General features: G+C 43.7%; 1 protein-coding gene across 3 annotated transcripts; it reads left to right on the top strand.

Moving 5' to 3' along the window:
- Positions 1 to 29,625: 29,625 nt before the first annotated feature.
- On the top strand, positions 29,626 to 71,372 carry LOC127575647 (interleukin-13 receptor subunit alpha-1-like). Of its 3 annotated transcripts, none has more exons than XM_052025529.1 (10): positions 29,626 to 30,019; positions 37,490 to 37,624; positions 41,944 to 42,060; positions 45,495 to 45,615; positions 45,978 to 46,150; positions 47,013 to 47,146; positions 50,761 to 50,905; positions 58,415 to 58,511; positions 65,797 to 65,887; positions 67,173 to 71,372. In XM_052025529.1, the coding sequence occupies exons 2-10, from the start codon at positions 37,537 to 37,539 to the stop codon at positions 67,239 to 67,241; spliced, it is 1,035 nt and encodes a 344-aa protein (XP_051881489.1). In that variant the 5' UTR covers positions 29,626 to 30,019; positions 37,490 to 37,536; the 3' UTR covers positions 67,242 to 71,372. The 3 variants fall into 3 exon arrangements, with proteins under 3 accessions (XP_051881489.1, XP_051881488.1, XP_051881490.1); XM_052025528.1 differs by having other exon boundaries at positions 29,629 to 30,019; positions 67,170 to 71,372; XM_052025530.1 differs by lacking the exon at positions 41,944 to 42,060 and having other exon boundaries at positions 29,631 to 30,019; positions 67,170 to 71,372.
- The last annotated feature ends 717 nt before the right edge of the window (positions 71,373 to 72,089 follow it).

Here is a 72,089-nt window from a genome sequence, read left to right as displayed (position 1 = left end):
TCGGTTAGGGAGAGAGGGAGAGAAGGGGGGAGATGGAGAGAGAGAGGGAGAGAGAGGGAAAGAGAAAAAAAAAGAGGCCTTTCTTTCCACAGAGTCCACTGCCATCATCTTAACAAATCCTACATTAATGCCAGTTTACTTTCCCACATCCTCAACAAATTCTGCAGCTCACCTACATACTACAGGGCAACTTACAGTGACCAATTAACCTACCATATAGTCATAGCTGTACTGCATTGGAATAGGCCCCTCTGCCCAACTCGCCCATGTTGACCAAGATGCCTACCTGAGCTCGTCCCATTTGCCTGTGCTTGGTCCAGATCCAAATTTGGACAGAACCTATCCAAATGTCTTTTAAATGTTGTAACTGTACCCACCTCTGCCACCTCCTCTGGCAGCTCGTTCCAGATACTCACCACCCTCTGTGTGAAAAACTTGGCTCTCAGGTCCCCTTTAAATCTTTCCCCTCTCACCTTAACCTATGTCTTTTAGTTTTAGACTTCTCTGCCCTGGGAAGAAGACTGCAACTATCTATCCTATGTATGCCCCTTGTGATTTTATAAACCACTATAAGGTCACCTCTCAGCCTCCTTCACTCCAGGGAAAACAATCCCAGCCTATCCAGCCTCTCTTTATAACTCAAGCCCTCCAACAACGGCAATATCCTGGTGAACCTTTTCTGCACCCTTTGCAACTTAATCACAACCTTCCAATAGCTGGGCGACCAGAACTGCACACAATGTCCAAGTGTGGTCTCACCAACGACTTGTACAGTTGCAACATATTTAATACTCACTGCCCTGACCAATGAAGGCAAGCATGTCATATGCCTTCTTCACCACCCTGTCTAACTTTGTTTCCACATTCGAGTAACCGTGTACAAGTATCCCTAGGTCTGTCTGTTCTACAACACTCCCTATAGCCTTGCCATTCCCTGTGTACCTCTTGTCTTTGGGATGTGGGAGGAAGTCAGAGCACCCAGGGGAAATCCACGAGGTCCCAGGGAAAACACGCAAGGACTGACAGAGGTCGGGATTGAACCCGGGTCTCTGGTGCTGTGAGCTAACAGCTCAACTAGCTGTGCCATTGTTCCATATGCAAGGGGTCTGAGCTATTAATTGTCTGTCACTTAAATTCCCTATCTTCCTCCCACTTTGTTCAGAATGTCTCTGGTCTCCCACGCTGTTCTAATGAAAGCCAACAGAAACTCAAGGAACATCTCCTCTTCTGACTAGGCAAATGGCTCCCCCTGGGCTTCAACAGTGACCTCGACAAGTTTAGATAATCCTTCTTTCCAATCTGCATCCAAGTCTGTCTTGTGTTTGAAATCCACACAACTTTCACCAACCAGTACCTGTCATCACGTTTCCAGACAGTGAGTAAGTTCACAAGAAATTTATTACAAATAGCATTGTTTTTCCTGATGTCATAACTTTTCCAAGGCTGGCTTGCGTCAGTAATCTGAAGCCAACCTGATCCTGCCCACTTGGTTATCAACCTGTGTGATGATAGTGAGTGTACATGTTTGAGAGTCCTAAACTTAAGTCAAGACCTTAAGTCTTATCTGTTATTTGTCTACTAACACCCTCACTTTAAGGAGGTTACACTGCATTAGCCTATATTTCAAAGACTAATTTACTTAATTATTTTAGTCTCTTTCCTGAAGGAGTTCATTTGTCAATAATTCAAGCAGTAGGTCCTCCCTCCTGACCCAGGAGGAGATACTTCGAGCTAAAGAATGAGGAACGCTCCTGCGCTCTTCTTTAAAGCAGCAGCAGAGGTAGCAGAGTGGTGCAGTTAGTAGCAATGCTGCTTCACAGCTCCAGTTACACGGGTTCAATCCTGACCTCTGGCTCTGTTTATGTGGAATTTGCACATTCTCTGTGTGACCGCGTGGCTTCCCCTGGGTTCTCCAGTTTCTTCCTGCGTCCCAAAGATGTGTGGGTTGGTCAGTTAATTGGCCGCTGTAAATTGCCCCTAGTGTGTAGGTGAGTGCTAGAGTTTAGGCAGAGTTGATGGGAATGTGGGGGACAATAAAATGGGATCAGTGTAGTTGGGTGGTTGATAGATTCAGTGGGCTGAAGAGCCTGTTTTGATGCTGTAAGACTCTATAATCAATATATCTTTAACATTCACCTGCAAAGCCGATAGGTATATTGGTTTACAATTGGTTCAGACAGCACCCCCGACAATGTTGCACCCTTTCAGTACTGCAAGGCCCCACCAGCCTTGATTTTGAGCCCAAGTCTCCAAATGTAAACCCACACATTTCTAACTCAGACATGAGAGTGCTGCCTATTAGATAGTTGGGGAGTTGGGGTGTGGGGTGGTACGAAAATGAGAACAGATTAGAATCAAGAGAGAGTAGATGTGATAATTCTTTGTTGGAGCTTATTAGATAGTAAAGTCCAATGGTTTGCCAACCTCCAACTCACAGGGTGGCAAACCATTGGGCTTTACTATCTAATAAAATTAATTTTGACATATTCCAGGTTACAATCTGGCAATGTCCCACAATATTCCGTGGCATCATCAAACTTGGGTGTTCAATCAGCCTATTAATGATTAATTTATTTGACAATAGTTAGCTATCAAGGAAGAAATTTATTCAGTTAAATGCCTGGGATTTTGTTTAGTTGTTGGTTTTCTTATAATGTCAAAACCAATTATTGGACCCAACCAGGGGTCACCTGCTTAAGGCTCCCTAAGCTATATGGAAGCATAGAAAGAGGTCATCGACTTCCAGGCAACATGGTGATGTAGTAGGGAGCCATGCACAATGCTACATCTAGGAATTCCAGTGTGACCCTTACTCCAGACTAACAATACTTCACTGCAGAACATGGAACAGGGAGAGGCCATTCAGTCCCTTGATTCTGTTCCACCATTCACTAAGATTATTTCTGATCTGTATCCTAACTGCATCCACTTACCTGAGCTGAATATCCTTTCATATACTCAGCTCATAAAAAATATAGTGTCATACAGCACGGAAACAGGCCCTTCGGCCCAACTGGTCCATGCCGACCAAGATTCCCATCTAAGCCAGTCTCATTTGCCTGTGTTTGGCCCATATCCCTCTAAACCTTTCTCATCTGATGTACCTGTCCAGGTACCTTTTAAATAATTTTAAGGTGATTGGAGGAAGGTATAAGGGGGATGTCAGGGCTAAGTTTTTTACACAGAGAGTGTTGGGTGCGTGGAACACACTGCCAGCAGAGGTTGTGGGGGCAGATACATTAGGGACATTTAAGAGACTCTTAGATAGCCACATGAATGATAGAGAAATGGAGGGCTATGTGGGAGGGAAGGGTTAGATAGATCTTAGACCAGGATAAAATGTCGGCACAGCATTGTGGGCCGAAGGGCCTGTACTGTGCTGTAATGTTCTATACATGTTGTAATTGTACCTGCCTCAACCACTTTCTCTGGCAGCTCATTCCATACACTGACCGCCCTCTGGGTGAAAAAGTTGTCGGTCGGATTCCTGTTAAATCTTTCGCCTCTCACCTTAAACCTTTGCCCTCTTGTTCTTGATTCCCCGACCCCAGGGAAAAGACTGTGCGCATTCACCCTATCTATGCCCCTCATAATTTTATACACCTCTATAAGATCACCACTTAATCTCCTAGGCTTCAATGAAAAATGTCCCAACCTGCTCAACCTCTCTCCATAACTTTGTCCCTCGAGTCCCAGCAACATCCTCGTAAACCTCCTCTGCGCTCTTTCCAGCTTAATGGCCTCTTTCCTACAGCAGGGTGACCAAAACCAAACACAATATTCCAAATGTGGCCTCACCAATGTCTTGTACAACTGCAATATAACATCCCAACTTCTATACTCAATGCCCTGACTGATGAAGGCCAACGTGCCAAAAGTCTCCTTCACCACCCTTGTCTACCTGTGACACCTCTTTCAGGGAACCACGTACGTGTACTCCTAGGTCCCTCTGCATGAAGTGTTGAAAGTCGATTTCTCTAACTTTCAGTAACCACTCCCTTCCCCCATTTTTTCCCTTATCCCATTGGCCTCCTTCACCCCATCTCTTTCCACTGCCCAACCCTCTCCATCTGCCTATCACCCACACATTCCTCCCACCAGTTCACCTCTCACCTCTTTCCCTTTATTCCATGGCCTACTGTCCTCTCCAATCAGATTCCATCTTCTTCAGCCCTTTGTCACTTCCACCTATCACCTCCCAGCTTCTTACATCATTCCCACTCTCGTCCTCCTCCCTCCCTCACCTGCCTATCACCCCCCCCCTTCGCCCGGATCTACCTATCACCTGCCAGCTCTTTCTCCACCCCTTCCCTCCTCCTTTTTATACCGGCTACCTCCCCTCTTTCTTTCCAGTCCTATGAAGGGTCTCGACCCGAAGCTTGGACTGTCCATTTCCCTCCATAAATGCTGCCTGACTCGCTGAATTCCTGCAGATTTTTGTTTGTTGCTCCAGATTCCCAGCATCTGCAGTCTCTTGTGTCTCCGAGTGTAACATCTTAATGCCGCAAGTGCAATATACAAATTACCTCACACATATAGACTCAGGACTTGTATTTTTGTAGAGCATTTCAAGATCTCCAAGCGTTCATGTCAATTAAATGCATCAGATATGTGGCCCCTGTTGTAATATAGGGAACAGAACAGCGAATTTGCATTCAGCAAGATAAGATATTTATTTATTAGTCACATGTACATCGAAACACACAGTGAAGTGGGTCTTTTTGCGTTATAGAGAATGTTCTGGGGGCAGCCCGCAAGTGTCGACACTCTTACTGCACCAACAGAGCATGCCCACAACTCCTAACCTGTACGTCTTTTGGAATGTGGTAGGAAACCGGAGCACCTGAAGGAAACCCATGCAGTCACAGGGAGAATGTACAAACTCCTTACAGACAGCGGCAGGAATTGAACCCGGGTCGCTGGCACTGTAATAGAGATCCCACATAAAGCAATGCAATAATCTATATTTTTTATGCTGATTGAGAGATAATTAGATGCAATGGCATTGGGAAATACTTCTTGAATAGTGCCACAAAACCAATTGAGAGAACATTTAACATCTCATCCAGAGAACAGCACTTCTGACAGTGCTGCACTATTTAGGACTGCACTGGAATGTCAGCCACACTCTCTAACCCAGAGGTGAAAGTGTTGGTATTGAACTATGGCCACAATTTGCCATGGTAACCAGTGTGACACAGCTGCCTATCAAAAGTACCTCCCAACAAACTGAAGAACTATTGTTTATTTTAATTTATTTATTAAAATGTGGGTAAGACCTGTATTTATTGCCTATCCCTAATCACACTTGGGAAAGTTATGATGAGACATCCTGCAGGTGTGTTGGGTGGGAGTGAGATACAATGACACTGAAGGATGAACCAAGATATATTTCCAAGTCGGGATCCTGTGTGATCTGGTGATAATCCCCTGCACCTCCTCCCCTTCACTCCGAGGCGGCAGAGCTCAAAGTTTTGGAAGGTCACAGAAGCTTTGGTAAGTTGTTCCTACACTGGTGAAGGGACTGCTTGTTCAGAATGGTGGACAAGGTGCTGATCAACTGGCCTCCCTTGCCCTGGGATGGTGTTGTGTTTCTTGGGTTACTGGAGCTGCACTTAACTAGCCAAGCGGAAATTATTCCAGCATCCTCGTGATTTGGACGCTATAAATGTTAAAAAGGCCTTGGTGTGTCAGGAAGTGAGTTGCTTACCACAGCATACCCAACCTCTGCTCTGCTGCTGTGCACACAGTAACACCATAAACCAATTGAGCAGAATTAGACCATTCGGCCCATCAACTCTGCTCCACCATTCGATCATGGCTGATTTATTGTTCCCTTTCACCACATTCTCCTGCCTTCTCCCCATTACCTTTGACTCTTGTACTAATAAAGAACTTCCGCTTTAAATATAACCAATCACTTGGCTTCCACAGCCATCTGTGGCAATGAATTCCATGGATTCACCACCCTCTAGCTAAAGAAATTCCTCCTCATCTCTGTTCTAAAGAGACGTCCTTTTATTCTGAGGCTGTGCCCTCTGGTCCTAGACTCTCCCACTACTGGAAACATCCTCTCCATGTTCACTCTATCCAGGCCTTTCAATATTCGGTAGCTTTCAATGAGATCCCCCCCTCATCCTTCTAAACTCCAGTGAGTACAGACCCAGAGCCATCAAATACTCCTCATGTGTTAACCCTTTCATCTCCAGGATCATTCTCATAAACCTCCTCTGAACCCTCTCCAATGCCAGCACATCCTTCCTTAAATACAGGGCCCAGAACTGCTCACAATTCTTCAAATGCAGTCTGGCCAATGCCTTTCAGTATTTATAACCAACAGTATTTATGTAGCTGGTCCAGTTATGTTGGTGGTTAATGATAATCCCCCAGAAGGTTGACAATGTAGGGGAATAAGCCATACTAATGTCATTGAATATGAAGGGGAAGTGAACAGACTCTTGTTGGTGTCGGTCATAACCTGGCCCTTTTGTATCTTACATATTACTTGCTATATATCAGCCCATGCTTGAGTCCCATCCAGACCTTGTTGCATGCAAGTTGCAAGTGCATCTGAACTTTGTCAGCAAACATCCCCATTTCTGACCTCATGATAGAAAGGAGATCATTGATAAAACAGCTGAAGATTGTTAGGCCTTGGACACAGCCAAAGCTCCTGATGTGATGTCCTAGGGCTGGGAAAACAGACCTCCAACATCAGAGTCTCCACACTATTGGAAGGATATGGTAGCAATAGAGAGAGTGCAGAAGAGACTCACCAGTATATTGCCTGGAATGGAGGGCTGTAGTTATAGGATGAGATTGGATAGGCTGGGTTTGTTTTCACTACAACGTAGGTGGCTTTATAGAGATTTCTAAAATTATGGGGACATAGAAAGGATAGATGTTTCAGGAACAGCTTCTTTCCCTCCGCCATCAGATTTCTGATCAGTCCATGAACCCATGAACATTACCTCGTTATTCCTCTTTTGCACTATTTATTTATTTTTGTAACTTATAGTAATTTTTATGTCTTTATGTCTTGCACTGTATTGCTGCCGCAGAACAACAAATTTCACGACATACGTCAGTGATAATAAACCTGATTCTGATTCTGTTCTGAGATGGTCTTTTTCCCAGGGCAGGGAAGTCTAGAATAAAGGGCACAGGTTTAAGAAAGGAGGGGAGAAATTTAAAGGAGATCCAAGGAGTAAGTTTTTCCACACAAAGACTGGATCGAGCTGCCAGAGGAGTTAGTGGTGGAAGATATAATTACAATGATCAAAAGCATTTGGACAGGTACTAGGATAGGAAAGGTGTAGAGGATACGGGCTTAATGCAGGCAAACGGGACTTGTGTAGATAGGTATCACAGTCAGCATGGATGAGGGAGCTGAGAGGGCCCATTTCTGTGCTGTACGCTTCTATGATTGTAGAACCATGGCTATCTTCCCTTGAAGTATGACACCAACTGGAGATCTTTTCCCTTAACATATAGTATTAAAGTACATGTAAACAAACCATGGAAAGAGAAAGATTGTTTTCTCATAAATGACAAAGCAATGGACAACCCCAAACCTGGGATTAAAATCTGCAACAATGATGCCAGTGAATTATAACTAGTGGCTGGTGAAGGGGCAGGGTGCATGAAGAGGAGAGAGGTGCGGGGAGCAGGTGGGCTTGCAAAACCGAGAAGGGATTTGAAGATGTTAATCAGGATTTATAAACCAAAGGTTGGCGAGGATCGAAGATTTAGGTGAATAGGATTTTCCACATGAAGGATGGAGGTATAGACAAACTTGGTGGAATCAGACTTATCAAGTCATGGAAGGATACAGCATGGAAACAGGCCCTTTGGCCCACCAATTCCATGCCAACCATCATCCTCCCATTTACACTAATCTTACCTTAATCCCATTTATTTTAGTATCTACATTCTTATCAATTCCCCCCCAGATCCTACCACTCATCTACACACTAGGAAGAATTTACAGTGGCCAGTTAACCTACCAAGCTGCACATCTTCGGGACGGCACATCTCGGGCGGCACGGTAGCGTAGCGGTTAGCGTGACACTATTACAGCGCCAGCGATCGGGGTTCGATTCCCGTCGCTGTCTGTAAGGAGTTTGTACGTTCTCCCGTGTCTGCGCGGGTTTCCTCCGGGTGCTCCGGTTTCCTCCCACATTGCAAAGACGTACGGGTAGGTTAATTTGGGTTTAAAATGGGCGGCACGGACTCGTTGGGCCGGAAGGGCCTGTTACCACGCTGTAAATAACATTTTTTTAAAAGTTAAATTTAAAGAAACAGGAGCACCCAGGGGAAACCCACGCAGTCACAGGGAGAACATGTGGACTCCACACAGACAGCACCAGAGGTCAGGATTGAACCTGGGTCTCTGGCACCATGAGGCAGTGGCTCTACCAGCTGTGCCACTGTGCTGCTCCACCACCAGATAGAAGAGCTGACATTGAACGTTGTGGAAGAAAGGATTTCAACAGCAGTGAAGGCGTGACAGACAATGTTCTGATCTCCAGGACCGAGTGTGCCCATTAACTCTCAGCATAACATCAATGATACAGTCAGCTAGGATGGACCTGTCCAGGGTGCTCCTGTGGTAGGATTGGCTGCCCCTCACATACACCTCCATCTTTGGCAGCCTTTACTGGCTTCCCACCCTTGCTGAATTGATCCTGAAACCTTTCTCCTCACATCCAAAGCTTTCCCTTTGCAGCCTCCTGGTAGCTTTCCTGAAGAAGTTGGCATCTATCCTGCGAAAGTTGACCTGGTTAGAAAATTTGGCTCTTCAATTTTGGAGCCAGATGCCAGTAGGTCATGGTGGAGGGGTTTTTTTCACCCAGTGAGTGGTTGCAATGTAAAATGGACCGCCTTAGAAGGTGGCAGAGGCGGGTACTCTCATAACATTTCAGAAGCATTTAGCCGAACACTTGAATTGCCAAGGCATAGTAAGCTGGTAAATGGGTAGGTAAATAGATAGATGCTTAATGGTCAGCACGGTGGGCTGAAGGGCCTGTTTCTGTGCTGAATGACTCCATGACTCCGTGAGACCTTACGTCGCCCCTGAGCTTTACGCCAGAGAGGGCTAGTGTGTGAGATCCTGAATAAGCTTGAAGGAGTGCAGAGAAAATCTACACGGATGTTGCTGGGACTTGAGGACCTGAGTTATAGGGAAAGGTTGAATAGGTTAGGACTTTGTTCCCTGGAGCGCAGGAGAATGAAGGGAGATCTTATAGAGGTGTACAAAATGATGCTGGGTATAGATAGCGTGAATGTATGCAAGCTTTCTCCCCTAAGGTTGGGTGAGACGAGAACCAGAGGTTATAGGTTCAGGGTGAAAGGTGAAATACTTATAGGGAATCTGAGGGGGAACTACTTCACGCAGAGGGTGGTACGAGTGTGGAACGAGCTTCCAGCGGAAGTGGTGGATGCGGGTTTAATTGCAGCATTTAAGAGAAGTTTGGATAGGTGCATAGATGAGAGGGGTATGGAGGACTATGGTCCAGGTGCAGGTAGATGGGATGAAGCAGAAAACCAGACCGGCATGGACTAGATGGGCCAAATGGCCTGTTTCTATGCTGCAGTACTCTATGACTCTGAGATCTTGACCCTATTGGAAACTGTAAGTGCAGTCATTGCTTGTTATTTTACTTTATTTAAATATTTCTATTTATATCTTGTATTTAAGACATGTTAAACTATATTAGTAAAATAGTTTTTATTTTTTAATTATTTCAATCTATTTCAATAGTTTTAAGTATAACTGGCATTTAACATGGTTCAAAGGCCTTATACAGAATTAAGCTGTCAGACCCATCAGAAGCAGGGGCCCAGCATTCACTACCTGAGGCTTGGTTGCTGCTCCACACTGCCAGATGCCTGTTGTGTGTGAGTGGTCAACTCCCATCACCCACCACATGGGACGGGTGCATTACGACCCAGCCCAATGAAGCAGGACGTCACACACCCACGGGCCACCTCTTGCGCGACCATGGACTTGTCCCTGATCGTGGTTTTTCTTTGCACTAATGTCTTGTTTTACAGTCTTTTTTTTTCATCACTGTCTTGTAGAATTTATGTATACCTTATGTTCCGTGTGTTGTCTGTGCCTACGTGCCTGTGATGCTGCTGCAGGGAAGTTTTCAGTGTACCTGTACGTCACCTTACATGTGCATACGATAATAAACTTGACTTGACTTGTCTATTATTTCAGCAAAATCTAAAGGAGTGAGGAGGAAGAGGCAGGAATGCCACTGGTTACTTTCATCAGGATGATTTCAGTGCTGTGATTCCTGAAAATCCATAAGACAAGGAATGCCAGTAAGGAGTAGGATCATCTTAAATTTATGTCATTATCTAGAATGGCATGAATCAGAAAATTTACCGCAATATATAGTGTCATCAAAGAGATTGTATCAGTAATGATAAACATGAATCAATTGAAATGTTGTAAATCTTTAGGTTCACTATTACGAACTCATTTGGTTTTACAAAACACTGGTTAGACGTAGAGTGCTGTGTGCAGTTCTGGTGCCTACACCAGATTACGATGTGGTTGAGCAGGACGGAGTGCAGAGGAGATTCGCTATGATGTTGCCTGGATTGGAGGACCTTAGTTATGGAATTCCCGCTGATGTCTGTAAGGAGTTTGTACATTCTCCCCGTGTCTGCATGAGTTTCCTCTGGGTGCTCCGGTTTCCTCCCACATTCCAAAGACATACAGGTTAGGAGCCATAGGCATGCTATGTTGGCGACGGAAGAGTGGCGACACTTGCGGGCTGCCCCCAGAACATTCTCAGTAAAGCAAAAAGACTCATTTCACTGTGTGTTTCGATGAATATGTGACTAATAAATAAATAAATATTTATCTTATCTTTTCTTATCTTATGGGAAGAGATTGGATTGGCTGGTCTTGTTTTCCCTGGACTGAAGGGAGATCAAAGGTGATCTGATAGAAATGTATAAAATTATGAGAGATGTATTGAGGTTATCAAGAACAAGAGGGCCTAGGATTAAGTTGAGAAGAAGGAGCTTTAAAGGCGACTTGAGTGGAAAGTTTTATCACACAGAGAATGGTTGACATCCGGAACTTGCTACCAGTGGAGGTGGTGCAAGCAAATACAATCACTATGTTTAAGGGACATTTAGACGGGCACTTGAAAAGGTAAGGCATCGTAGGATATGGACCTAATGTGGGCAAGTGGGATTAATGCAGAAGGGCAAATGGTTGGCATGGCCATCGTGGGCCAAAGGAGCCTATTCTGTGCTGAGGGATGACTCCAGTGATCTTTGAGGGAGGAAATTTGCAGTACTTACCTGGTCTGGCCAATAGGTGGCTCCAGAGGCATGGAAGTGGCTGACTCACTTCCCCAATTACAGATGGTGATAAACACCAGCTGCTCCAGCAAGGTCGACATCCCATGAATAAAATAATGAAAATAAGTTTATACAATCAAAGAAACACACCGTAGTTAGCCTTATCTCAAATAACGATGAGTCAGAGTACAGGAAGGGGATAGAGAGATTAGTAACATGGGGTCATGACAACAACCTTTCCCTCAATGTCAGCAAAACAAAAGAGCTGGTCATTGACTTCAGGAATGGGGGCGGTGTACATGCTCCTGTCCACATCAATGGTGCTGTGGTCGAGAGGGTTGAGAGCTTCAGGTTCCTAGGAGTGAACATCATCAATAGCCAGCCCTAGTCCAACCATATAGACGCCACAGCCAAGAAAGCTCACCAGCGCCTCTACTTCCTCAATAGGATAAAGAAATGTGGCATTTCCCCTTTGACACCAATTTTTATCGATGCACCATAGAAAGCATCCTATCCCGATGCATCACAGCTTGGTACAGTAACTGCTCTGCCCGGGACCGGAAGAAACTGCAGACTGTTGTGGCCACAGCTCAGCACATCAGGAAACCAGCCTCCCCTCCATGGACTCTGTCGATACTTCTCGCTGCCTCGGTAAAGCAGCCAGCATAATCAAAGACCCCACCCACCCCAGACATTCTCTCTTCTCCCCTCTCCCATAGGGCAGAAGATACTAAAGCCTGAAAGCACGTACCACCAGGCTCAAAGACAGCTTCTATCCCGCTGTTATAAGACTATTGAGAGGTTCCCAAGTATGATAAGATGGATTCACAAGATGTGTTGATGGTTGATGGATAAGATGGGTTGACCTCACAATCTACCTTGTTACGACCTTGCACCTTATTATCTGCCTGCACTGCACTTTCTCTGTAGATGTGACACTTTATTCTGCATTCTGTATTGTTTTACCTCAATGCACTGTGTAATGAATTGATCTGTATGAACGGTATGCAAGACAAGTTTTTCACTGTACCTCAGTACAAATGACAATAATAAACCAATACCAATTCTAGTAACTACAGCCCTCCATTCTGGGAAACATCTTGGTGAATCCCTTCTACACTCACTCTATTGCTACTACATTCTTCCTGTACTGAGGCAACGAGAACAGTACACAATATTCTAAGTACAGTCCAACCGATGTTCTGTACAACTGCAACATGATGTCCAAATTTAAAAGTAGAATAAGTCAGTTCAAAGTTGTTATTTTGACCAATACATAATTAACATTGTGGATAAAATAGATGTGGGATATTCAACTGCAGTAAGAGCTCCGTTACCTGGTTGGTGCAGGTTGCTCCAGAGCTGGTCCAGCCACATCCTGGTGCTCCCTTTCCTTTGGTCCACCCACTTCCTCGGTACTCCCCCACCATTGAGCCATCTACTCCCTTGGTGCTGCCCCCTCCACTGAGCTGACAGTTCCCTCTGCTTTGAATTACCTGGACACTCCCTTGATGATCCTCGTCCATTGCCCCAGAGGATCCCTCTGAAATACCATCTGCCGCAGCTTGACAGATTTTAAATCTTTTATTTTACTGCAATAGGAGCAGAAAATTCTAGAAATGCTCAGCAGGATCTGTGGAAAGAGGAAGAAGAGGTAATTTTCAGGTTGATGACCTTTCGTCAGAACTGGGCAAGAAAGTAAGCAAGTTTTAAATTGCAGAGGAGGTAGGGGGATGGACAGGACAAAGAGAATATCTTTGACAGGGTGAGCCCAGGGTTGCTGTCAGGATAAGTCATGGAGATCATTTGATTGATGGGTCAATAGGAGCATCTAGAGAGAGGAAAAGGAATATAATCTATGAGATAAGATTTCTTTATAAGTCACATGTACATCGAAACACACAGTGAAATGCATCTTTTTGTGTAGAGTGTTCTGGGGGCAGCCCACAAGTGTCGCCACGCTTCCGGCGTCAACATAGCATGCCCACAACTTCCTAACCTGTACGTCTTTTGGAATGTGGGGGGAAACTGGAGCACCCAGAGGAAACCCATGCAGATACAGGGAGAACATACATACTCCTTACAGACAGCAGTCGGAATTGAACCCAGGTCGCTGGCGCTGTAAAGCGGTATGCTAACCGCTACACTACTGTGCCTGCCCATATAAAAACAGTTCAGAGAGTGAAGTGCAAAGGAATGCTAAGGTTGGAAAAATTGCAGCAAATGCACGTCCATCAGGTCAAGCGGTACAAATGGAGAGAAAAAAACTGAGCCAGTGTTACAGATGGATAACTTACAGTAGAAATACCCATTCTATAACTTCTCTGCCGTATCAGAATTTCGACATTGATTCTGGAAGGCTGCAGTGTGCCCAGGTAAGGTGCTGTTCCTCAAACTTATGTTGGGCCTCATTATAACAGTGCAGGAGATCAAAGTCAGAGAGGTCAGCGTGGGAATGGGATGGAGAACTGAAGTGACAGCAGTGCAGTCTGAACAAAGGTGCTCTGATAAATGGTCATCTAATTTTATGTGTGATTTCTCCAACATAGAGGAGGCCACATTGTGAACACTGAATGCAATACACCAGATTGGAAGAAGTGCCCGCTTGGTCCACTTGGAAGGATTGTTTGGGTCCCTGGATGGTGGGAGGGGAAGAGGTAGAAGGATAGGTGTTGTATGGGAAAGTGCTGTAAGAAGGAAAGTGTGTACAGAAGAACAGACCAAGGAGTAACAAACAGAATGAGTTCCTTCAAAATGCTGAAAGGGAAAGGGAGGGAAGATATATCTGGTGGTGGAACTCTGCTGAAGTTCCTGGAAGTTGTAAAAGGTGATCCTTTGAATGTGGGGACCAGTGGGAAGAAGGTGAGGATCTGGGAAACTCTGTCCTTGCTCTCTCTGGGATGAGACAGCAAGGGCAGTTTAGTTTAGTTCATTTTGTTTAAATTGGTAAATTGGTTTATTATTGTCACATGTATCGATGTACAGTGAAAAACTTGTCTCGCATACCATTCATACAGATCAATTCATTACAACAGAATGCAGAATAAAGTGTTACAGCTAATGAGAAAGCAGAGTGCAGATAGACAATAAGGTGCAAGGTCACAACAAGGTAGACTGTGAGGTCAAGAGTCCATCTTAATGTACTAGAGAACCATTCAATAGTATTATAACAGCGAGATAGAAGCTGTCCTTGAGCCTGCTGGCACGTGCTTTCAGGCTTTAGTATCTTCTACCCAATGGGAGAGGGGAGAAGAGAGAATGGCCGGGGTGTGTGAGGTCTTTGATTATGCTGGCTGCTTTACCGAGGCAGCGAGAAGTACGGACAGAGACCATGGAGGGGAGGCTGGCTTCCGTGATGTGCTGGGCTGTGTCTACAACTCTCTGCAGTTTTCTTGCAGTCACATGTAGGTTATGAATAATTTAAGTTATTTTAAGTTTATGTTAACTTATGTTTGTCCTCATCTTTTTATGGACTGTGCTGCTGCTGCAACAATTTAACCTTCAGTGCATTTATACCCTGTGTATGTATGCCAATGACAACAATAAACTTGAACTTGAGGGAGTGGGAGGAGAGGTGTGGGAAACGGAAAAATTGCAGTCAAGGGCTCACAGTAAATAATTTCTCCTTTATTCATTTTCTCCGGACAAAGGTGTAACCATGGGAACTCACAGCTGTACTTGTTTTTATGTGGCATATGTGCAAAAATCTGGTTCAGTTCTCCTTAGGACTCCTCCCTCAGCTCTTACTCAGATACATTATTGACTGAATTGGTGTTGCTTCCTGAACGCACACAGAACCTGTAAGTGTCATTACTTTTGCTGCCAATTTCCACCCTTTTTCAGATTTCTACCATCTAAAGTGTTTTATTGCCCTGTATGGTGACGTCTTTCAACTCAAAAGAAACATGAGTATCCCTGGTTGCTATGGAGGGTGTAAACTCTGTTAAAAACAGAGAACTTTTGCCAGGCAAGATCTGGTGTTCCTGAAAACTAAAAGAAATTCATGTTTCATTTCATTTTTTTTCTTAAGTAATCCCTCCAACTCTCTGAAATCTCTTCTCCTTTAAAAAGCCTCACATCCAGTCAACTCTCACTCCCATTCGCAATCATATGACTCATTACTTGAAAACTGGCTTTAATGAAGAAAGTAAGGCAACAACTGTGGATAGTGAAACAATTCATGTTTCAGGCTGAGGATCTTGCATCAGACCTGGGACATGTTAGGGGTGTAGGCAGTTTCAAATTGAAGAGAAAGGCAGTGGGGTAGGGTAGAGGTGGAGGATGGGGAGAGGAAGGAGGGAAGGGGAGAAGAGGGGTGGAGAATAAGACGGAAGATAGAGGATGGGGGAAGGTGAGGGAAGAGGGGAGGAAGAGGGAAAGGAGGAAGGGGAGGGAGAGACGATGAAGGGGAAGGGAGGTGGAGAATGAAGGGATGGAAGGGGAGGGAAAGGAGGGGAGGGGAAGGGAGGTAGGGTGGAGGCAGAGGAGGGAGGTAGGGGATGAGGGGATGGAAGGAAGGAGGTGGAGGATGAGGGGAGGGGGGGATGAGGAGGGAGGGGCTGAAACGAGGGAAGCAGAGAACACACAGAATATGAAAGGCAGGGTCTGTCACAGGGTGGAAACCGGGAGAGACTGACTGAGTAAAGAGATGGGGCAGGCAGTGAGAAAGATGACGAATAACACGCCTGAATGTGGTGCAAATAGGAGAGGGTGATGACATCTGAAATTACCAGAACTAAAAACTCTGAGAACTGGAAATCAGTGATGCAAGACTGGAATGGCCAGTTATCTGAAACTGTTGAGCCTGAAATGTAAAGATAAGGTGCCCTTCCTCGAACTTGCATTAGTTTTTGTTGGAAAGTGCAGGAAGTTGAAGCCAGAGCTGTCAGGGATTCTCTACCCTCTCCTGGCTCTGATGAAGGTCATTGACCTGAAAGGTTGACGCTGTTTACCTCACCACAGATACTGCCTTCTTGTTTTATTCACTCTGTAGTTTTTACACTTCCTCTTTTATTTCAGGTTTCCAGCATCTGCAGTACTTTATTGTTGTAAATCCTCAGAAAATCAGCAACATCTGTGGAGTGATGTTAACACTTCAGGTTAAACTTCCCCTTGACATCTCCCTACCCAAGAGGTTATATTCCTTTAAATGCCGATAATATTAATGTTTGAACACACAATTCCTCTGGTCCTTACAGCATGAATTCAGTGAGTAAGATGCTCAGTTCATTATACTTTAGAACACAGAAGAATACAGTACAGGAACAGACCCTTCAGCCCACGATGTTGTGCCAAACTAACTGAGCTAATGATGCCTAATCCCTTCTGCTTGCACGTGGTCCATATTCCTCCATTCTCTGCGTATTCATGTCCCTATTTATTGGTATTGGTATTGGTTTATTATTGTCACTTGTACTGAGGTACAGTGAAAAACTTGTCTTACAAACCGATCTTACAGGTCAATTCATTACACACTGCAGTTACATTGAGTTAGTATAGAGTGCATTGAGGTAGTACAGGTAAAAACAATAACAGTACAGAGTAAAGTGTCACAGCTACAGAGAAAGTGCAGTGCAATAAGATGCAAGGTCACAACAAGGTAGATCGTGAGGTCATAGGTCATAGTCCATCTCATTGTATAAGAGAACTGTTCAATAGTCTTATCACTGTGGGGTAGAAGCTGTCCTTAAGTCTGGTGGTACGTGCCCTCAGGCTCCTGTATCTTCTACCTGATGGAAGAGGAGAGAAGAGAGAATGTCCCGGGTGGGTGGGGTCTTTGATTATGCTGGCTGCTTCACCAAGACAACGAGAGGTAAAGACAGAGTCCAAGGAGGGGAGACTGGTGGCCGTAATGCGCTGGACAGTGTCCACAACTCTCTGCAGCTTCTTGCGATCTTGGGCAGAGCAGTTGCCATACCAAGCCGTGATACATCCAGATAGGATGCTTTCTATGGTGCATCGGTAAAAGTTGGTGAGAGTCAAAGGGGGCACACCAAATTTCTTTAGCCTCCTGAGGAAGTAGAGGTGCTGGTGAGCTTTCTTGGCCATGGCATCCACGTGGTTTGTCCAGGACAGGTTGTTGGTGATATTCACTCCATGGAACTTGAAGCTGTCAACCCTCTCGACCTCAGCACCATTGATGTAGGCAGGTGTATGTACACTGCCCCCTTTCCTGAAGTCAATGACCAGCTCTTTTGTTTTGTTGACATTGAGGGAAAGGTTGTTGTCATGACACCATTCCACTAAGCTCTCTATCTCCTTCCCGTACTCCGATTCATCCCTGTTTTAGATACGGCCTACAACGGTGGTATCATCTGCAAACTTGTAGATGGAGTTAGAGCAGAATCTGGCCACACAGTCGTGAGTGTATAAGGAGTGGAGTAGAGTAGAGGCCTGAGGACGCAGCCTTGAGGTGCACCAGTGTTGAGAATAATCGTGCCGGAGGTATTGCTGCCTATCCTCACTGATTGCGGTCTGTTTGTTAGAAAGTCCAGTTACAGAGGGAGCTGTTGAGTCCACTTTAAACGCCTCCATCGTATTTGCCTCCACCACCACCCCTGGCAGTGCATTCCAGGAACCCACCACTCTCTGTGTAAAAAACTTGCCCTGCACATCTCCTTTGAACTTTCCCCCTTTCACCCTGAATGCATGCACTCTAGAAATGGACATTTTGACCCTGGGATAAAGATTCCAGCCGTCTACTCCATCTATGCCTCTCATAATTTGATAAACCTCTATCAGGTCTCCTCTCAGCCTCCACCGCTCCAGAGAAAACAACCCAAGTTTGTCCAACCTCTTCTTATAGCACATGCCCTCTAACCCAGGAAGCATCTTGGTAAACCTCTTTTGCGCCCCCTCCAGAGCCTCCACATCCTTCCTATAATGAGGCGACCAGAATTGAATGCTCCAGAAGTGGCCTAACCAGAGTATTATAAAGCTGCAACATAGCTTCCTGACTCTTGAACTCAAAGCATCGACCAATGAAGGCAAGTATGCCATATGCCTTCTTTACCACCCTATCAACTTGTGCGGCTACTTTCAGGGAGCTATGGACTTGGACCCCAAGATCTCTCTGTACATCAGCACTGTTAAGGGTCCTTCCATTTACAGTTGATCTCCCAAAGTGCAACTGTAATATGTTTGAAATATTTTGTTTCAAACATAGTAATTAAATCTGGTTAACTTAGTTTTGAAGCTACATCCTTGAAGCTTTTGGCTGAAGCGGTAAACAAGTAAACTTGAGGGCCCTCCCTTAATTAGGAAGCTGATTGTTGTCAGGTACTAGTTAAGTAAAAATCAGAAAACTGCAGATGTTGGAAATACATAATAAAAAGGGAATATTCTGGAAACACTTAGCAGGTCTGTCAAAGGGACATGTTGAAGCTGCGAAAGGTGGGTCAGAGCTGTTGCAGAAAACTGAAACCAAGAAGAGAATTTCAGAAGTACCTCCAGAACAATCCTATCCTTCCTGCAGTGTGGTGACCAAAGGTGCACATAAAGGTGTAACATAACTAATGTTTTAAATATTTGTACCATCACGCAATTGACTCAGTTTTGAGATTTATAATTGATCTTCTTAACCCCAGATGTTCTATTTTATGTGTGTGCATACTTATCTTGGCGAAGCAGCCAGCATAATCAGAGACCCCACTCACCCGGGCAGGCACGGAGAAGTAATTGGCCAATGAAGTTCAATACAGGTTAATGCAAAAGGCACTTTGGTTGGATGAAGAAGGAGGTCACTTGTTAGAACAGTACAGCACAGCATTGGGCCCTTCGGCCCATGATGTTGCGCCAAGCTAATCAAACTAGTAATTAAATGCCTAACTTATCTAATCCCTTCTGCCTACACAGTGGTAGTGCAGTGGTTAGCGTAACGCTATTACAGCGCCAGCGACCCGGGTTGAATTCCCACCGCTGTCTGTAAGGAGTTTGCACGTTCTCCCCATGTCTGCGTGGGTTCCCTCCGGGCGCTCCGGTTTCCTCCCACATTCCAAAGACATACAGGTTAGGAAGTTGTGGGCATGCTATGTTGGCGCCGGAAGCGTGGTGACACTTGCGGGCTGCCCCCAGAACACTTTACAAAAAAGCTGCATTTCACTGTGTTTTGATGTACCTGTGACTCATAAAGATATCTTATCTTAAAGTCAAAGTCAAAGTCGAGTTTATTGTCATATGCATAAGTACGTGTATGCACAAGTGCAATGAAAAACTTACTTGCAGCAGCATCACAGGCACGTAACATCAGATAAGCAGCATTCACAAGAAAGACATAAATTAAATGTAGATTATACACATTTTTTACAAGAAAACACAATTAGAACAAAAAAAAAGCCCATTTTAATGCAAAGTGGTCTCTGGTGGTCATAGTGTTACTGAACTGTAGAGATTAGGGTTGTGCAGGTTGGTTCAAGAACCGAATGGTTGAAGGGAAGTAGCTGTTCTTGAACCTGGTGGTGGCAAAAAAACAACGAAATACTGACCACAATGCTCACTGGCTCTCCCGAACTCAGGGAGACAATGAACTTGCTTGCCTCATCTTGCAATATTTGCATGTAATCACTGTGCGAGCGTTGTAAAAGGAAGTCTGATGAACACATAAGCTTCACAGTTGAAGATTGCTTCTCGATAAGAATTATATCTGCTCCAAACAAGTGATTCTTGAACTGAACCTTTTGCAGGAATTGACAGTGAATACATATTTCCTCTTATTAAGCAATGATACTTAGTGTTCTGGTGAAAAGTCTTTGAGCTGAAATGTTCACTCTTTTTCCCACTCAGCTGATGTTGCCTGACCTGCTGAGTATCTCCAGAATTTCCCGTTTCCATTTCAGATTTCCAGCCTCTGCAGTTTATCTGGTGGTCTCAAGGGCACCAGCTAACATAATTAAAGCAAAGCTATGTGAGATATATGAATATTGGAAATCCATCAGCTAAAAAAGAAAGACATTGGAATTGGTTTATGGAATTGGTTTATTATTGTCACATATACCGAGGTACAGTGAAAAACTTGTCTTGCATACCGTTCGTACAGATCAGTTCATTACACAGTGCATTGAAGTAGCACAAGGTAAAATAATAAAAGAATGCAGACTAAAGTGTCACAGCTACAGAGAAAGTGCGGTGCAGGTAGAAAATAAGGAGCAAGGTCATAACAAGGTAGATTATGAGGTCAAGAGTCCAGTTTATCGTACTAGGGAACCATTGAATAGGCTCATTCAGTTCTTACACAATTGGGTGATTCAGGTCTAGTGGCAGCCAATTAGAGCTGAAGGGAAGCAGCAGAAAACAAACTGCTGGAGGAACTCAGTGGGTCAGGCAGCATCTATGGAGGGAAATGACTGTCGTGTTCCGGGTTGAGTTGGTTGGAGTGGATTTTTCCTTTGTGGATGGAATCGACTGTGGAAGGTTTTTGCTGAACTGGAGCCAGGTTTTAGTTGAACCTGTTCCACCATTTAATTCAGTCATGGTTGATCCCTGTCCTAACTTTATCTACCAACCTTAATAGTTCTTTCTCACAAAACCCAACTATCTCAGTTTTATAAATTTTAATTGATCTCCTTAACCTCAGATGTTCTATCATGTGTGTGTGCTTGTGCACATAAGAGAAGATATTTTTATTAGTCACATGTACATCGAAACACACAGTGAAATATATCTTTTGTGCAGAGTGTTCTGGGGGCAGCCCGCAAGTGTTGCCACACTTCCGGCGCCAGCATAACATGCCCACAACTTCCTAACCCGTACGTCTTTGGAATGTGGGAGGAAACTGGAGTATCCAGAGGAAAACCACGCAGACATGGGGAGAATGTACAAATTCCTTACAGATAGTGGCCGGAATTGAACCCGGGTCATGAGCGCTGTAAAGCGTTATGCTAACCGCTACACTACCGTGCCTGCCCTCTACACTACCACGCACATACGTGTTTGTGTGGGTGTGGGTATGAAGGGAGGAGAAAGAGTTCCACATTTCTTTCACTCTTTTCACAAGAACAAGAGCTTGGCTACATTAGCTCGTTCAGGACTAGAGGTTTTCAGTAATGCATCCAGGATGCTACAGAGCCTCGGAGCCTTTGTTGTTTGCAATCTGCTCAACTGTTTTGTGACATCATATGGAGTTAATTGAGCTGGCTAAAGACAGGCTTGTCTTGTTGATATTTCCTTATGACATAGGAGGAGGCCATTTAGCTCGTTCAGTCAGTGCCAGCTTTCAGGCCAACCCTGTTTCCCTATCCCTATCCGTTTTCCCTGTAAGCTATTTTCTGACACATCCCCATTTATGGCCAGGCTGACCTCCCCTCACCCCAGCCCTGATTCCAAGAGGTAATGTATACTAACCAATGAACCTAACAAACAGCATGTCCTTTGGAGCACTGGAGGTCAGGATTGAACCTGGGTCACTGGAGCTGTGAGGCCGCTGAAAGATCAATTCCATGCTTTTTCAAAAATATATCAACCTCTTTAACTGCCTCCACTAACCTAGACTCCACAATCCTTCAGTTATTCACCGAGATTCAACAAATTGTGCAAAAAAAGTTCCTGCATAGCTCAGTTTTAAATGATCACCCCTTATCTTCTAACTGTGTCACTTTATCCGAGACTCTCCCACTACTAGCATAGCCTCTGAGAATTTTCAATAAAATCACCCCTCATTCTTCACAACTCCCAAGAATACAGATCCAACTTACTTTAGCTGCTTGTGATAGGACAAATCCCTGATGTTAGGAATTAGTGCAGTGAATCTCTTCTGGATTGCCTCCAATGATAGGTTTTCCATTCTTCAATAAGGAGACCAAAACTATACACAGTACTCCAGCTGCAGCCTCACCAGTACCCCTGTGCAACGGTAACATGCCTTTATTTTTACATTCCAACTACATCCCCCTTGCAATGAAAGTCAATGTACTATTTGACTTCCCAACTACGTTACTGCTGCATGTGATTTGCACAGAACCCTCGGTACTCTACTCAATTGCAAGCTCCTTCCATTTGGATAATAGTCCTCCTTTCAATTCCCCTCTATCAACCCTCTTTGTTACGTCCTTGAAGAGCTCCAGTAAATTCATCAAATGTGATTTTCTTTTCGTAAATTCATGCCAGCTTGGTTTGATTACACCGAGTTTCTCTGAATGACTAGCTATTACTTTCTTGATTGCAGACTCTGTTACCTTGCAACAATGTTGGCTGGAAAATCATCTGTGTCTGTAGAGCTCCCACATCTCAAAGACATAAGGATGGTCGGTTAATATGCTACTGTAAATTGCCCTCAGTGTGTAGGTGAGTGGTAAGACCTGGGAGCAGTAATTGGGAATGGGGGGAGAATGAAATTGGGATTAGTGTAGTATTAGTGAAAATGGGGTTTGATGGTCGGCACGGACTCAATGGGCTGAAGGGCCTGTTTCCATATGGTTTGATTCCATGCCTCAATAACAAAGATACAACGGTTGGTTAACTGGAAATTATAGATTAACCCTTAGTGAGGGTAAATGACAAAAGAATAAAAGGGGAGTTGATAGGCGTTTGGGAAACAGAATAAGATAAGATCATTTTATTAGTTACATGTACATTGAAACACACAGTGAAATACATCTTTTGCATAGAGTGTTCTGGGGACAGCCTGCAAGTGTTGCCATGCTTTCGGTGCCAACATAGCATGCCCACAACTCCCTAACATGTATGTCTTTGGAATGTTGGGGGAAACCAGAGCACCCGGAGGAAACCCACACAGACACGGGGAGAACATACAAACTCCTTACAGACAGTGGCCAGATTTGAACCTGGGTCGCTGGCGCTGTAAAGCATTACGCTAACCGCTACACTACCGTGCCTGCCCAATAAGTTGCAGAGCCACAAGGGAATAGATAGGCTGTTAGATGGACACATGAATATGCAGGGAATGGAGGGGTATGGATCATGTGCAGGCAGAAGAGACTTAGTTTAATTTGGCATCATGCTCAGCACAGATATTGTGGGATGCAGGGCCTGTTCCTGTGCTATACCATTGTATGTTCCATAAAATAAGGAAGTGGGATATGGAACTGATGGGACAACCATAAAACTGATTGGCTGAAAGACAATTCTTTGTCACAGTATATAAGGTCGCATTGACTCTCAACTTCCTTGCCATAGAATCTTTCAAAGTGGTCACAGCTGACCCATGTGCCCCAAGATGCTGCTCACCTCTCTGGTTCTTTCCTGGTGATCCGTGTTCATGTTATCAGATGAAAGAGCCCAGGTGACATATGATCCTCACATCCTCCTCTGCAAGCAAACCTTGCACTGATCAGAACACACCACCAAATAGATGCCTGATTCTTTGACTGAAATTGCTCAATGTAACTGTTTACAGTGCCATGCAGAACTGTGACACTCCCTGTGAAGACATGACATTTACTTTCACATTTCTCAATTGAATAAACAGCTTCAGAACATCTTGAAGGGGAGGGTAAACAGCCTGAGGCCGCAGTCTATATCAGTATCAACACTATAAGTAGAAAGCAGGCACCAGGCAGAGTTCAGGGTGCCATGAAACAGGGTAAAAAGCAGGATCTTGAAGATAGTAGTCTCTAGGTTACTACCAGTGCAGAAACAGGGGCATAACACAGATGTACATAAATGACCTGGATGAGTATGTTGATGTTTGAGTTGGTAAGTTTGCAGACGATACCAAGATTGGTGGAGTTGTGAATAGTGTAGCAGACTGCTGACGGATACAGCGTGATATAGATCAGTCACAGACATGGGCAGAGAAATGGCAGATGGAGTTTAACCTAGATAAATGTGAGGTGTTGCACCTTGGTAGGACTAATGACATGAGGCAGTACACTCTTAAGGGCAGGACCCTTAACAGAAGAGCAGAGAGACCTTGGGGTGCAAGTCCATGACTCATTGAAAGTGGTTACACAGGTAGAGAGGGTGGTTAAGAAGGCTTAATGGAATGCTTGCATTTATTAATTGAGGTATTGAGTATAGGAGTCAAGGAGTTATGATGCATCTCGATAGAACTCTGGTTAGGCCGCATTTAGATTATTGAATGCAATTCCGGTCACCTCACCACAGGATGGATGTCGAGGCTTTAGAGAGGGTGCAGTGGAAGTTTACTTGGATGCTGCCTGGATTAGAGGGCATGTGCTATCAGGAGAGGCTGGACAAACTTGGGCTCTTTTCTCTGGAGTGGCAGAGGCTGAGGGGTGATCTGTTGGAAGTGTATAAAATTATGAGGGGCATAGATAGGGTGGACAAGCAATATCTTTTTCCCATTATTGAGCGATCCAATACCAGAGGGCATGCATTTAAGGTGAGAGGGGGTAGGTTCAGAAGAGGCATGAGGGGTAAGTTTTTTCTCAGAGAGTGATGGATGCCTGGAATGCGTTGCCTGATAGGGTGGTGGAGGCAAATTCATTGGGGGGTTCTAAAAGGGGCTTGGATGGGCACATGAATGTGAGGAAAATAGAGGGATATGGGCATTCTGTAGGTAGGAGGGATTAGCTATGTTGGTATAAAATTGTGGGCCAAAGGGCCTGTTCTGTGCTGTACTGTTCTATGTTCTATGACACAGATGAATGCGAGGCTGAAGAGATAGTGAAGGGGACCATAGAAAGTATCCTGAAAGGTTGCATCTCAGCCTGGTATGGCAACTGCTCTACTCCGGACAGACAGGACCTGCAGAGAGCGGTAAACACAGCTCAGTCCATCACAGGCTCATCACTTTCTTCCTTCTAGTCTATCTACACAGTGTGTTGCTTCAGGAAGGCTAAGAGTATCATTAAGGATGCCCGCGACCCTGACTGTTACTTCCTACCTTCCCGAAGAAGATACGGGAGCTTGAAAGCCCGGATGTCCAGATGCAAGAACAGCTTTTTCCCCACTTGTTGTCAGACTGCTGAATCAATCACCACTTTCACATCCCCTTCCCGGTGGTGCTGCCACGTTCTCAGACTCTTAATTCTACCTCCTTCGGTTATTTCATTATTGTCACTTTACATTTCCTTTTGCACTACTTCAGATTGCACGACTATCTTTGCACCTATCATCTGTTTTAGGTATTGGTATTGATATTGGTTTATTATTGTCACTTGTACCGAGGTACAGTGAAAAGTTTGTCTTGCATACAGATCGTACAGGTCAATTCATTACACAGTGCAGTTGTATTGAGGTAGTACAGGTAAAAACAATAACAGTACAGAGTAAAGTGTCACAGCTACAGAGAAAGTGCAGTGCTATAAGGTGCAAGGTCACAACAAGGTAGATCGTGAGGTCAGAGTCCATCTCATCATATAAGGGAACCGTTCAGTAGTCTTATCACAGTGGGGTAGAAGCTGTCCTTAAGTCTGGTGGTACGTACCCTCAGGCTCCTGTATCTTCTACCTGATGGAAGAGGAGAGAAGAGAGAATGACCCGGGTGGGTGGGGTCTTTGATTATGCTGGCTGCTACACCAAGGCAGTGAGACATAAAGACCGAGTCCAAGGAGGGGAGGCTGGTGTCCGTGACAAGGTGGCATTGCACTCATTGTTGTATTTATTATTACCATGTATACCAGTTACTCTGTGAGCTTCATGCAAGCAGGGAATTTCATTGCACCCTGGTGTCTGACAAAAAACTAATCTGAATCAGAATCTGAATATATCAGAAGGATATATTGTAGATTCTTGAAGAACTGTAACTATTTCTGGGGGAGATGGGACCTCTACAAGCCAAATAGCTTGTACCTCAGCAGGACTGGGACCAATATCTGTACATGGGGTTTGCTACTGCAGGTTTAGCAAGTACAGGCCAGTAAGTTTAACCTTGGTAGAGGGAAAGTTTATAGAAATATTAACCTGGGACTGGGATAATAAGTACCTGGAAGAAAATGGATAACTTGTGGCAAGCCCGTGTGGATTCGTTGGAGGCAAATCATGTTTAACCAGTTCAACAGAATATTTTGATCAGATAGCTAATAGAGTTGATGAGGGTAATACAGCTGATGCGGTTCAAGGCTTTTGATAAGTTGTTACATTAACAGCTCTGTCAACAATGTTGAAACACAGGCACAAAAGGGACATTGATAGCACAGACACAAAAGTTGACTAAGTAACAGACAACCAGGGGTTGTGATGAAAGGTTGTTTATCAGACTGGAGGAATGATGTTCCCCAGGGATTGGCATTGGGGTCATTGTGTTTTTTGTAAATCTAATTAATGGGGGTAACGAGCCAAAATTTCTAAATCTTTGGATGACACTAAACTTGGCAGTATGATTAAACTCTGATAATCCACTATCTGACTGGTTGGAAATCCAATGGTTTCGCATCTGGCTCACCAGGTAATGTTTGCCACACTCATTTCCCACTCACAGGGTTCACATGCTCCCTTTCAATTCAACTGGTTCACTGGAAAATGTACAATACTATGTAACATCCAAAAAAAATGAATTAACGTTGTGTTTTTGGTACTAATAGAAATAACGGTTAGCACGACACTATTACAGCGCCAGCGATCGGGGTTCAATTCCCATTGCTGTCTGTAAGGAGCTTGTACGTTCGCCCTGTGTCTGTGTGGGTTTCCTTTGGGTGCTTTGGTTTCTTCCCACATTCCAAAGATATACGGGTAGGTTAATTTGGGATTAAAATGGGCGGCGCAGACTCGTTGGGCCGGAAGGGCCTGTTACCTCGCTGTAAATAAAATTTTAAAAATTTAAATTTAAAATTTAAAAAAAGTTAAGATCTGCTAGTTCAGCATCACTAAATTCCCAAATCTGCCAGATTATTGGATTGTTAATTGTTTAGAGAAAAGTGATGGATTGCAGCAGGATTTAAACAAACTGGTAGAATAGGCAGGTGTGTGGCAGATGAATCAGAATCAGATTTATTATCACTGACTTATATGACATAAAATGTGGTTGTTTTGTGACAGCAGTACAGTGCAAAGTTAGTGCAATGCATAAAATTACTATAAATTACAAAAATAAATATTGCAAAGAAAAAGGAATAATGAGGTAGTGTTCATGGGTCCAGGGACCGTTCAGAAATCTGAGGGTGGAGGGGAAGAAGCTGTTCCTGAATCATTGAGTGTGGGTCTTCAGGCTCCTGTACCTCCTCCCCGATGGTAGTAATGAGAAGAGAGCATGTCCCGGATGGTGAGGGTCCTTAGTGATGGATGCCGCCTCCTTAAAGCACCACCTCTTGAAAATATCCTCAACGATGGGGAGGGTTGTGCCCGTGATAGAGCTGGCTGAGTCTACAACCCTCTGCAGCTTCCTGCGAACCCGTGCATTGGAGCTTCCGTACCAGGCTGTGATGCAACCGGTCAGAATGCTCTCCACCGTACACCTATAGAAATTTGCAAGAGTTTTTGGTGACACACCAAATCTCCTTAAACTCCTAATGAAGTAGAGTCAATGGTGTGCCTTCTTCGTGATTGTATCAATGTGTTGGGCCCAGGATAGATCCTATGCGATGAAGTTTGATACGGAGGGAGGTGATAAATTTTGGGAGAAAGAATGAGGAGAAGCAATATACAATAAAAGATAATAGAGGAAGCTGGGGATATGTGTCCGTGAATTATTGAATGTGGTAGAGACAAAGCAGAAACGATGAAGGTCTGGACAGAACAGGCTGTTCCCACTGGCGGAGGGGTTGAGGACTGGGGGTCATGTATAAAATAAAGTGGAAAAGAATTGAGAGAAACATTTTTTGTGGAGTGTTTGTAATCTGGAATGCTCTGCATGCAGATGCGGTGGAGATAGGCATCACTGTGGCCTGCAACTGGATAAATAAATGTTGAAGGAAAACTTGCAAACTGCGGAGGGAGGGGCAGGTGGAGGGTGGGGAATGAGAGTTGCTCTGGTGGAGAACCACCGTTCACTGTGGTCTCTTTCTGTGCTTTACCATTTTAAGGTTTAACATTTTTTCATTAGCAGTAGATGCCAGTGATGAAGCTGCAGGAGCTGTGTTGTTGCAGAAGGGTGACCTTGATGATATTGACCATCCTGTAGCTTACTTTTCAAAGAAATGTAATGAGCATCAAAAGAATTATTCCACCATAGAGAAAGAATTACTGTCGCTTGTTTTAGCCTTGCAACATTTCAGTGTATATGTTTGCACCGCTCAGAAACCATTGACTGTGTATACAGATCATAACCCATTGGTGTTTCTGAGCCGAGTCAAAAACAAGAACAGAAGGCTGTTAAACTGGAGTTTAATTTTGCAAGAGTTTGATCTCATGATAACTCACATTAAAGGCAAAGATAATGTGATTGCTGATTGTCTTTCCCGATGTTAAATGGGAAACATATATCTGTACTAATCTGATAGTCTGTAGTTGTGTAGCGTGATAATTATTAACATTACTAACTCTATGCGCGGTTAAGATTTTCTTGGGAAAATTTTTTTTAGGTGGGAGGTGTTATGGACTCAGTGAAAGTCCCTTTAAGATAGAGAGAGTGTGTGTATGTGTGTGTGTGGACGACCACGGTTCGGATGCTTTTCGGGGTGAGGAAGTCACTACCGAGTAAACACTGGAGTGTCATTTGGGTTCCATCATGGAACATTTGGATTTCGTATGTAGCGGTTAACATAATGCTATACAGAGCCAGCGACCCAGGTTCAATTCTGGACATTGTCTGTAAGGAGTTTGTACGTTCTCCCCCCATGTCTGCATGGGTTTCCTCCGGGTGCTCCGGTTTCCTCCCACATTCCAAAGCCAAAGGTTTTCCAAAGGTTTCCAAAGGTTAGGAAGTTGTGGGCATGCTATGTTGGCGCCAGAAGCGTGGCGACAGTTGCAGGCTGCCCCCAGAACACTCTATGCAAAAAGATGCATTTCACTATGTGTTTTGATGTACATGTGACTCGTAAAGAAATCTTAATCATTCTATGAGTGTGGCTTCTCACACCTGAAGGGGAAGGCTGGCACCATGTCCTGCCAAGTTTTGTCCACCTTGTCTCCTGAACCCTGTCCCCCAAATTCCAACATATTTCCAACATTTCCTCGTTCTGAGCGTTACCTGCTGAATATTCAGAACATTTTCTATTTTTATTGCATGAAAGACTCGTTTACTGCAAAAGATACTTCAACTAGTGAAAATCAATCTCATACTTTACAACTTAAGTACACCTTAGGTATGATCAGCGGATTTCCATGATATCTGAGTGTTCCCCGCAAGGTACAATGCCGGGAGTCTCATTCTCCTGCTGAGACACATTTTACCTGCTGCCACTTGTCTGCCTCACACCCAGCCGATGAGCAGTGCGTCACGGGCTGTTTCTTGGAATTTCAGGTCCCGCCTCGTATTTACCTGCTGATCTGACTCGTCAAGTCTCCGAACGCTCCGCACCGCACTGCTGGCTGCACTAGGGATCTCCCCTTTACAAATAGGGCAGTTTGCACGTTGTGTTCTTTTATCTTCAGAGCCACTTCTCCGGCATCAGGGTCACTCTTGTCACTCTTGACTGAACCGGGCTTCCTCTGGGTTCAGTCGCTGGAAAGACTGCGATTTTCACTCAAATCAACGACTTGTTGATCACCTCAAAGGCCGCCTGCTTTAAATTGCGTGAAATCTACAGCACTCGGAAAGAGACTGGTGAAGGACAGTGACTCTCCGTTCTTTGGGTAACTTCACTGTCTATCGTTTCGTCCACTGAAAGTCTGTCATTCACTCTTCTCGTTCACTGATCAGATTGGAATTACTGTACCCACAAGAGCTCTCATTGCCGTAAGTAGTATCTCTCCTATTAATAATTCTGCCATTAGAATTGACGAATATTAATATTTCTCTCATAGTAAAGCATCAATCTGTTATTGGAGACACTAAGAGACTGCAAATGCTGGAATCTGGAGCAACACACGCGATGCTGGAGGAACTCAGCGGGTCAGGGCTTCCAGATGAAGGGTCTCGACCCGAAACGTCGACTGACCATTTTCCTCCATAGATGCTGCCTGACCTGCTGAGTTCCTCCAGCAACTGGTGTATTAGTCTGCTATCTTTGTTATTGATATTAATATTTGAATGGTGTTTCTCGTTTTGATATCCGTGCTGTAGATATATTAATATTGCTATTTATTTGTGTGTGTGTAAAAACTGTCAGTATAACGCTAGTTATATTGTTCTGAAAACTGGCGTTATACTGGCAGTTTTTATACTGATCACTCTGTTATGGACAATACTATTGCTGTCATTGGTACTTATGCCATTTTTCCAATGGTAATTAAATTTAGACTCATATATGCAATGTGTATCTCTGAAATTGGTATTTTTGCCTCTTGTGGTGTTGTGTGTTTGGAACATAGAACAGTGCAGCACAAGAACAGACTCTTCGGCCCATGATGTTGTGCCAAACTAATTAATCTACTAATTAAATGCCTACCTAAAGAAATCCCTTCTGCTTACACAATCTCATTCATGTGCCTATCTAAGAGCCTCTTAAATGCCTCTGGCTGTATTTGCCTCCACCAGCACCCCTGGCAGCGCTTACACATTCTCTGATCTGAAATTCAAGTTGTTTTGTTGTACTTTCTTCACCGTTACTGGATGTCCTCTGCAGGTCGAAGTCTCTCTGCTCTCCTACTTCCACTTCTGCCCTTACTTTCCAAGCCCTCTACCTCCTCCCTGTCACATCGGTGGCCCAGAAGGAGTCCAACAACCCCGCCTACTTCTGTAAGTAAGTGTATGGTTGCATGTATATTTTGATCAGCATGGACCAGTTGGGCCGAAGGGCCTGTTTCCATGCTATATGCTCTGTGACTCAAGGTTGTAACCCTAATGCCACCGATTGCAGAAGAAAGATAAGAGTGGACCACCTCCTCCCCCACAGTAATCCATGACAATAATCCTGGTAGCTCCCATGGGAAAACCCTTCAGCTTTCAGGAAAACAGATGACTTCTGAAAATACTGCCTCCAAAACACTGGTAATCTGTCTGCAATCTGATGTATTAAGTAACCACAGTCAGTGAATTAAATTTCACCCAAATCGACAACAAATTTACAAGTCAATGACAATCCCTCAAAGTAGTGCTGGTACAGGCGTTTCTCCCAGCCGGTAAACATGAGGCTTCCTGTACCTGATCAACATGCACGTTGGATTATCCTTTTTTTGTCATATTTCTTTTATAATCTAATAACAGAAGGAGGCCATTCAAACAATCATCTCTGACAGTTCCCAAAACAATCAATTCCATTCCCTCACTTATCCCCGTTACCTGTTCTCTCTCACAAGCCCATCAGTTTCACTTTGATTCTTCTACTCCCCACCTACACCGCAGTAACCAATTAACCTACCAACTAACAATGTTGGGATGCAGAAGGAAACTGGAACTCTTGGGGGAAACCCACACAGTCACAAGGAGAATGTGTAAATTGCACACAGATACCACTGCAGGTCAGAATTGAACCTAGGTCACTGGAGATGTGAGACAGCAACCATATCTGACACCCACAATAACCTCAATATATCCTGTAGGCAGAGTCTCTCATTTTTGGAACACAGACCACTTCTCAAAATGCTGTTTCCAAAACACTGTCATCTTTCCAATGAAGACAAAGTTTGGTATATTTGGTTACCATAAACCAATGTTGGATTAAGTCAAAGTCAAGTTTGTTGTCATGTGCACAAGTACATGTATGCACAGGTGCAATGAAAAACTTGCAGCAGCCCCCCATCCTAGGCTTATCAGATACATAACATTCACAAGGAAAACATAAATTAAACACAGATTTTACAAGAAAAAACACCGTTAGCACAAAATAAAACAAAGTCCATTGCAGTACAAAGTGGTCATAGTGTTGCTATACTGAGGGAGTAATTAGTGTTATGTTAGTTGGTTCAAGAACCGAACGGTTGAAGGGGAGAGCCTGTTCTTGAACCTGGTGGTGTGAGACTTCAGGCTTCTGTACCTCCTGCCCGATGGTAGCCGCGAGAAGATGGCGTGGCCTGGATGGTGGGGACCTTTGATGATAAATGCTGTGATAGATGCTAGATGAATAAATTGCGATTCTTATGAAAGAAAACCCTGCTACCCCACACTACATGGGATTTTAATACCACACTGTCAGGTCATGAATGAAATGTGTTACTGGGTAACTTAAAAAATAAATAGTGGTTTCTTTTTATATTGATAAATCAAATGCGCCCATCTGTGTTTTTAAGCTGTTAGCCGTTTACAAAATAGATTCAGTTCTCCACTCTGAGTTTGACCCTGACTATTGTCCACTACAGCCATGGTATATTTACTGGACCAAACCAAGTTTAAAAACTTTCCAGGAATTCCAGCAGACTTCTTTGGGACTTATTCATTAAACTCAATTTACATCTTTTATAGAATTGGTCACATTAGCAATCACATGAACACTCTCCTTACCTGAAAGCATAAGGACTCGTAAGTGCAAAACTTCACAAGAACACTATCACCAGGTTCTTTGAGGGCATTCCCCTTAAAGAGCAAATTTGCTTGTACTAGAAGCTCCTCCTTACAAAGAGGTTCACAAAGACATTACAACATCACCAAACATTACATTACATTACTTGGTAAACCTTGGTTTTTAAGTGGAAATATTCCTGTGGCAACCCAAGATCTTCTGTTCCTACTGTAAATATTTATATGACTGGGCCTCTTTCAGCTCTAGAACTCTGTCACTCTTCATGTGTTTTAAGTGATAACCTTGGTAAATGATTTGGATGCAGATCAACATAATCCAACCAAGTGACAGGCACATGGCTTGCTCCTATTCCTGCATTGCCATCGTACAAGTCAAAAGGTTAAAGTTTCATAGTTTTGCTGACATTTTGAACATAAAAACCCAAAGCACATTAGAATTAGGAGCAGGAGCTGGCCATCTGGTTCTTCAAGCCTTTTCTGCCATGATTGACTTTCTAACTCTGTCATTTTCCTGCACTATCTCTAAACATTTTGATTTCCCCTCTGTTTTGAAGGAACGCAAACTGTGTGCCCCAACTCATCAGTCAGGGGAGACAGCCTCCTTGTATCCAGCCTGTCAAACCCTTTACAAAGACACAAGAGACTACAGATACTGGAATCTGGAGCAACACACACAAAATGCTGGAGGAACTCAGCACGTCAGGCAGCATCTATGGAGGGAAATAAATAGTCAACGTTTTGGGTCAAGACCCTTCATGAAAAGTCTCAACCCAAAACACTGACTCTTTATTTCCCTCGACAGATGCTGCCTGACCTGCTGAGTTTCTCCAGCATTTTGTGTGTGTTGCTGTCAAGCCCTTTAACAGTTTTGTACCTTTCCATGAGATATCCTTTCACTCTTCTAATTTCTAATGAATACAGTGCTGGACTACTCAATCTCTCCTCATATGCAACCCATCATTCCTAGAACCAGTTCGGTGAATATTTGCTGCACCCGCTCCACAACAAGTACATCCTTTTGATGGTAAAGTGGCCAAAACTACTCAATACTCCAGGTGCGGTCTCACAAGTACAATTGGACTTCTTTACCCCTATAATCAAACTCTCATTATTCAAGCTAACATACCATGGTCGTCCTAACCCAGTTCTTTTGAACATCAGCACTACCCAGTCTCTCAACATTTAGCAAATGTGTGTACCAAAGAGCTTAGCCTTATATTTTTCCACATTATATTCCATCTGCCATGTTCTCACCCACTCACTCAATTTGTCTATATGCCACTGAATCCTCTTTATATGATCCTCCTTACTCACATTCCCACTTAGTTAATCCTAACTGATTGCTTCACGGTCCAGTAAAGCAGCTCGAATGTGCAGGAATGGAAGAAGCTGAAGAGAGTAGTGGACTCAGCCCAATACATCACAGGCACATCCCTCCCCTCCAACGGTAGTATCTACATGAGACGCTGCCTGAAGAAGGCAACATCTATCATCAAAGATCCTCGCCATCCAGGCCATGCCATCTTCTCGCAGCTATCATTGGGCAGGAGTTACAGAAGCCTGAAGTCCCTCACCACCAGGTTCAACAACAGCTACTTCCCTTCAACAATTCGCTTCTTGAACCAAACTGCACTGCCCTAGTAAAGCAACAGTGTGACCACTTTGCATTACAATAGACTTTTTGATGTCCTAATTGTGTTCTTTCTTGTATAATTTATATTGTTAATTTATGTTTTCCTTGTGAATGTTGTATATCTGATGTTATGTGCCTGTGATGCTGCTGCAAGTAAGTTTTTCATTGCACCTGTGCATACATGTACTTGTGCAGATGACAATGAACTCGACTTTGACTTTGAGTTTATTGCCATATGCACAAGTATAATTATGCACAAAGCCATTATGCACAAAACCAGCAAAGTTTGGAATGTCTTCAGCGGGAGACCCAGCGGAATCCTGGAGAGAAAAATCTGAGACCCCCTTGCACTCTTTCCCCCCCCCCCCCCAAGGTTTTCTAGCAACTGTACAGCAACAAGCTTAACTCTGCATTTCTAATGCAGTGAAAATTCCCAAGGGCATCGCAGGAACAAAAATTGTCACTGAATTGCACAGCATTAGGGCAGGTGACAAACACTGAGACAAAGAGGGAGGTTTAATGGAGGGAAGAGAGGGAGAGAAATTTAGAGAAGGAGTTCTAGGGTTTGGGGCCCTGGAAGTTGAAGGCATGGACATGAATGATGCAGTGATTAATACCAGGATACTTCAGCAAGCAGTGTTGGAGGGGTGCAGGTATCTCAGAAGGCTAAATGGATGGAAAGTTTTACAGAAATATGGATCAATGAGACTCTAAAGGGATTTGTAAGCAAGGTGACAATTTTTGAAAATTAGATATCACGTAACTGGGCACCGGTGTCAAACCCCGAGCAGGGAGAATTACAGTTGAGTGGGACTTGGCGCAAGTTCAGAATTTTCGATGGCCTGAAATTTATGAAGGGTAGCTGGGAGGCCTTGGTCATGAGTCCACTGCAAGAGCCAAATCCAGAGGTAATGAAGGTACAGATTGAGGATTCAACCTCAGGTGAACAGGTTCAGATGTTTTGTGGGTGTGGAGGAATAGATCTTAAATAAATGAACTGTTATCCAGAGGCCTTAACCAAGTTCAAGCCCCACTGTTGTCCCAATTTTAGGTTCCCACTCCTGTCTGCTGCAAAGTAACACAGTGCCACCAGGTTGATTCAGTAAAAACACGTTTATTAGCAGTATACTGCTAGGGAGAGGTCTCTTCAGCACTCGTTGAGAGTCGCTACCTGAGGTCTCTACATACAAAGGAGCAGACGGTAATTTATACAGATATTGTCACGCACACTTAATGAATGTGGCTCCGTGAGTTTCGGTCAGGCCTCAGAGATCCAAAGGCAGACATCACACCTATTGTCCAATATAATTGATTTACAATCAAGAGATTCAAAGACAGGTATCACCCTCATTATTTAGGACAAGCTTCCCACTCACTGTTTATTACACCCACCACCCTTATTGTCTAATATAACTGGCCTGCAGCCAATGTTCCGGACGCAGTAATTATCACCTAGCCCTGAGTCAGTAGTTTGCTTGCTCTTGCTTGCGAGGTATTTTTATGTACAGTCACAGTTTCTTATCACTTTACTTCCTCATGACTATGGTCACAAGGAAATTTAAATTCAGGTAAACCAATACATCTGCAGTTAAAGCCAGTGGCAGTAACTAATAAATTATTGTATTGATGTAAAAACACATTTGATCCTGCAGGGAATGAAACCTGCTGTTGTGGAGGGTTGTGGAGGCTAGATCATTGAAGGTATTTAAAGAGGAGGCAGATAAATTTTTGATAGTTCAAAGAACTGTGGTCTGTGGGGAACTGGCACAGAGAAGAGCTGAGGCCTGAGGCAGATCAGACAAGATTATAATGAATGGCGGCACAGTCCTGAGGGACTGAGTAGGTTCCTGCTCCCATTTTCTTTGGTTTTCTTACTCCTCTAGCCTATGTGTGAGTCCAGAACCACTGATATAGTTAAGTCTTAACTGCCTCCTCCTTAGAAGCAGGTTGAGAGTGACAATTAACTGCTGACATTACTGGTAACGTTACTGCAAATTAATAATTTTTGAAAATAAAATTTGTGGGGTAGAAGGAATAATCTTAGTGATGGCATCAATGTGTGGTCAGAAGCTTATTAAATATTATACCGGGCAAACATTTGCTGCCAGTGTTTGTCTTTTATGTATTCATATCAGCACACAGTGCATTGCGATTAGTCATGGAGTCATACAGCAAGGAAACAGGCCCTTTGGTCCAACTCATCCATGCTAACCAAGATGTCCATCTAAGCTAGTCCCATTTGCTCACGTTTGACCTATATCCCTCTAAACCTTTCCTATCCATGTCCCTGTCCAAATGTGTTTTAAATGTTGTTATTGTACCTGCCTCAACCACTATCTCTGGCAGCACGTTCGATATGCTGACTGCCTTCAGGGTGAAAAAGTTAGCACTCAGGTTCCTATTAGGTCTCTCCTCTCTCACCGTAAACCTATTCCCTCTAGTTCTTGCTTCTCCAACCCTGAGAAAAAGACTGTGTGCATTCGCCTGTTCATTATCGATGCCCCTCATGATTTTATACACCTCTTTCAGATCACCCCTCAGTGTCCTACGCTCCAGTGATAAGATAAGGTATCTTTATTAGTCACGTGTACATGGAAACACACAGTGAAATGAATCTTTTGCATAAAGTGTTCTGGGGGGCAGCCCGCAAGTGTTGCCACACTTCTGGCGCCAACATAGCATGCCCACAACTTCCTAACCCGTAAATCTTTGGAATGTGGGGGGAAACTGGAGCACCCAGAGGAAACCCATGCAGACATGGGGAGAACGTACAAACTCCTTACAGACAGCGGCCTGAATTGAACTCAGGTCACTGGCACTGTAATAGCATTACACTAACCGCTACACTTTCTAGCCTGCCCAGCCTTTCCCTATAACCCAGTCCCTCGGGTCCTGGAGAATTGTAAGGAGATAGTAGCAGTGATAAATATTCTTCCAGCTGGTCATGTGATGACTTTCATAGAAGCATTAGATCGTATGTGATAAAATTGTAATATCCAGAATACTTGGTCCCAGGATGAAATTCCAGCTACATGTGAACTTGATCACGAGATGCAAAAGACATCAAGACACACCCACTGAATGATCCAAAGGAATAAATTTAGATGGCAAACCTTTGAAAGTTAAGCAAAAACAAAATCACAAGATATTCTAATCCATACATATGTTCTCCTTAGGTTGTGCTGGGACTGTCATTTCACTTGAGTTAGGAGACCCCATCACCATGTCACCCATCCCCCCTTTATTACAATTGGCCGTGATTTGGATAATCGCTGCTAATGGGTCTCCCTCCACTACTGTGAAAGGAACGGGTGAGTAATTTCAACTCATAACTGTCAGATAATACAAAGGTAATGTCCAGAATCCAGTTTGTCTGTAATCCTCGGAAAGATGGCATCAGTATTCCTCTCTGTAGGTAATGAATTTCATGAAGGATTTGTGTAGAACAGCAATGATTTCCAAAGCATGTCTTTCCCTCTACAATAAATGTGAAATACCTAAGCTATTGTGAGCTACAAAGCAGAAGTACATTTTTTGTATCATTGATATGGCAAATTTACCTTGGTTACCACCAGCTCTAATTGTGAATATTATTTTTGAAATTAACTCTTGTGGAATACAAAATTGAGAAAAAGAATTCTTCCTTTGATGTACTTAAGAGTATTCTCTCATTTAGTAAAATTATGTTTCATTTTTAATCTTATATGCAAAGTTCAAAAGGATAAAGAGACTGAGAAAAATCAGCATTGAAATATAGAAAAATAGGTACAGGAGTGGGCCATTCAGCTCTTGGAGTCTGCTTTGCCATTCAATATGATCACTGTTGTTCCTCTATCTCAGTTCCATATTTCTGCCCTCTAACTCCTGATGCCTTTTGCATCTAAAAATTTATGTCCTTAAATATATTCAGTGACTTGGCCTCTACAACTCTGTCGTAATGAAATCCATTAACGTTAACTACACTCAAGTGAAGAGATTTCTTACCTCAGTTCCGAAGTTCTTATCACCTTCCACCTTATCGCCTTAACAGATTCCAGAAATGGTAGCCTTTGTGTTGCTGCTTATCGCCCTCCAGCAGCCTACTCCATGGGGCAGCACAGTAGTGTAGCGGTTAGCTTAACGCTATTACAGTGCCAACGACCCGGGTTCAATTCCTGCCGTTGTCTGTAAGGAGTTTGTACGTTCTCCCTGTGTCTGTGTGGGTTTCCTCCAGGTGCTCCGGTTTCCTCCCACATTCCAAAAGACGTACAGGTTAGGAGTTGTGGGCATGCTATGTTGGCACCAGGAGAGTGGCGACACTTGTGGGCTGCCCCTAGGACATTCTACGCAATAAAACGATGCATTTCACTGTATGTTTCGATGTGACTAATAAGTAAATATCTTATCTTAACTTCATTCTCCTGGCTCCATCTGCCTCCTTTTTGTTCTCTGCCCCCATCTATTATCCACCTGCCTCTGTCTCCCAGCTCCACCCCTCCTCCTCGCCTACCTGACTCGATCTGCCCGGCATCCTTCAGCTCCCCCCTCCCCTTGGTCCATCAATCGCTTCTGGTCTCTGTCTCACCCCACCCCCTCTCCTCTTTATACTGGCTATCTTCCCTCTCCACCCTTAGTCCTGGTGCAGGGTTTCAACCTGAAACATTGACAATTCCTCCACACCCTCTCCCCAACTGCGCCCCCCCCCCCCAACAGATGCTGCTCAACCCGCTGAGTTCCTCCAGGAGATTGTTTGTTGCTCTAGATTCCAGCTTCTATAGTCTCTTGTGTCTCCTAAATTCTATTCCACATTCCGAGACTGCGACCCTTCATTCAAGATACCCCAGCCAGGGAAAACATTCTCCTCATATCCTCTTTGTCTAAATCAGCCAGAATTTTGTAAGTTTCAATTGGATCCCTTCTCATTCTTCTAAACTCTATTGAATACAAACCTAGGGGAATCTAACCTTTCCACATACAGCAGTCTCGCTATCTCAGGAATCAGTATGGAGAACCTTTGCTGCACACTCCCTCTGTAACAAGTACTGTATATCCTTTCTTAGATAAGGAGGGAAAAACTTCACACCATACTCCAGGTGTGGTCTTCCCAAGAACCTGTATAACTGTACCAAGAGATCGTTGCTCCTGTATCTGAATCCCCTTGCTATGAAGGCCAACATACCAATTGCCTTGTTAAGATGCTGCACCTGTGTATTTGCATGTGGTGACTAAACACAACACCCACATCTCATTTGTACATCAACCCTTCCAATCCAACAGCATTTAAACAATATGCCTTCATTCTGCTCTTCCTACCAAAGTGGATAACTTCACATTTATTCACGTTATATTATACCTACCAATCTTTTGCCCACTCACTTAATCTGCCCAAATCGCCTTGAGGTGAGATGAGATTTCTTTATTAGTCACATGTACATCGAAACACGCAGTGAGAAGCATCTTTGCGTAGAGTTGTCTGGGGGCAGCCCACAAGTGTCACCACACTTCCGGCGCCAACATAGCATGCCCACAACTTCCTAACCCGTACGTCTTTGGAACGTGGGAGGAAACCGGAGCACCCAGAGGAAACCCATGCAGACACGGGGAGAACGTACAGACTCCTTACAGGCAGCAGCGGGAATTGAACCTGCGTCGCTGGCACTGCAGTAGTGTTACGCTAACCGCTACACTACTGTGCCTGCCCCTTTGCATCCCACTTTGCATCCTCCTCACCATTCATGATCCCACCAGGTTTAGTGTCTTCGCAAATTTTGAGACGTGACATTCAAATCATTGATGTTTGTCATGAATCGTAGAGTCCCAAACAGTGATCCCTGCTAGTTACTGCCTGCCACCACATTTATGCCTACCCTCTGTTTTCTGTCAACCAATTTTCAAACCATGCCATGCATTATCCCTGTACCATGTGCTTTAGTTTTAGACACAATGTATTTATCAAAGACTTAGTGATAAACCAAATACAGTCCCTCCCTGGGTTATAATCACCTGACTTATGGGCATCCTGTGCATATAAACGAGCATTTGGGAGACCGGCAGGATGGATAGGGATGGATTTGCTGGCTGCTATGGGGCTGTAGGCATCTTCTGCTGGGTAGGAATATGGCATTTCCTCCTGCTTTTTCCTCCAAGCCACAATAATCATGGGATGCGTCATACTTTTGATCCCCAATTTAAAAAAGGGACATAGGTTTGGTGAAGATTCACTAGTCTGGTTCCAGGGTGTGGGACTTGCCTTAAGAGGAGAGATTGAGTTGGCTAACCTGGTATTCTCTAGAGTTTAGAGAAGTGAGAGGAAATTTCATAGAAGTTTCCAAAATCTCACAGGTTGGATCAAGGGAAAATGTTTTCTCTGGCTGGGGTCTTGTATCAGGGGTCGCAGTCTTGCCATTTAGGACTAAGATGAGGAAGAATTTCTTCATTCAGCGGAAAATTTGAAAACCTTTACCCCAAACGGAGGCTCAGTCACTAAGTTCATTCATTGGTCTGGATACAAAGGGAACCAAGGGGTAGGGGATAGATATGGAGTTGAGATCAATGATCAACCACGACTTTGATGAAGAGCAGAGCAACCCGAACCAAGTGGCCTATTCCTGTTCCTGTGTCTTATGAGTTTGGCCGGGGGTTGTGCTGGGGGAGGGGGGCAGCAGGGATCAGCCTTTTCAAGAGTTGGGTCAGAAAATGAACATGAGAATTAGGACCCAAGAGAGACTGCAGATCTGGAAATCTGGAGCAGCACACAAATTACTGGAAGAACTCAACAGGTCAGGCAGCATCTATGGAGGGAAATGGACAGTCCAAGCTTTGGGCCGAGACCCTTCATCAGGACTGTTAACATCATGCTCTATCATGATCGCATGACAGTGTCACCCTTGCTAATGGGCTTTGGTCCATTATGGGGCCTGAACCACAACATATGGCTGGTGATTATGCATCATGGAACATGGAACGTAGAACATAGGACAGTACAGCAGAGGAACAGGCCCCTCAGCCCACCATGTCTGCACCAACAATCATGCCAATCTACTAATCCCATATGCCTGCAAATGGTCCATATTCCTCTATTCCCTGCCTGTTCATGTGTCTATCTAAATACCTCTTAAGCGTTGCTACCGTATCTACTTTTACCACCTCCCCAGGCAACAAATTCCAGGCAGCTACTACTCGCTGTGTAAACAAAAACTTGCCTTGCAAATCTCCTTTAACCTTCACCCTCTCACCTTCAACCTATGCTCTCTAGGGTTTGACATTTCCACCTAATGTTAATAAGAGCACAGGAGGCAAACAAAATAGATGATTTAATATATCTTGTGAATTGCTCTGAATAACTCCTTTGCTTTAATAAGAGCCACGCAAGAAGACGAACTATCAGCTAGAAAGGGAAGTTACCTGAGAGGAAATAAATGTGGCCTATAACTTCACATGTTATTTTTATTACTTTACAATTGGCACTTTGTTAAATTTGTTTCTCCATATTAAGTCATTTAGTTGTGGTTCAGTTTTTTTTATATTGCCCTTTACTTTCACACAGGAAGTGAAGTAAGTGTAACCCTGGTATATAAACCACATAAAGATCCCACCAAGTTGGATAAAGATAGATACAAATATTACTCACTGATGCTGTAATTCCTTGTAGATGTTTTCCCCACCATCGAGGACATCTTCAATAAATGGTGCCTTAAGAAGGCGACATCTATCATTAAGGACCCTCACCACCCAGGACATTCCCTCTTCACGTTACTACCATCAAGAGGTACAGGAGCCTGAAGACCCTCACTCAATTTTTCAGGAACAACTTCTTCCCCTCCGCCATTGGATTTCTGAATGATCCGTGAACACTACCTCGTTATTCCTATTTTGCACTATTTCTTTATTTTTTATAACTTATAGTAATTTTTATGTCCTTATGTCTTGCTGCCACAAAACAACAAATTTCACGACATATGTCAGTGATAATAAACCTGATTCTGAAGTCAAGGTATCATGAGAAGATGGTAAAGTTCCATACGCCTGCTGCCCTGTTTTTTACTGTCAGAGGTTGGGAGGTGCTATTGGCCTAACCTGAGTTAGTAACTGTAGTATATTTTGTAGACAATACAATTGCAACCACATTGTGCAGCTGATGGGGGACGTGAATGTTTTGGGTGGAAGGAGGTGCCAGTCAGATGGATTGCTCTGGAGTGTTTGAACTGTGTTTAACCAGGCAAGTGACATGTGCTCTGTCACTCTTCTAGTTCTGGACCCTGTGATATCATGGAGGATACCCAATCTTTCAGAACAACAGAACACAGATTACAGAGAGAAGCTATAGCACTATTACACAATGCGGGACTTCCCATTACATAAGCCAGTACTGCCTTCAGAGGTTAGGGTGTTGAGATCCCTTTGCAAAAACAAAGGAAAGTCCCTTACTGAGGCAGGGAAATTTGGCCCAAAAGGTCTTGAACTAAGAGGTAGTTCCCAAGCTCAATCAAGAAGGAAGTGGCAGATCTTCTGCGAAGGACAACTGTATTCATCTGCAGAACATGGCTAACACAAGGGGACATAATTTTAAGGTGATTGGAGGAAGTTATAAGGGGGATGTCAGGGGTACGTTTTTTTACACAGAGTGGTGGGTGCGTGGAACGCACTGCCGGCAGAGGTTGTGGGGGCAGATACATTAGGGACATTTAAGAGACTCGGAGATAGACACATGAATGATAGAAAAATAGGGGGCTATGTAGGAGGGAAGGGTTAGATAGACCTTAGAGCAGGATAAAATGTTGGCACAACATTGTGGGATGAAGGGCCTCTACTGTGCTGTAGTGTTTTATGTTCTATGTTCTAACTTACAGAGATATAAATATGAATTATATTGGAGAGTAAAATGGAGTCTCACTCTCCAAGTGCATGGAGTTTATGCTATCAATTGGCATTGGTGTTGGTTTATTATTGTCACATGTACGGAGAAACAGTGAAAAGCTCTTGCTTGCATGCCATCCAGACAGATCATGCCATACATAAGTACATCCAGATAGTAAGAAGAAAACAGAATGCAGAACATAATGTTGCAGTTACAATGAAAGTGCAGTGCAGATAGACAAATAAAGTGCAAGGGCCACGTCAAGGTAGAAAAAGGAAATCAGAAGTCCATCTTTTAGCACATGAGAGGTCCGTTCAAGTGTCTGATAACAGTGGGATAGAAGCTGTCCTTGAGCCTGGTGGTTTGTGCTCTCATGCTTTTGTATCTTCTGCCGGACAAGAGAGGGGAGAAGGTAGTCCAGAACAAGCTCAGGTTCCCACCCCACCCCAGAACCCCAACTCACACCCAGGCCCTGGTAGGGCATCTGAACACTGGGCCTCTCTGTTTCCTGTCCATTTGTAAGGCACAGACTCAGCAAGGGAATGATACTCTGTTTAAACCAGAGTATCGTTGCTTGGAAACGCCTCTACATACGTATTGGTGCGTTGCAAAGGAAGGCTTGCACTTAGATAACACCCTACACAGCTCTTGCAAGATGTACTAAAGCACCTTACAGGCAATGAAGTCCTTTGAAATGCTGCAGCAGCCAATGTAATGCACAGCAAGTCCCCACAAACAGCCATGTGAATGTGACTAGTTAGTAAAACTCCAATAATCCCGCATGCTACCGGCTTTGATGGAGCTGTATGAGCAAATTTTCCGGACTATTTGATGTTATTCAATTATTAATACCCCAGAATATTTTTAATTCACTTTCGTTTGTAATAAATTCACTGTACCTCGGTACAAGTGACAATAATAAACCAATACCAATAACAATTCCCAGTGAACTAGGTAAGTTTAAAGGGACCATGCAAAACAGGACCTTGGTCGATCAAAAGAGAGTGTGGGAACCGGAGACCTGGTGAGTTGAATGGGAATATAGGAACCAATGACCAGAAGAGAGCATGATAAACATTACCTGGTGAACCAGATGCCAAACCATTGGGAATTCTAAATGATTGGATAGCAGATTATCGGAGTCCTACTGTAATTTGTTTTAGTCGTGTTAGTAAGGGGTAAATATTGACCAGTTTTCATATGCATATTTTCCTTACACTGTAGATGAAGGCACTTTGACCTATTACGTCTATGCCGATTCCCGGAGCATTCCCATCAGTCCCACTTCCTGGCCTATTTCTTTGCAGCCGGCGTTCTCACATATTCCCATTAATTCTCCAACATACACCAGGGGCAACTTGCAGCAGCCATTTAACCTACCAGTGTGCCTTTGAATGTGGAAAGAGACAGGAGGCACCCAGGAGGCACCCAGGAGGCACCCAGGAGGCACCCAGGAGTCAGAGAGAACATAAGATAAGATCAGATCTTTATTAGTCACATGTACATCGAAACCCACAGTGAGATGCATCTTTTGCGTAGAGTGTTCTGGGGGCAGCCCGCAAGTGTCGCCTCGCTTCCGGCGCCAACATAGCACGCCCACAACTTCCTAACCCGTACGGCTTTGGAATGTGTTGTCTAGTAGGGTGGTGGAGGCAAATTCATTGGGGGCTTTTGAGAGGGGCTCGGATGGGCACATGAATGAGAGGAAAATAGAGGGATATGGGCATTCTGTAGGTAGGAGGGATTAGCTATGTCGGCACTACATTGTGGGCTGAAGGGCCTGTTCTGTGTTGTAGTGTTCTATGTTCTATGAAACCGGAGCACCCGGAGGAAACCCACGCAGACGCAGGGAGGACGTACAAACTCCTTACAGACAGCAGCCGGAACTGAACCCGGGTCGCTGGCGCTGTAATAGTGTTACACTAACCGCTACATACAAACTCCACACAGACAGTGGCTCTGGCTGCTGTCTCACTGGGCTGCCCATTTATCAGATTCAGATTAGTTTATTGTCGTATACATCAGGGTGCAATGAAACTCCTTGCTCGTGTGAAGCTCACAGAGTAAACAATATACATGATAATAAATAGAACAATAAATACAGCGAAACAACAAAATGGTGCAAAGATATTAGTGCAAGCTGAAGTAGTGCAAAAAGAAATGCTAAAGTGACAATAACGGAATAACCGAGAGATTTCGATTAAGAGTCCGAGAATATGGCATCACCACCAGGAAGGGGATATGAAAGAGGTGATTGGTTCAGAAGTTTGATAGCGGTGGGGAAGAAGCTGTTCTTGAGTCTGTCCATACAAGCACATAAGTTTTGAAATATTTCTTGGGTGCAGGTAATCAGTCTTCCTCGATTCGCAATGTGACCTGTTTGTTTTATAACGAAAACCATGTAAACTGTACCTGGGATATCGATGAGACTGCATCACCAGATACACAGTACTGTTTGTCTTATGGGTAAGCCAAACTTTTATTCAGAAACTGTCGTTAGTCTGCAATGCCTGCTGCAGCTGGCCAAGGGATCCAACGAGAGTTCCTTTTAACTTGCTTTGCAAAGTTTACTCTGAAGTAAATCGTTTGACTGCTGAGCTGTAAGACTGTAGCTTTTATTGTTCTGGAACAAGTTACGAGCTCCCTGACCTTGTGTTACTTCTGCTGTATTAGGCCTTTCCTGTGCCCTATGCTTAAAGTTTTACCCCTCTACCCTTCAGTTTGACCTTAATTCCGGAAGCAACATCCAAACTTTATTGGCACTTATTGATCAACCTGGTTGACCTTTTATCGGCACTTATTTCTATTCCCGATGTATTTTTATCCAGGTTAAATGAACCAAAGATTTCCACTCCTTGTGGCAAGATTGAACCGGGAAAAGTTGCTTGTTTTATTCATAATTTTAAAGAGCATTTCTATGACAGCATCATATTTTGTGTCATGGATTCCTGTCAACAACCAAAGACTATTCACTGCACACCTATTGTACCAGTGGAATGTTGTAAGTCCAACTCTCTTCATTCTTATGCTGCAATTTTACTTTGTACAGTTAAGTCATAGAGTCATACATCAGGGAAACAGGCCATTCAGCCCAACATGTCCATGCCAACAAGTGAGTACCCATCCATATAAATTCCATCTTCCAGCACTTGGTCTTCAATGCCTAGGTGATTCAAGTGCTCATCTAGACACCTCTTAAATGTTGTTTACAATTCTCCTTCCACCGCTCTCTCCAGCAATGTGTTCCATGTGCTCACCACTCTCTGTATGAAAAACAACAAATTTCACGTCATATGTCAGTGATAATAATCTTATTCTGATTCTGATTCTGAAAGGTCTCCCTCAAATCCCCTCTAAAACTCTTGCTTCTTACCATAAATCTACCTCCTATAGTTTTATTCACTTCTTATAAGGAGAAAAGTTTCCTGTAGTTTTCCCTGTCTATACCTCTCATATTTTTCTGTACCTCAAATCATGTCCCCTCTTAACCTCCTTTGCTCCAGGGAAAACAGACCTCACCTCTCCATTCTGTCCCCATCCCGGGCAACATTGGAGTTGGAATTGGTTTATTATTGTCACATGTACTGAGATGCATGTTTTGCATGCCATCCATACAGATCATTTCATGACAACAGTGCATTGGGGTAGTGCAAGGGAAAACAATGACAGAGTGCAAGATAAAGTTATATCCTGGTAACTCTTCTCTGAACTCTCTCCAGCACTATCAGATCCAACACATTAATTGAAATTTTAAAAATTGAACTTAGTCTGTGTATCTCCTTTTTACCACTAACAAAATTACGGTTAATATAAATTTTAGTGATGGACAATAATGGGTCTTAATGTTATCTTTCTTGTTTTAGATAAAACCAGTCCCCCAGTTAATGTCACAGTGAGTGGAAGTGAAGTTGTATGGAAGCCACCAATTGGTGAACATCATTCAAGAATATTTGAATATCAAATACAGGTTACAGATTTGCACACCAAAGTGGCAAAGGTAAATAAAACAAAACCATACTAAAGCTTGTGGCATGAAGGAGCCTGAATACTGTAACACCCATGTCATGAAAATAGGTGGCAGGCATACTGCAGTGAGGGTATTTGGACCCTGCAGTGGGATATAGTAAGGTCGAGCACACGAACAAAAGTTTGGCTCATGGAGTTCAATGTGGGAAATTGTGAGGTGATGCACTGCAGTAAGAAGAATAAAAAGGCAGGCCATATTCTAAGTGGAAAGGAATTGCAAATGAGTGAAGTACTGAAGCATCTAGTAGTTCTTGTGCTTGAATTATAAAAAAAGAATGTGCAGCAGGTATTAGGAAGCAAATGGTATCTTGGTCTTTATTGACAATATTGGGTCAGAATCTAGAAAGAGAGAAGCTTGGACAGGTACATGGAGAGGAAAGGTTTAGAGGGATATGGGCCAAACACATGCAAATGAGACTAAGTTGGGAATCTTGGTTGGCATGGACCAGTTGGGCCGAAGGGCCTGTTTCTGTGCTGTATGACTTCATCATTCTATTGTTGCAATTGTATAAGGTGTTGTTGAAGCCACACCTGGAGTATTGTGTACAGTTTTGGTCCCTTTACATGAGAAAAGAAGTGATCCAGGATATATCCATTAGATTAATTCCTGGGATATGAAGATTGTCCTATCATGAACAGCTAAAGAAGTTGTCTCTGTGATCTTTGGAGCTTAGAAGAATGAGGAGTGATCTTATTGAAATAAATACGATCCTGGGGGCTTGGCAAAGTAGATGTTGAGATGTTTCCACCAGTTGGAGAGTCCCAAATGAGGGGACATTGTTACAAAATAAAGAGTGATCATTTAAAACTGAGGTGTGTAGGAATTTATATTTGCAGAGGATAGTGAATTTCTGAAATTCTCTACCCTGGAGGGTTGAGGAATTTAGATCACTGGAGGACACAGATAACTTTTTGAAATATCAGAGAATTGAGGGCTATGGAAACAGACACAAAGAGGAGTTAAGGTTTATGGCAGTTCAGCCATGATCATATTGAATAGTAGAACGGGTTTAAGTGGCAGGGGGCCTCTTTCTGCTTCTGTTTTATTGTGTTCTATAAATTGCCCCTCACTTGTAGGTGAGTGGGAGAATCTGGGAGGTGTTGACGGGACTGTGGGGAGAATAAATTGGGATGAGTGTAAATGGGTGATTGATGGCTGGTGCGGACCCAGTGGGCTGTTGGCAATTAAACCAAATTAAACGACAAACCGCACCAGACAATGACTTTGCTCATTAACTGAGCTTCTTTATTAATTGTGATTAGATCAAACAACTCAAAGATTCCCTACATAATACCAAAATAAATTATATTAACTCTTTGGTTACACAACACTTTTAGCAGTTTCACAATCTCCAACACTCATCAAGTCTATTCAGATACTACTTGCCCCATATGAACCTGGCTGGGGTTCAAAATGGCAAGTACCTCTCCAAGTCAGAGACTTGGGCTCTTCTGCAATTGTTGACCACTGGAATTATTGCTATCGATCATTTAGAACAGAGAACATAGAACATTACAGCACAGTACAGGCCCTTCGGCCCACAATGTTGGGCCAACATTTTATCCTGCTCTAAGATCTATCTAACCCTTCCCTCCCACATCGCCCCCATTTCTTTATCATTCATTTGTCCATCTTAAGAGTCTTTTAAATGTTCCTGATGTATCTGCTCCCACAACCTCTGCAGGCAGTGCATTCCACGCACTCACGACTCTCGGTGTAAAAAACTTACCCCTGACATCCCCCTTATATTTTCCTCCAATTACCTTAAAAGTATGCCCCCTTGTGTTAGCTATTTTCATCCTGGGAAAAAGTCTCTGACTGTCCACTCGATCGATGCCTCTTAGCATCTTGTACACCTCTATCAAGTCACCTCTAATCCTCCTTCTTTCCAAAGAGAAGACCCCTAGCTCACTCAGCCTATCCTCATAAGACATGCTCTCCAATCCAGGCAACATCCTGGTAAATCTCCTCTGTACCCTTTCTAAAGCTTCCACATCCTTCCTATAATGAGGTGACCAAAACTGAGGACAATACTCCAAGAGTCATCTAACCAGAGTTCTATAGAGCTGCAAGATTACCTGGCTGCTCTTGAACTCAATACCCCGACTAATGAAGACCAACACACCATACACCTTCTTAACAACCCTATTGACCTGTGTGGCAACCTTGAGGGATCTTTGGACGTGGAGCCCAAGGTCCCTCTGTTCCTCCACACTGCTAAGAGTCCTGCCATTAACCTTGTATTCTGCCTTAAAATTCTATCTTCTAAAGTGTATCACTTCACACTTTTCTGTGTTGAACTCCATCTTCCACTTCTCAGCCTAGCCCTGCGTCCTATCAATGTCCTATTATAACCAACAGCAAACTTCTACACAGTCCACTACACCACCATGGTGGAATTTGAAATTATTTGCCTGATGCCTGGCATCGCAGGTAGACAGGGTGGTGAAGAAGGCTTTCGGCATACTAGCCTTCATTAGTCAAGGCGTTGAGTATAGAAGTTGGGATGTTATGTTGTGGTTGTACAAGGCATAGATGAGGCTGCACTTGGAACATTATGTTCAGTTTTGGTCACCCTTCTATAGGAAAAATGCCATTAAGCTGGAAAGACTGCAGAGGAAATTTATGAGGATGTTGCCAGGACTCGAGGAACTGAGTTATGGAGAGAAGTTAGAACATAGAACATAGAATGGTACAGCACAGAACAGGCCATTCAGCCCACAATGTTGTGCCGACATAGATAATCCCTCCTACCTACAGAATGCCCATATCCCTCTATTTTCCTCTTATTCATGTGCCCATCCAAGCCTCTCTTAAAAGCGCCCAATGAATTTGCCTCCACCACCCTATCAAGCAATGCATTCCAGGCATCCACCACTCTCTGAGTAAAAAAACTTACCCCTAACATCTGTTCTGAACCCACCCCTTCTCACCTTAAATGCATGCCCTCTGGTATTGGATCGCTCAATAATGGGAAAAAGGTATTGCTTGTCCACCCTATCTATGCCCCTAATCATTTTATACACTTCTAAAAGACCACTCCTCAGCCTCTGCCACTCCAGAGAAAAGCAGGCTAGAACTTATTTCATTGGAGCATAGGAGAATGAGGGGTGATCTTATAGAAGTGTACAAAATTATGAGGGGCATAGACAGGGTGAATGCGCACAGCCTTTTTCCCAGGGTTAGGGAAAGAGAGGACATAGATTTAAGGTGAGAGGGGAGAGATTTAATAGGGACCTGAGGGACAACTTTTTCACCCAGAGGGTGGTCAGTACATGGAATGAGCTGCCACAGGAAGTGGTTGAGGCAGGAACATTAATAACATTTAAAAGGTATTTGGGCAGGTACATGGATAGGAAAGTTTTAGCGGGATATGGGCCAAATGCAGGCAAATGGGACTAGCTTAGATGGGAATCTTGGTCGGCATGGACCAGTTGGGCCGAAGGGCCTGTTTCCGTGCTGTATGACTCTATGCTAGATTACAGGCCCAGTAATTTAATCACACTGCTTACCCCTCCTCATACTAACACCTTTAGTATCTCACTAGCCCTCCTGCTGTTCTAATAATTATTGTACTGTTTTAGGTCGAAGATCTGGATCAGGAAAAATGGGATATCAAAGATCTGTCAAAAAGCTATGCTGTGCAAGTGAGAGCAAAAATTAACCACTTTCTTGAAGTCAAACAGGAAGATTTCATATGGAGTGACTGGACTCGCTCTGTCTTTACAGGTAACAGAACAATAGCCTGTCAAAACACAAGCTGAATGTGCTTTCTTGAGAGGTAGGAGGGTTGCAATATGTTTTTATGCAGAGATTCACAGCACAGCGAAAGGCCTTTTGGCTTATTGTATCAATGCCAGGCATAGATGTTTAGCATCTATTATCAAATTTCCAAATAATACTACACCCCCTAAGTTATCCATTGTACAAGAACCCATGCTAATTGGATAAGATGGGTTGTCTTCTTTGCAATAGAGGAGGCTGAGACGGTGGAGAGGGAGGGAGGGAGACATCATTTTCAAGGGCCTAGACAGAGTAGATGGGAATTTTCACACTTCATTACCTAATGAGCCAACTCACAGAACAATCCCATTCGCCACTGACTTTCCCTGTAACATATTCTTCCCACATTTCCATCAACTTCCCCCTGGGTTCTACTACTTACCTGCACATCGGTGGCAATTTACAGTGGTAAATCAGCATACCAACCAGCACATCTTTGGAATGTGGGAGGAACCACAAGCCTTCAGGGGAGACACCTGCCGTCATTGGTGAACATACAAACTCCACACAGACAGCACTGGAGGTCAGTATTGAATCCTGTCACTGGAGTTTGAGGCAGCAGCTCCTCTAGAAGGGCAAGTTCTCCTCCCAGAAGGGCAGAAAGTAGGGAGCACAGATTTAAAGTAGTTTGTAGAAGGATTAGAGGGAAGATGAGGAAATATTTTTTTCATTCAAAGGGCTTTGGGGCCTAGAATTCACTCCTTGGAAGGGTGGTAGAGGCAGTAACCATTTAAACAGTGGTTGGTTATGTACTAGAAGAGCTGTAACCTGTAATGTAGTGGATCAAGTGCTGGAAGATCATAAGACCACAAGATATAGAAGCAGAATTAGGCCATTCGGCCCATCAAGTCTGCTCCGGCATTTAATCATGGCTGATTTTTTCAGTCCCATTCTCTTGCCTTCTTCCTGTAACCCTTAACTTCCTTACTAATCAAAATTGCATCAATCTCTGTCTAAAATACACCCAATGGGTAGCATGGTAGCGTAGCAGTTAGCACGACGCTATTACAGCGCCAGCGATCGAGGTTCGATTCCCACCGCTGTCTGTAAGGAGTTTGTACATTCTCTCGTGTCTGCGTGGGTTTCCACTGGGTGCTCTGGTTTCCTCCCACATTCTAAAGACGTATGGGTAGGTTAATGTGGGGGTTTAAAATGGGCGGCGCGGACTCGTTGGGCCAGAAGGGCCTGTTACCACGCTGTAAATAAAAAAATTTTTTTAAAAATGACTTGGCCTTCACAGCCTCTGTGACAACGAATTCCACAGATTCGCCACCCCCGGGCTGAAGAAATTCTTTCTCATCTCTGTTTTAAAGGGAACGTCCCTTTATTCTGAGGCTGCTTGGAAGATGGATGACTTTGGGCTGATACATACACAAGGCGCCCACAGCCTCAATGATCTCACTAATCTAATATGTGCGCCAGGCTCCCTGTATTTGATTATTAGGAGCAGTGGAACAGGCAGACCAACAGAAGAGCATCCAAGGCATGGCTGCAGAATCTGCCACCTCTAGCCTAGTCACCACTTGTCAATCACTTCCCCCGGTAGAACAGCTGCTATGGCAGTTGAGAGAATTCCAAAGAATACTTATGAAATATGATTTAATTCTGGCTTCTTCGTCATTCCTGTATTTCCGCATTGTACCATGTCTTTTTCTCTCTCAAAAACACATCTTATTCTTAAAATTTACAATGATACATTATGAGACATTCGCTCTATCAAACATAGTGTTACACTTCCCTGCAATGTTTAAGCAATGCCAGCATGACACTGATTATGCCAATCTATACTTTGCATTTATTATAATCATTCTACTCTTTTATCTCGATATACTTATGTATGGAATGATCAGAATCAGAATCAAATTATATGACCTGAAATTTGTTGTTTTGTGGCAGCAGTACAGAGCAAAGACATAAAAAATTTCTATAAGTTACAGAAATAAATAAATAGTGCAAAATATAAGTAATAATGAGGTAGTGTTCATGGACTGTTCAGAAATCTGATGGTGGAGGGGAAGAATTTGTTTCTGAAATGTTGAGTGTGGGTCTTCAGGCTCCTGTAGCTCCTCCCTGATGGTAGTAATGAGAAAAGGGCATGTGCTGGATGGTGAGGGTCCTTAGTGATGGATGTCACCTTCTTGAGGCACTGCCTCTTGAAGATGTCCTCGATGGTAGGGACGGTTGTGCCCATGATGGAGCTGGCTGGGTCTACAGCCCTTTGAAGCCTCTTGTGATCCTGTGCATTGGAGCCTCCATACCAGGCTGTGATGCAACCGGTCAGAATACTCTCCACTGTACATCTATAGAAACTCGTAAGAATCTTTGGTGACGTACCAAATCTCCTCAAACGCCAAACAAGGTAGAGTCACTGGCGTGCCTTCTTTGTGATTGCATCAAAGTGTTGTGCCCAGGATAGATCCTCTGAGATGTTGATGCCCAGGAACTTGAAGCTGCTCACCCTTTCCACCGCTGACCCTTCAATGAGGTCTGGTGTGTGTTCTCCCGAATTTCTCTTCCTGAAGTTCACAGTCAATTCTTTGGTCTTGCTGACATTGAGTGTGAGATTGTTGTTGCAACGGCACTCAACCTGCCGATCTATCTCACTACTGTACACCTCCTCATCACCATCTGAGATTCTGCCAACAGCGGTGTCATCAGTGAATTTATAGATGGTGTTTGAGCTGTGCTTAGCCATACGGTCATCGGTGTAGAGACAGTAGAGCAGTGGGCAAAGCACGCATCCTTGAGGTGCACCTGTATTGATTGTCGGTGAGGAGGAGAAGTTATTGCTAATCCACACTGACTGTGGTCTCTCAGTCAGGAAGTTGAGGATCCAGTTGCAGAGGGAGGTACAGAGGCCCAGGTTTTGAAGCTTGTTGATTAGTACTGAGGGGATGATGGTGTTGAACACCGAGCTGTAATCGATAAACAGTAGCCTGACATATGTTTTGCGGTTGACTAGGTGATCCAAAGCTGAGTGCAGAGCCAGTGAGATTGCACCTGCTGTAGGCCTGTTGTGACAGTAGGCAAATTTCAGTGGGTTCAGGTCCTTGCTCAGGCAGGAGTTAATTCTAGCCATAATCAACCTCTCAGAGCTCTTCATTACGGCAGATGTGAGTGCTACTGGGCAATAGTCATTGAGGCAGCTCACCCTGCTCTTCTTGGGCACCAGTATGATTGGTGCCCTTTTGAAGCAGGTGGAAGCCTTAGTCAACAGCAGTGAGAGGTTGAAGATGTCCTTGAACACTCCAGCCAGTAGGTCTATCTGGATGGTATGCTAACAAAAGCTTTTCACTGTATCTTGATACATGTGACAATAATAAATCAATTACCATTAGCAACTTTCCCTTCCCAAACTTACTTTGTAAAGGCAATTACTTTGAGAGATCATGACAAAGGCACAGCCTATTTGTGTCTGGTAAGCTGTGGTGTCTCCCCTCAATCACCAGGAACCCCTGAACCTTGGAGTATGCCAGTTGTTTGGGACAACCTCTTGCCCTGGAAGGTCAGCAAACTACAGGCAGAACAGATGTGTACTTTACCAAGTCAATGATCTTCCAGCACTTGATGTTTGTGTTTGTGTGTGTGTGTGTGTGTGTGTGTGTGTGTGTGTGTGTGTGTGTGTGTGTGTGTGTGTGTGTACACCTGGAGAGCACAGAGTCCAGTGTTCAAGTTAAACCTCGACGAAGACTATTTCGTGCCTTTCCAGACTCAAGGACAACTTCTATCCCACTGTCATCAGACTTTTCAATGGATCTGTTGTTCGCTAAAGATGAATTTGTTGTCTCCCAGTATACCTTGTTGTGGCCCTTGCACTTTATTTGTGTACCTGCACTACACTTTCTCTGTAGCCACTGCACTATATACTGCTTTGTTTTTACTACCTCAATAAACTTATGTATGGAATGATCTTCCTGGATGGCATGCTAACAAAAGCTTTTTACTGTATCTTGGTGCATGTGACAACAATAAACCAATACCAATACCAGATCTTATTGACAAGGGAGATTGGTGATCGTCTCATCCACACTGCAGCCACCATGAGGGTAACGAGCAGTAAGATTGAGACTCTGTGCATGTGGATCAGATAGAGAGGGCCCTTCACACCACCATCCAAACATGGTCTTGGTGCTTATTTGAGAGTTTTCACGATGAGATATTCTGCCAAACGAAGACACAGGAGACTACAAAAGCTGAAATATGGAGCAAAAAATTTGCTGGATGAACTCAGCAGGTCAAGCAGCATGTGTGGAGGTGAAGAAATGGTCGATGTTTCAGATCAGGATCCTGCATCAGGACTTCTGCTGATTGACTTTGACAATCTTCTCAGGGAACTATCCAACAGGATCCACCATTTCCTTTTCCCACAGAGCCTTGAGGAGATTTTATGCAGACACTGCCTGATTGACATGTGGTCAAAACTGAACCACTTGTCCCTTGTACAGCTCAAACTTCTGTATGAGGGACAAGTGGTTCCGTAGAATCCAGCTGAAAGGAATGTGTGATGGCAACATGACCAGACCGTTGTCTAGCAACCTCAGTGACAGATGGAACTTCAATACATAGTGCCATTTGGTGTTTTCATACACATGATCTCAACGCAGCCACAGACAAAAGTAGCTATCAGGATGAGAATCACATTGGGTGCATATTCCCGCCTTTTTCTTAAGATTTGCAGATCAGAAGTTGGACATACTTGGGTTGTTTTCTCTGGAGCGGAAGAGGCTGAGGGGAGACCTTACAGAAGTATATAAGATTATGAGAGGCATAGATAAGTTAGACAGCCAGTATCTTTTTCCCAGGGTCGAAATGTCTAATTTAAGATGCCTAATTTAAGGGCAATGTCTAACTTAAGGGAATGCATTTAAGGTGAGGGGGGTAAGTTCAAAGGAGATGTGCAGGGCAAGTTTTTTTACACAGAGAGTGGTGGGTGCCTGGATTACACTGCCGGGGTGGTGGTGGATACAAACACAATAGAGGCCTTTAGGAGGCTCTTAGATAGGCACAAGAATGTGCAGAAAATGGAGGGATATGGACATTGCACAGGCAGAAGGGATTAGTTTAGCCCAGCGTTTAATTCCCAGTTTAATTAGTTCAGCACAACATAAGATAAGACAAGACATTTAATGATTAGTCACTCTCGAAACACACAGTGAAATACGTCTTTTTGCGTTGCTAAGAATGTGCTGGGGGCAGCCTGCGAGTGTTGCCACTCTTCCAGTGCCAACATAGCATATCCACAGCTCCTAACCTGTATGTCTTTGGAATGTGGGAGGAAACCAGAGCACCCGGAGGAAACCCACGCAGTCATGGAGAGAACGTACAAACTCCTTACAGGCAGCAGCGGGGATTGAACCCAAGTCGCTGGCGCTGTAATAGCATTACGCTAATCGCTATGCTACCATGCTATGCTATTGTGGGCCGAAGGGCCTGTTCCTGTGCTGTACTGTTCTATGAACTCCAGATGATATGGAAGAATTTCAGGTATGGGCTACACATGACAATCAGGTTCTTTCCTGTAATTAAGAGGGAATGCCACTCCCACATTTTCAGTTTCTGTCTCTGTTTCTGTACTGTTGAAAATCCCAGTTCCTCTGAACTATAATCCCAGCTCGTTCAAAACTCTGAAGGGAATAAAAGAAAGGTCTCACTTTTGCAACTCTAACCCCCGAGGCCAGCTCAACCGAGTCACAGACTTTCTTCAATAGTGGTCTGACAATGAGTCAAGAGATGAAGATGTCAATGTTGTCCATGCACAGGGAGGCTTTGACCTGACTACCTCCACTGCCTGGGATCATCATCCTTCTTCTGCCTGTTTTCTTCTTGATGGATTTGGCAAAAGGATCAATGTAATCCACAAACAGGACAGAGTAGAGGGAGCAGCCTGGACTGATTCCAGGTTTGATTCAGAAGTTTCCCATTTCCCACCAGTGATTTGGACAGCATAACTGATGTCACTTTGCAGCAGAAATAAATATTACAGATTCCTTCACCAGTTCTATTTTGGATAGTAAGCCATCATTACTGTCAATGCAGTATTAGAATCATATAGTCATACAGCACAGAAACAGGCCCTTTGGCAGAACAGAACCATGCTGCCCAAGATCCCCATCTCAGCTAGTCCCATTTGGTATTGGTATTGGTTTATTATTGTCACTTGTACTGACATACAGTGAAAAACCTGTCTTGCATACTGTTCATACAGATCAATTCACAACACAGTGCAATTACATTGAGTTAGTACAGAGTGCTTTGAGGTACTACAGGTAAAAACAGCAACAGTACAGAGTAAAGTGTCACAGCTGCAGGGAAGTGCATTGCAGATAGACAATAAGGTGCAAGGTCACAACAAGGTAGATTGTGAGGTCAAGAGTCCATCTCATCGTATAAGGGAACAGTTCAATACTCTTATCACAGAGGGATAGAAGCTGTCCGTGAGCCTGGTGGTATGTGCCCTCAGGCTCCTGTATCTTCTACCTGATGGGAGAGGAGAGAAGAGAGAATGACCCGGGTGGGTGGAGTCTTTGATTACGCTGGCTGCTTCACCAAGGCAGCAAGAGGTAAAGACAGAGTCCATGGAGGGCAGGCAAGTTTCCATGACGGACTGGGCTGTGTCCACAACTCTCTGCAGTTTCTTGTGGTTCTGGGCAGAGCAGTTGCCATACCAAGCTGTGATGCATCCAGATAGGATGCTTTCTATGGTGCATCGATAAAGGGGACATACCGAACTTCCGAGTGTGAAAGGGGACATACCAAATTTCTTTAGCCTCCTGAGGAAGTAGAGGCGCTGGTGAGCCTTCTTGGCCGTGGCGTCTACGTGATTTGACCAGGACAGGCTGTTGGTGATATTCACTCCTAGGAACTTGAAGCCCGTGTTTGTTCCATATCTCTCTAAACCTTAGAGAGTGGTGGGTGCATGGAATGCGCTGCCAGAGGTGGTGGTGGATGCCAAGACAATAGAGGCATTTAAGAGGCTCTCATTCTACTTAAAAGTTTTTCCTCACATTTTACCCTATATATTTTTGCATCATTTTCAATTATATCTCCTAAAATAGGAGTAGCTTTCATTTGTTCAAACCCATTGTGGTCTTGTCTGCCTGTGGCGTTATGCTTAAGGTGAGAGGGGGTATGTTCAAAGGTGATGTGCGGGGCTGGTTTTTTTACACAGAGAGTGGTGGGTGCCTGGAATGCACTGCCAGGGGTGGAGGTGGAGGCAGATATGATAGCGGCATTTAAGATAGGCAGAGGATGGAGGGATATGGACATTGTGTAGGCAGAAGGCATTAATTTAGTTAGGCATTGAATTACTATTTTAATTAGTTCGGCACAACATCATGGGTCAAAGGGCCTGTTCCTGTGCTGTACTGTTCTATGTTCTCATTGTCTGATCTCGGTAAGGAAATGTGCCAATAAGTTATTCCAATCAGTGACAGATTTGATTTTTGTTATTTGCAGAACCAGAACAGACAAATCACATGATTTTGAAAATCTTTATTGTGACGGCAATTATTACGATTCTGATGGTGTTGCTGCTGATGTTCATTTGCAGAAGGTAAGTCTCTCGTTGCACGCTCGTGGTTGGGAGAGTATTGAAGTCATTGTGGTATGTGGGGAGCAACCTTGACATTATGTCCGGGAGTTGTTTATAATGCCAGCCCACTACCTTTAAGCAAGCTCATTGTTCATGAAAATTTTAAAAAATCCTATAGATGCTGGAAATCTAAAATAAAAACAGAAATGTTGGAATTACTCAGCAGATCAGGCAGCATCTCTGAAAAGATAAACTGGTTTATTATTGTCACGTGTACCAAGGTACAGTGAAAAACTTTGTTTTGCATGCCATCCATACAGATCATTTCATCACATCAGTGCACTGAGGTAGTATAAGGGAAAAGCAATAACAGAATGCAGAATATAGTGTTACAGTTACAGAGAAAGTGCACTGCAGGCAGACAATAAGGTGCAAGGCCATAATGAGGTAGATTGTGAGGTCAGGAGTCCATCTTATCAGACTTGGGGCCTGTTCAATAGTCTTATAACAAACAGCAGGATAGAAACTGTCCTTAAGCCAGGTGGTACGTGCTTTCCGGCTTTTGTATCTTCTACCCAATGGGAAGGGGGAGAAGAGAGAATGTCCAGGGTGGATGGGGTCTTTGTCTACATTTCTTGCTTTCTCAGTAGAGTAGCCAACATAATCAGAGTCCGTGGATGGGAGGCTGGTTTCTGTGATGTGCTGACTGCAGCTCTCTGCAATTTTTTGCAGTCACGGGCAGAACAGTTGCCAGACCAAGCTGAGATGCATCCGGATAGGATGCTTTCTAAACAGTTACTGTTTCAGTGTTTTAGGCCTATGATGTTTCGTCAAACTCTTCAACCTGAAATGTTAGTCCTGTTTCTCTCCCCACAGATTCAACTTGACCTGCTGAGTATTTCAAGCATTTTCTGTTTTTTTCCTTCAGCTCATTGCTGGCACTGGCTCAGTGGTCAGTGATGTCACTTTTGAGCGGGGAGGTTGTTCAAATACCAGTCCATGAGTGATACCTCATAACAAATTGAAGGAGCACTGCACTGTTGGAAGTGCACGGTTTTTTGGATAAGACAATCAGTGGGATCATGCTGGGTCAGTGGTTGGGTCCGTAGATATCAGTCAACTGCAGTGTGGGCACAAAGTCAGCTCCAGATTCCATGCTTGTGTACTGCCAAGTCAAGACAAGTCAAGTCAAGTTTATTGTCACGTGCACAAGTACGGTGAGGTACAGGTACATTGAAAAACTTGCTTGCAGCAACATTACAGGCTCATAGGTACAGACAATACACAGAATATAAATTATACATAATTTATACAATACAGTGAAGAGAAAAAGACTGTGCAAAAAAAAAGCAAGTCCATGGTAGTGAAGAAGTGTTCAGAGTCAGAATCAGGTTTATTATCACTGACATGTTGTGAAATTTGTTGTTTTGCGGCAGCAGTACAGTGCAAGACGTAAAGACATAAAAATGACTAAGTTACAAGAATAAATAAAGAGTGCAAAAGAGGAATAACGAGGTAGTGTTCATGGTTTCATGGACCGTTCAGAAATCTGATGGCAGAGGGGAAGAAGTTGTTCCTGAAATGTTGAGTGTGGGTCGTCAGGCTCCTGTACCTCCTCCCTGATGGTAGTAACATGAAGAGGGCATGTCCCAGGTGGTGAGGGTCCTTAATGATGGATGCCACCTTCTCGAGGCGCCGCCTCTTGAAGGTGTCCTCAATGGCAGGAAGTGGGAGTTTGTGCCTGTGATGGAGCTGGCTGAGTCTACAACCCTCTGCAGCCTTTTTCAATCCTGCACGCTGGAGCCTCCATACCAGGCTATGATAGAACCAGTCAGAATGCTCTCCACCGTACATCTGTAGAAATTGCAAGAGTCTTTGGTGACATACCAAATATCCTCAAACTCCTCATGAAGTAGAGCTGCTGGCATGCCTTCTTCGTGATTGCATCGATGTGTTGGGTCCAGGATAGATCCTCTGAGATGTTGACGCCCAGGAACTTGAAGCTGCTCACCCTTTCAACTGCTGAACCCTCAATGAGGACTGGTGTGTGTTCTCCCGACCTCCCCTTCCTGAAGTCCATAATCAGTTCCTTGGTCTTGCTGACGCTGAGTGCGAGGTTGTTGTTGGAACACCACTCAACCAGCAGATTTATCTCACTCCTGTACGCCTCCTCTTCACCATCTGAGATTCTGCTAATGGCAATGGTGTCACCGCGAACTTATAGGTGGCATTTGAGCTGTGCCTAGCCACACAGTCATGAGTGTAGAGAGAGTAGACCAGTGGGCTAAACGTGCATCCTTGAGGTGTGTGTGTGTTAATTGTCAGCATGGAGGAGATGTTCTGAGGTTCCATTGTTGAGGTAGGGATAGGATTGTGCAGGTCATTCGAAAACCTGATGATTGAAGAAAAGTAGGTGTTCCTGAACCTGGTGGTGTGGGACTTCAGGCTTTGTGCCTCCTGCCTGACAGTAGCAGTGAGAAGAAGGCATGACCCAGATGGTGGGGGTCCTTGATGATAGATGCCATCTTCTTGAGGCAGCACCACCTGTAAATGCTGTCAGTGGTGGGGAGGGCTGTGCCAGTGATGGACTGGGCTGTGTCCACTACTGTCTGCAGCCTTTTGCATTCCTTTGCATTGGTATTGCTGTACCAGGCCATGATCCAACCAGTCAGGATACTTTCAGCAGTGCAGTTGATGTTTGATTGATCCTGTTGTTTGTTAGAGTGATTGGGAATATGCCGAATCTCCTTAAGCTTCTAAGAAAGTAAAGGCACTGGCACGCCTTCTTTGTAATTGCATCTATGTGCAGGGCCCAGGAAAGGTCCTCCGAGATGTTAACACCCAGGAATTTGAAGCCGCTAGCTCTCTCCACCTCTGACCCACCAATGGGAACTGGCACGTGGTCTCCCGGTTTCCCCTTTCTGCAGCTGAAAGTTGGGAAAACACAGGACCCACTGATGCAAGAAGACCATGACTGAACTTATCCCTCTGATCTCTATACCTTGGATTTCAAGCATCTACTGACTATACTCAATGACTGAGCACTCACGTCCGGAGCTTCCACTGGCAGATCAGGGATTCTAAAATGCTCTATAAAAATGAAATGTTTGAGAGCACTCAGTCCATGCTTCAATGGATAGAAATTCCTGATGAAGGAATGCTGACTATGGACAGATCTTGTGAACAAAGACCTGAGTCTAGGGAAGGAAGGCAATTTTTTTTCCCCGATCCTGTATCCCTGAGGTGGCTGGGATACTGGAGGTCTCCTCCAATCTGTGCTTTAATACCGTGGACTGCCAAGCACAAAACCTTGCAACCCTGCTCCTTACCAGACTCATGTGAGGACTTTCGATGACACCTCAAATGGCATAGTTCACTCAGTGCCCCCACCCTATGCTCTCTACTATTCTTGTTAGACAATGGACTAGAATCACATCTCACAGAGGACTTATGCTTGTCTGCTTCTCCTGACTGACTTCCTTCAAAGATATCTCTCTCAGATATCTCTGATTAAGAAGTACAGAAGCCTGAAGTCCCACACCACCAGGGTCAAGAACAGCTACTTCCCTTCAACCATTCGCTTCTTGAACCAACCTGCACAACCCTAATCACTACCTCAGTAAAGCAACACTATGGCCACTTTGACCACTTTGCACTGCAATACATTTTTTGTTGTTCTAATTGTGTTCTTTCTTGTATAATTTATGTTGTTAATTTATGTTTTTTGTGTGAATGTTGTGTATCTGATTCTATGTGCCTGTGATGCCGCTGCAAGTAAGTTTTTCGTTGCACCTGTGCAGACATGTACTTGTGCATGTGACAATAAACTTGACTTTGACTTTGATCTTGCTTCCCCTTCATGATGTAGTCACTCTAATTCCTACTTCCAGAGAATAAAAAGATTCCCCTTTCATAGCAAGCCTTAAGCCTTGAAATATTTCCACGTAGACATATTTCAGGATGGGAATTCAGTCAGTTGATGAGAATGTTCAAAAAAAAATGCAGATGCTGGAAATCTGACATTGATGCAGAAATATTCAGCAGATCAGACAGCATCTGTGAAAGTGATACAGAGTTCATATTTCTGACTGAAGATCTTTCATGAGAACTGGAAAAGAAAAAAAACAAGTCAGCTTAAGCTCCGGGGATGAATAGGACAAAAGGAATGGCTCTGATAGGGCGGGCCCTGAGTTACCAAGGTGATAAATTGGCACACTTGACTCTGTATGAATACTCCCCAGGGTGGAAAACACAGAGGCCTCTGGAAGTGGCATTCATAATCTTTTCCCAAAAATATATTTCATTTATAAAATCTGTAGATCTATAATACAGTAAATCCATATATCACCATTCACAGTGGAAGACAAAATATTTAATTGGTTGGGACATTATTCATTGGAGTGTAGGAGAATGAGGGGTGATCTTATAGAGGTGTATAAAATCATGAGCACTAGAGGGCATAGGTTTAAGGTGAGAGGGAAAAGATTTAATAGGAACCTGAGGGGCAACTTTTTCACCCAGAGGGTGGTCAGTATATGGAATGAGCTGCCAGAGGAAGTGAAAAAGGCAGGTACTTTAACAACATTTAAAAGGAACTTGGATGGGTACATGGATAGGAAAGGTTTAGAGGGTTATGGGCCAACCCCGGGCAAATGGGACTAACTTCAATGGGAATCTTGGTTGCCATGGACCAGTTGGGCCAAAGGGCCTGTCTCCATGCTGTATTGCTCCATGACTCCATTGATACATGAGATACTCATTATAACAGGATAAAATCATTTTTTTGTCGATATAATTTCCACAACCAAACTGTCCAAGTTTTGGTTTTACACAGGTTCCTGTCCCATTGTGCAAGACAGATGTGCCTCGAATGGTCCCCTGTCTCCATAGAGCCTTTGCAGTGATTGCACTCGGCTTCACTGTGTTCCTCAGCGCATGGAATATTCCAGTTTGCCATGTTTAGCCATGGAGAACTTCTTGCATTGGAAACAAGCAAGCTTCAGCCATCTTTCACTGAGCTGATAATCTTCCAGCAAAGTCATAGAGTCACAGAGTTGTACAGCACAGAAACAGGCCCTTCAGCCCACCATGTCCATGCCAACCATTTTGTCCACAACATTAATCCCATTTGCCCACGGTAGGACCACACCCTGCTATGCCTCACCTCTTTAAGTATTTGCCTCTTAAGTGTAGTAATCATATCTGTTTCCACCACTTCCTCTGACTGAACATTCCAGATATCAACTTCCTGTGTAAAAACAAATTGCCCCACAGACCCTTTTTAAAACTCTTTCCTCTCGCCATAAACCTATGCCCTCTTGTTTTTGGTAGCTTTACTAGGGGATAAAATTTTAACTATCTGTCCTATCTATGCCTCTCACAATCTTATATACTTCTAATCACCCCTCAGCCTCCTTCACACCAGGGAAAACAAGCCCAGCCTGTCTGATCTCTCCCCCTAATGAAAGCCCTCCAAACAGGCAACATCCTGGTAAATAACCTATGCATTCTCTCCAGCACAAAGACATTCTTCCTGCAGTATAGTGACCAGAACTGCACGCAATAAGTCGTTGATATTTGTCTTGGTGTGTATCCCTGGCAGAGTCCCAAAAGTTACACAATGAAAAACTTTTTGATGCAGTTTGTAATAGAGCACGGAATGTATTGCCAGGTAGGTGTGGCACCAGGTGCAATTATAGACTTCAAAAGGAAGCTGGAGAAGTATGAAAAGAGAAGTAAATGCAATTAGGCTCCCACTGAAACAGGTGTATGGCAGACGCCATCTCCCTGGCCTTACACTCATCTCTGAAGCATCTGGACAGTAAAAACACCTACGTTAGACTATTGTTGATTGACTACAGCTCTGCCTTCAATACTATAATTCCAAGCAAACTCATCACCAAACTCTGAGACCTACGACTCAACACCTGCCTTTGCAACTGGATTCTTGACTTCCTGACTAACAGACTGCAATCAGTGAGGATAGGCAGCAATACCTCCACCACGATTATTCTCAACATTGGTGCCCCACAGGGCTGCGTCCTCAGCCCCCTACTCTACTCCCTATACACTCATGACTGCGTAGCCAGATTTAGCTCTAACTCCACTTACAAATTTGCAGATGATACCACTGTAGTGGGCCGTATATCAAATAACAATGAGTCGGAGTACAGGAAGGAGATAGAGAACTTACTGACATGGTGTCATGACAACAGCCTTTCCCTCAATGTCAGCAAAACAAGAGAGCTGGCCATTGACTTCAGGAAGGAGGAGTGGGGCACATGCTCCTGTTTATATCAACGATGCTGAGGTTGAGATGGTTAAGAGCTTCAAGTTCCCAGGAGTGAACATCACCAATAGCCTGTCCTAGTCCAACCACGTAGATGCCACGGCCAAGAAAGGTCACCAGCACCTTTACTTCCTCAGGACGCTAAAGAAATTTGGCATGTCCCCTTTGACCCTCACCAATTTTTATCAATATACCATAGAAAGCATCCTATCCAGATGCATCCCGGCTTGGTATGGCAACTGCTCTGCCCGTGACCGCAAGAAACTGCGGTGAGTTTTGGACACAGCTCAGCACATCACAGAAACCAGCCTCCCCTCCATGGACTCTGTCTATACTTCTCGCTGCCTTGGTAAAGCAGCCAACATAATCAAAGACCCCACCCACCCCAGACAATCTCTCTTGTCCCCCCTCCCATTGGGCAGAAGATACAAAAGTCTGAAAGCACATACCACCAGGCTTAAGGACAGCTTCTATCCTGCTGTTATAAGACTATTGAACAGTTCCCTAGTACAATAAGATGGACTCTTGACCTCACAATCTACCTCATTATGACCTTGCACCTTATTGTCTACCTGCACTGCACTTTCTCTGTAACTGTAACACTTTATTCTGCATTCTGTTATTGTTTTACCTTGTACTACCTCAATGCACCATTTTAATGAATTGCTCTGTATGAATGGTATGCAAGGCAAGTTTTTCACTGTACCTCGGTACATGTGACAATAATAAACCAATTTAAGGAAATGAGACGAGTTGGACTACTCCTGAATAAGAGGCAGAATGAGATGCGTGGCCCCCTTCTGTGCTCCTCAGAACAAATTACAGGGATGGATGCTATATATAGGAACATGGAACATTCCCCTATTATAGGAATAGGTATGTCACAGCACAGGCATGTAGAGAGCAAATGTTCACATAATTGTGCCTATCTGAACAATTTGAACAATGGGGATGGATGGCTGGATGGAAATTGTATTTTTATTGAATCACTCTATTTAGATATTTTTATTCTTCTAGGTACAAGTTACTAGAACACCTGTCTCAACCTATCCCTGATCCTAAACAGAAATTTAATGGTCTGTTTGAGAATTATAATGGAGAATTTCAGGTAACCAACAACAATAAGCTTGTTTATCCAGGATTCATGCATCCGGAATTCTAATGCAACCGGCAAAAATGTGTTTCTTTCAGAATAAACTCTAGCAGTGAATTTTATTTCAAGTGTTATGCAAAGTTTGAAAACACAATTTTAGTTTATTTGCATTTATACACAAGCACGGGGCATTTGTAGACCGATTAGCAGCAACAATCCCTTTGCAGATTTGTCATGTCATGTGATAGTGAGTACATTTGTTCATTTGATTTATTTTTTGCTGTCCTTTCATGAATGCTGTTTAGCCTTAAACTATAGAATTACAGTGTGAAACATTGTTATTTAAAAGGTAAGGAAATGACATATGGTTTGGCAATTAATTTAAAGGTTTATGTATAGAATAAGGGGGTCTTAATTGGCATGCCTGACAGAATAATTTACAAAGAAACATGGAGAAATTTGGGAAATAAATGAGGGGGGGATTTGGATTGCACCGAGAACTTGCATAGACTTGACAGAAAGGAAATATGTGAAATTTGCATGTTCATCCCTTTCAAATATGCTTTTTTAATAATGTCAAGTCATAGAGAATCAATGATCAAACTGTATGCAGTTTTGGTTAACCTGTTATGGAAAAGACATCATTAAGCTGGGAAAAGTGCAAAGAAGATTTACGAGAATGTTGCCAGAACTCCAGAGTTGTCAGGGAGGTTGAGCAGGCTAGGACTTTATTCATTGGAGCATGGGAGACTGAGGGGTGACATTATAGAGGTGTGTAAAATCATGAGGGGCATAGATAGGGTGAATGCACACAGTCTTTTTCACAGGGAAAGGGAATCAAAAGCTAGAGGACTTAGGTCTAAGGTGAGAGGGGAAAGACTTAAAAAGGACCTAAGGGGCAACTTATTTGTGAGGAGGGCGGTGTATATATGGAACGAACTATGGTGGGAAGTGGTTGAGGCAGGTGCAATCACAACATTTAAAAGACACTTGGACAGGTACATGGATAGGAAAGGTTTAGAGGGATATGGGTCAAACGTGAGCAAATGGGACGAGTTTAGATGGGCATCTTGGTTGGCATGGACGAGTTGGGCCGAAGGGCCTGTTTCTGTGCTGTATTGCTCTATGACTCTATGTCAACTTAATACAGATGAAAAAGAAATAACAATTGCATCCAGAGAAACTCAATTTTGCTGTCATGTAAGTCTCCTCCCTAAAATGGATACCTTGTTCTGTTGGTGACGGAGCTTTTGTCTCAGCGACAATGTATAATGCTATTTCTTTTTATTATGTACAGCAGTGGATTAACGCCAATCATCCGGAGACCAAAGACCCCAAAGAATGTGACGCAGTTATTGTTGAAGACTAGAGCCTGGAACTCGGATTAGAAAATAGTTATTTGCACCAGATTTTTGTTAATATGTTTTGAAGTGTTTGTACCATTCCAGGTAGATGTCCCATGGGGGAATAGGGCCAAGGATTACTTTCACCAATCACCCTAGCTTGGTTGTCATTGCTCTGTCATTTTTTTGCATTCAAGATGACATTATCAACATACTTGGCACAGGTTTCTGACTTGCCAGAGAAACTGGATCAATAGGGGTGTGACCTTCAGCTTTTGTTGTTCACCTACTGTTAAGCATGAACCAAATTAAGGAGAAGTTAGAAACCATAAGGGGTTCCTGCTGGGACATTAATTTCATGTTTGCTGTGTCCTCCATGCTAATTTATATGTTTTGCTCTTTTGTATCCAGGTAATTCCGAGAAAAATTGCAGCACCTCTGTATTGTTCCTCTTAGAAGCTGCAGTTTATGGTGACGATACTCCCATTATTCAAATGGCAGTCACGTGGTTGCATCATGGGGTGCAGTCAAGTAGCTCCATAGTCTGAGGACCTCATCAGGCATCCAGTGCACCATTTCACCACCACCCCCCCACCCCACATAATATGCAGCCCCTCCTCCATTCCCATCCCACCTCCATCTTCCCCTCATCTCCATGGCAACCTTGATGCTCCCCGTGTGGCTGCCATGGAAACCGAACTTTGACAGAGCTGACCTGCTTCCTAGTCAGCAAGTGCAAATAGCACAGTTCGTCAGGCCCCTGCTGCCCGTAATCACAGGACGCTCAGCATTGCTGGGGGCTAACCATGATAGTGAAAGTGACCCCTTAAAGCCAGGATACCTCAACTTCAGGGTCCTATTTTTGAAGACCCATCTCTTCCTCCCCAATTTGGTGTTAGCACTATGCACAGCGCACAATTAATGCACCAAGGGTCTAATTGAATTCCTGGGCACAGAGGTTTATGTGTCAAATTGTGGATGGGTTGGAGCCAAAGCATTTGTTGCAGTAGGAAAGAATTGCAACAAGAGAATGTTTTACATGTTTAACCAGTTACCAGTATTACTTCCCTGTTATGTGTGTGTGTGTGGTAACTCAGCTGCTGAAATGCATTATGCAGTCCTTTCTTATTTGCTGGAAGCTGCATTCTTCTATAACATGGGTCATCCTGACTCAGAAGTCTTGCATCTCATGGAGGAGGGACAGAAAACCCCACATCCAAAACCAATAGGTGCTCTGTGGAGCAATTTAAAGTGAAACTTATCTGTAAAAATCCCACCCCACAGAAGTACCTTCCTTCAGCTTGCTGTAAATGATCCCATGACAGAACTCAGAGGAAGAGTAGGGAAACTGCCTGGTGTCCCGGACAATATATCTTCATATTGGATTGCTTGAGGGATCTTGCTGTGAGCTCTGTTTCCTCCTTTATACAAGTAACTACACTTCAAAAGGTTGTAAATTTGATTGGGACATCTTGCATCCATGTAAATACTTTTTTTTAAATTTCTAAACCACTCTTGTGCTGAGAGGGTAATGTATCTGGGTGGGACTTGCAGTTGTGGTCTGCTCAATGGCACAGAAATTCCCTTCTTACCTTATAACTTTTCCATTAAGACAACCCTAAGAACTTACAGACGGCAATAAGTTATCATCAGGAAACCATCGAAGTGTCATAAAAACAGAAAATGCTGGAAAAGCTCAACAGTTCAGGCAGCATCAATGGAAAGAGAAACAGATTTCAGAACTCCTGCACCTACAGTTTATCTCTTTACCATGATGTGATAATTTGGTCCACTGATGTCCTTCAGGGAAGGAAATTATTTACACCTCTGTGTGACTTCAGATCCACTGTAATGGGGCTCAACAAGCCCACTTGGTGGTCACCAAGGTGGCCTTCAGTGTGTGGACCAAGAACATGTCATAGAATCTAACGAGTAACAGACCTTTGCCAGAATGTCCGAAAATGGAGAAATTAGAATTGTTCTCCTCACAGTAAAGAAGGTTGAGATGAGATTTATAAATTCACGATGGGTTTGTGGAAAGTAGATTGCAGCATGCTGTTGTGCAGAGGGACTTGGGAGTGCTTGTGCATGAATCGCAAAAGGTTGGTTTGCAGGTGCAACAGGTTATCAAGAAGGCAAATGGAATGTTGGCCTTCATTGCTAGAGGGATTGAATTTAAGAGCAGGGGGTTTTTGCAATTGTACAGGGTTCTTGTAAGGCTGCACCTGGAGTACTGCGTGCAGTTCTGGTCTCCTAACTTGACGAAAGATATACTGGCTTTGGAGGCGGTGCAGAGGAGGATCACCAAGTTGATTCCGGAGATGAAGGGGTTAGCCTAAGAGGAGAGATTGAGTCGCCTGGGACTATACTCAATGGAATTCAGAAGAATGAGAGGGGATCTTATAGAAACGTATAAAATTATGAAAAGGATAGATAAGATAGAGACAGGATAATTGTTTCCACTGGTAGGTGAGACTAGAACTAGGGGACATGGCCGAAAGATTTGGCAGAGTAGATTTAGACGGAGATGAGGAGGAACTGCTTTTCCCAGAGAGTAGTGAATCTATGGAATTCTCTGCCCAGAGAAACGGTAGAGGCTACCTCATAAATATATTTAAGACACAGTTAGATAGATTTTTGCATAGTAAGGGAATTAAGGGTAACGGGGAAAAGGTAGGTCAGTGGATCTGAGTCCGTGGCCAGATCAGCCATGATCTTATTGAATGGCGGAGCAGACTCGACGGACCAGATGGCCTACTCCTGCTCCAATTTCTTATGTTCTTATAAATAGATGGTTCAAGGATCAGCAAATATTAATTTAAAATATAGGGTAAAGTGTACCGAGGATATGAGGAAAAGCACTTTACACAGAGAGTGGTGATGATCTGGAACTCATTGCCTGTAGGGGTGGTGGATTGAACTGGGCCTTCAAAACACAATTGGAGGGGCACCAGACAGAGAATGTGTGGGGGAATGGGGCTGATGGGATTGTGCAGAACTGATGGGCAGAGCAGCCTCTTTCTGTGCTACAATAGTTCGACAACCCTGTGAAGAGGTCATAAGAATGGCCGCAGCCCCTAAGCTTGGAAAACCCCTCATCATGGGTATGCTTCAGTTTTGGGGACGAGGGCTATTCCATTAGTGTTGACCAGGATTTCATCCTTAACCCCAAGAACCCCAATTATTCTCATGTAGTACCAGATGCTCTTGGTCAAAACCAGGCAGGCTCAGGTTAAGGAGAAGCAAGGAATTTTTCTTGCATTCTGCCTAAATTTAATATCAGATCAACCATGATATCATTAAATGTCGGAGAAGGTTTGAGGGGCTCTCCACTGCTCCGAATTCATATGTTCATACATATATACCTCAACCAATGAAATTCAGATTGAAAAACAGATCTGCTTCATGACAGTTTACAGGTTGGAGTAATTGCTGTGATTTTCCCTGCACTTGGAAAGATAAAGGTCATCACTTCAAGCACTTTAAGATATTTACACAATGGAGAAATGTTATATGACTCTAACTCCTTTTATTATTTTCAGTAAAATTAAGCTCAGTTGACAGAGCACTTAGCTCAGAGTCAAAAGGCTGTGGGTCCAAGCCTCACGTAGAACATTGAGATGTGTTGCACATTGGTGTCGCACCGAGGGAGGTGCTATCTTTGAATGTTAAAGACTGCCTGTCTGCCGAAGAGGAACGCTCAATATTCACTGCTTACGTGGAGCACAGTGACACATTTAAAAGATGGTTTGACTATGGCAACAGAGGGATATAATGTCAGAACAGGAAGAGGTGTTTTGAGTAGTAGTTGTAACATTGGCTCAAGTTCTCCCCTTCCTTATCTGACTAATGAGACGCAAAAGTGACCTTTCTTGTTGGTAAGCATGCAGTGGTGATGGAAATATTAACATTATGAAATACATGGAATGATCTAATTCACTGGTATCTTTGAAACTGGGGAGAACTCCAGGTAAAAACTGTTACCTCAGAAATGTGCACAGTGTGGCTATGTATAAAAACGATGAAATATTCAAGTGATATTTGACTGGATTAATGGAAAGACAGGGACTTATTAAAAAAATCTTATTTGATATTTATACATATTTTTCTGGTATTACCTTGTAAACAGAGATGAAAGAAAATAAAATAAATTTATAGCTGGCAAACTGATGGAGGTTGAATGAGATTGTTCTTGGATTTTGCAGTTGTTGGTGACAAACATGCACTCACTGCTGACCTATGTGAGAATCTGCATTACCTCGTGTTAATTCCCTGGTGAAAAAAATCCCCATTTTAACAATACCTCAAAATAATTGTAAATACATGCAAAATATTAACATTTTACAATGATTTCAAATTTCAAGCGAAAACAAATCAAAACGCTTGATAAAAAGCAAAATACTCAGCATGAAATTGAAAATGAACTGAATCAGAATCAGATTTATTGTCACTGACACATGTCGTGAAATTTGTTGTTCTGCGGCAGCAGTACAGTGCAAGACGTAAAAATTTCTATAGATTACAAAAACAAAGAAATAGTGCAAAAGAGGAATAATGAGGTAGTGTTCATGGGTTCGGCTCAGAGTTGATGAGCTGGAGTCGCAGCTACAAACACTGTGCAGCATAAGGGAGGGAGAGAGTTATGTAGACACAGTCCATCAGGTGACAGTCACCCCCCTTAGAGCAGGTAGATCTGAGGTTCAGGAGGCAGATAGAATGGTGACAAGGGAGGGAAGAGGAAGAAGAAGTCAGGCAGGCAGACAGACCAGGGAACCCCGGAGGCTGTTCCCCTCAGTAACAAGTTTTCTGCCTTGGAAGCTGTTGAGGGGGATGACCTGCAGGGGCCTAGCTGCAGTTACCAGGTCTCTGGCACT

Source organism: Pristis pectinata, chromosome 11 (assembly GCF_009764475.1).
Source record: "Pristis pectinata isolate sPriPec2 chromosome 11, sPriPec2.1.pri, whole genome shotgun sequence".
NCBI lineage: Eukaryota > Metazoa > Chordata > Chondrichthyes > Rhinopristiformes > Pristidae > Pristis > Pristis pectinata.
This window is presented reverse-complemented; position numbering and strand designations above follow the sequence as displayed.

What these genes read in the sequence shown, in the direction of transcription:
- LOC127575647 (XM_052025528.1), top strand. Translation starts at nt 37,537, where the DNA reads ATGTCACCCATCCCCCCTTTATTACAATTGGCCGTGATTTGGATAATC. An exon ending in TATTGTACCAGTGGAATGTT is followed by an intron (nt 46,151 to 47,012) that starts GTAAGTCCAACT and finishes TTCTTGTTTTAG; the next exon opens with ATAAAACCAGTCCCCCAGTT. An exon ending in TGCACACCAAAGTGGCAAAG is followed by an intron (nt 47,147 to 50,760) that starts GTAAATAAAACA and finishes GTACTGTTTTAG; the next exon opens with GTCGAAGATCTGGATCAGGA.